Source organism: Zingiber officinale, chromosome 1A, assembly GCF_018446385.1.
Source record: "Zingiber officinale cultivar Zhangliang chromosome 1A, Zo_v1.1, whole genome shotgun sequence".
Classification (NCBI taxonomy): Eukaryota; Viridiplantae; Streptophyta; class Magnoliopsida; order Zingiberales; family Zingiberaceae; genus Zingiber; species Zingiber officinale.
This window is the reverse complement of record NC_055987.1, coordinates 21,222,247-21,294,000: the sequence shown is the minus strand read 5'-3', so window position 1 is coordinate 21,294,000 and position 71,754 is coordinate 21,222,247. Positions and strand designations below refer to the sequence as shown.

General features: G+C 39.4%; 4 protein-coding genes across 6 annotated transcripts; 2 read left to right on the top strand and 2 right to left on the bottom strand.

The window, feature by feature from the left end:
* The first annotated feature begins 19,636 nt into the window (after positions 1–19,636).
* LOC121996823 (homocysteine S-methyltransferase 2-like) lies at positions 19,637–25,228 on the top strand. Its single transcript, XM_042550948.1, has 6 exons — positions 19,637–19,704; positions 20,761–20,853; positions 20,936–21,065; positions 24,182–24,204; positions 25,022–25,121; positions 25,172–25,228. Exons 1-6 carry the CDS (start codon positions 19,637–19,639, stop codon positions 25,226–25,228), a joined length of 471 nt encoding a protein of 156 aa, XP_042406882.1.
* A 9,142-nt stretch (positions 25,229–34,370) lies between these two features.
* Positions 34,371–36,958, top strand: LOC122020431 (GDSL esterase/lipase At1g28600-like). Its single transcript, XM_042578360.1, has 5 exons — positions 34,371–34,656; positions 34,741–34,956; positions 35,038–35,186; positions 35,274–35,550; positions 36,539–36,958. Exons 1-5 carry the CDS (start codon positions 34,455–34,457, stop codon positions 36,766–36,768), a joined length of 1,074 nt encoding a protein of 357 aa, XP_042434294.1. The 5' UTR covers positions 34,371–34,454; the 3' UTR covers positions 36,769–36,958.
* Positions 36,959–49,527: 12,569 nt separating this feature from the next.
* Positions 49,528–52,635, bottom strand: LOC122020416 (seed biotin-containing protein SBP65-like). 2 transcript variants are annotated; one of them, XM_042578341.1, is made up of 3 exons: positions 52,551–52,635; positions 50,035–50,725; positions 49,528–49,920 (listed from the first exon to the last, which is right to left on the bottom strand). In XM_042578341.1, exons 1-3 carry the CDS (start codon positions 52,562–52,564, stop codon positions 49,846–49,848), a joined length of 780 nt encoding a protein of 259 aa, XP_042434275.1. In that variant the 5' UTR covers positions 52,565–52,635; the 3' UTR covers positions 49,528–49,845. The 2 variants fall into 2 exon arrangements, with proteins under 2 accessions (XP_042434275.1, XP_042434282.1); XM_042578348.1 differs by lacking the exon at positions 52,551–52,635 and having other exon boundaries at positions 50,035–50,807.
* Positions 52,452–61,636, bottom strand: LOC122020402 (probable beta-1,3-galactosyltransferase 14). Of its 2 annotated transcripts, XR_006122218.1 has the most exons (8): positions 61,206–61,636; positions 60,810–60,962; positions 60,637–60,719; positions 60,462–60,561; positions 59,813–59,926; positions 59,164–59,306; positions 52,754–52,896; positions 52,452–52,635 (listed from the first exon to the last, which is right to left on the bottom strand). XR_006122218.1 is itself a non-coding variant. In XM_042578331.1 (7 exons), exons 1-7 carry the CDS (start codon positions 61,544–61,546, stop codon positions 52,814–52,816), a joined length of 1,017 nt encoding a protein of 338 aa, XP_042434265.1. In that variant the 5' UTR covers positions 61,547–61,636; the 3' UTR covers positions 52,645–52,813. The 2 variants fall into 2 exon arrangements, 1 of the variants encoding a protein (XP_042434265.1); XM_042578331.1 differs by lacking the exon at positions 52,452–52,635 and having other exon boundaries at positions 52,645–52,896.
* Between the last annotated feature and the right edge of the window lie 10,118 nt (positions 61,637–71,754).

Here is a 71,754-nt window from a genome sequence, read left to right as displayed (position 1 = left end):
ACACTCAGCATTCTGAGTCAAACACCAGATGAACAAATCCGTCGCTTCCTTTGTTAGCTCGGAATTATCTGTATATAAGTTCCATGTTAAGTACAGTCATACTATGAAAATATCAGCCTAGGACACATAATAACGCAACATCTCAATTATACTTTCTTGAATCGCTTGGATGGCAAAAGGCAAAAGCTGTTGTGATGCTTGCTTTGTGGTTTTGGTACCAAACCAGTAAGAGCCAACTCTTTTAGAGTAGGATAAAACGTCTCAAATCCTATAATTTTATCTTTGGTTCAACAAGTAACTCGCCATAGCCTAGAAGTTTATCCAAAGAATGTATATTTGTTGAGCCTAAAACTAAACCTGAATCTAACAGTCCTATCTATTACCTCAGTCTCAAATCTACCATGAACCAAGTAAGAAGATGTTGAAAGAGAAATTATGAAAATTCAGGCAAAAGAGATACTGATTAGATGGGCATGCGCCATTCTCATAAAAACACCAATTACCTCAGTCTCAAATCTACCATTAACCAACTGAACTGCATCCTTCAGCATTGAGACATCCACATCTCCGTTCGGAAGAGGAACCACCATATTATCCATCATAATCCGAGTCAAGGATGTCCTATTCTGACTAGAAAATTCCAATAACTCTTCCAACTCTTCCAAAGTCCTTGTCTCCACCTGTTTTAACATCCACTATTATGGTAGAAGGATTGGCATGATACTGTGAGGCATATATATTGCATACAGATGACAGGGTAAAAGAGCAAAACAGATTTAGCACATCTTCAATTTTTTTGCCTCGTAGGATATATTTGAATGTTTGCACTATATTTGCATCATGGCACTGCATTTGACATAACTATCATAAGAAGCAAAGGGTTTTAACATGATGGATCTTGGTGTTGGTGCAGGAAGCATCCGACGATCGAACCTAAGTTTTGATAATGGCAAAGAGATTCAAAGTTAAGATTCTCTGTTATCTAACATGTTGAATGAGTATTTCAGGAAAGTCCTAACTGCGGTTAGGCAGGTGAAAACCCTAGGGGGTGGTAACCCTAGGTGGAGAAAAGTCCTAGCTGCGGTTAGGCAAAGGGAAAACCCTAGGGGGTGGTAACCCTAGGTCATAGGGGGTGGTAACCCTATGCAGAAAGTCTTGGCAGGTCGATGGCTTCAGGCAAAAGTCCTAGGGGGTGGTAACCCTAGGTGGAAAGTCCTGGTGTCGCGAACCAGGTGAAAGTCTGAACTCTCCTGAGTGGAGTAGGTGAGGACGCGTTCCCCGTAGAGGGAATAGTAGGCGTCGGGTCGACCTAGGGTTTCCGGTCGGAAACCCGAAGTCAGACTCGGACAGTCCGGAGACTGTCTATACTTCATTTATCATGTTTATTGTGCTAACTTTGTGTTGCAGGATATTGTTTGGGACTAACGTATCTTGCAGGTGCAAAGGAGCAACCTAAAGCCTCGGATGAACAGTGTCCGAGGCGCCTCCATGGAGCTTGGAGGCGCCTCGGGTGCAAAGGGAAGGCGCCTTGAGCAGGGTATAAGGCGCCTCCAAGGGATGAAGTTCGACCAGTTCAGATCTGATCCACGCGGAAGACTAGGCAGCATGGAGGCGCCTTGAACAGCCTTCAAGGCGCCTTGAACACCCTTTATAAGGGGGTTTCGACCAGCACTTCAAGACAACAACTTCCAGGCTTCCTCTGTGCTGTTGCGACATACCGACGACCTGGAGCATCAGTTTCGATTCTGTTATTGTCGGTATAGTTTACTTTGGTACTTGCAATTGTAAATCTTTTATTGTACTTTTAACGAACTTATAGTTGTTGCCCACCGGAAGCGATCAAGGATCGTGGGCCTTTCCTCTGTGTTTGTGTGTTTGCCTTTTTATTCCGCTGCGTTTTAATTACTCGAGTGTTTTACGAATCATACGAAATAGCCACGAGCGCTATTCACCCCCTCCCCCTCTAGCGCGTCTCGATCCAACAATTGGTATCAGAGCGGGGTCGCTTTGAACTGGTGCAACCACCATTCAAGCATTTTTTTTGTGGCTTTGTCGTTTGTATAGGTTAAAAATAGAACCTTACGCCTTTCGTTTTTTTTTCCCTCCAAAACTGTTTTTGAAAAATTAATTTTCATTTCTTCACCATTGGTTGGAATTAGCGAAATATTACGTTTTCAAAAATTTGTGGTAATATTATTTTAATATTATTTTAATAATATTTTATTATTTTTTCTCGAAATTCATGAATTACTATTTTTATTTCTCTCCCGCACTACTAATCCAAGACTAAGTCTTGGAACAAGCTTTATTGTGTTTATTTTGCGAGATTGTGTTTCTAAAATGGCCCATCAAGAAGGCTACAACACTGCTCGCCCACCGCTCTTCTCCGGAGATGATTTCGGAGACTGGAAGGGTCGGATGGAGGCGTATCTCCAGACTCACTTTGAAGTCTAGATGATCATCAAAACCGGGCTTCACCTGCCAACTGACGGTGTCGGCAAGCCACTACCGTACGAGAACTGGGACGGGAACCTTATCAAAAAGGTAGAAGCAAATGCAAAAGCAACGTATACACTTCAGTGCGGCTTAACGAATAAGGAGCTGAATCGTGCCGGCCCATTCTCAAGCGCCAAGAAGCTGTGGGAGAATCTGATAGAGCTTCACGAAGGTATGTCAAACACAAGTAAGCATGATTTAAATGATTTATTTGAATTGGATGAACAGAATAATACTACTTCGGCCGAGGAAGGTATTACGATGGTTGCAGGTACAAGTAAGACAGAGAAACATATGTTGAAAGCAACCTGGTCTGAGTCATCAGATGAATCCGGATCCGTTGAAGAGCAACCGAGCCTTCTCGCTCTACCAGTACTAGCGAACATTAACGACACCGAGTCCGAGTTCGAGTCCGATTCAGAGACCGAGAGCAAATCAGACACCGAGTCCGAGCGAAGCCACGGATCCGCATCCGTTTCCGAAGGACCAAAACCCACAGTAAGTGCTTTAATGTCTAGTATTAACTTAGATGACTCGCAAAATTTAATTCCATACTTGCTTAAAAAATTGGCTAAATCCAACGTCCGGGTTAAGTCGCTCCAAAAGGAGGTAACAACCCTTAAGGAAGCGACTGACTCGAGTTCTTTAACTGAGTCAGTTCAAATTGGAAGTTCAACTCAAGTCCAACAACTTGAGGAAGAAAATTCCAATCTGAAAGCTCAAATTAAAGAACTCAAGAACACATTGGAACGGTTCACCTTGGGTTCCAAGAATTTGGATCTGATTCTTGGAAAACATCGAGCCGTTTACAACAAAGCCGGACATGGATTTAAGACCAAAACGAAATACAAATCGTATTTATCATTAGTTAATAGAAATAATATAAAGGTAGTCCAAGCATGGGTACCTAAATCCAACTTGGTCAATCAAGTTGGACTTGGTCAATATTGGGTCCCGAAGGATCAAATACACTACCTCGATAGACCATATCGAGGCTATGATCCAGGGGGAGCAAAAAGAAAAACAATCTTAAAAATTTAAAAATTAAATTTAAAATTCAAAATTAAATTCAAAATTTGAAATTTGAAATTCAAAATTAAATTTAAAATTTGAAATTAAATTCAAAATTCAAAATTTGAAATTCAAAATTAAATTCAAAATTCGAAATTAAATTAAAAAAATTGAAAAATAGATGGAGGATCCAAACTAGCTGGCACCTCCAACTGAACTACCCGATAGGGTAACTGAACCTAATTTACCCGAAATGGGTAAAACAAAAATAGATTACCCGGCAGGGTAATTAAGGTTAGATTTTTGGATGATAGTACGTTAGGGAAGCTTGGGCATCGCATGTCTAGGAAGATATGGCTTCGACCTGGTGCATTTGGCCAAGTGGAACTGACCGAAGCTACCCTTAAATGGATCCTAACTAGTTAGACCAAGGTTTAGTATTAAGTTCAGTGGGTAGGACTATTTGGAAAACCTCGAAGGCATGGTTACTTTAATGAGTTCCTTGTGACTCACCATAGCCCAGAAGTTTATCCAAAGAATGCTTACTTGTTGAACCCAAAACTAAATCTAAATCTAACACAAAGTTAAACCAAACCCTTAAATTGAACCTCAATTCATCTCACAAAAATTATAGGATTACCTGATTGAAAACTTAGATCGGGTGAGATGACTAAGGAATTTAAAATTCAAATTAAACTCATAACTATAATTCTATAATCAATTAAAATTATTTTAAAATAGTTTCAAAATCAATTTCAAAATTATTTTAAAATCTTTTCAAAATCAATTTCAAAATTATTTTAAAATCTTTTCAAAATCAATTTCAAAATTATTTGAAAATTCTTTTCAAAAACTTTTCAAAATTAATTTCAAAAATTAATTTAAATTCTTTTCAAAATCTTTTCAAAATTTATTTGAAAAATCATTTCAAAATCAATTTCACAATTATTTTAAAATCTTTTCAAAATCAATTTCAAAATTATTTGAAAATTCTTTTCAAAAACTTTTCAAAATTAATTTCAAAAATTAATTTAAAATCTTTTCAAAATTTATTTGAAAAATATTTTAAAAATCTTTTCAAAATCATTTCAAAATCAACTTTCAAAATCATTTTAAAAATCTTTTTAAACTTCATCTCAAAATTATTTGAAAAAAAACCTTCAAAATCATTTTAAAAATCTTTTAAAACTTCATTTCAAAATTATTTGAAAAACTTTCAAAATCATTTAAAAAATCTTTTTAAACTTCATTTCAAAATTATTTTCAAAAAAAACTTTCAAAATCATTTTAAAAATCTTTTAAACTTCATTTCAAAATTATTTGAAAAAAAAAACTTTCAAAATCATTTAAAAAATCTTTTTAAACTTCATTTCAAAATTATTTGAAAAAAAAAACTTTCAAAATCATTTAAAAAATCTTTTTAAACTTCATTTCAAAATTATTTTAAAAAAAAACTTTCAAAATCACTTTTAAAAATCTTTTTAAACTTCATTTCAAAATTATTTTAAAAAAAAACTTTCAAAATCACTTTTAAAAATCTTTTTAAACTTCATCTCAAAATTATTTAAAAAAAAAAACTTTCAAAATCATTTTAAAAATCTTTTAAACTTCATTTCAAAATTATTTGAAAAAAAAAACTTTCAAAATCATTTAAAAAATCTTTTTAAACTTCATTTCAAAATTATTTAAAAAAAAAACTTTCAAAATCATTTTAAAAATATTTTAAACTTCATTTCAAAATTATTTGAAAAATAAAACTTTCAAAATCACTTTTAAAAATCTTTTTAAACTTCATCTCAAAATTATTTGAAAAAAAAAACTTTCAAAATCATTTTAAAAATCTTTTTAAACTTCATTTCAAAATTATTTGAAAAACTTTCAAAATCATTTAAAAAATCTTTTTAAACTTCATTTCAAAATTATTTGAAAAAACTTTCAAAATCATTTTAAAAATCATTTTACACCTTTTAAACCTTAATTTCAAAATTAGTTTAATCTTTTAAACCTTAATTTCAAAACTATTTTCAAAATCATTTTAAAATCTTTTAAAAATACTTGAAAAACTAATTTCAAAATCCTTTGAAAAATACTTGAAAAACTTATTTCAAAATCCTTTGAAAAATACTTGAAAAACTAGTTTCAAAATTCTTTGAAAAATATTTGGAAAACTTATTCAAAAACCTTTGAAAAATCTTTGGAAAACTAATTTCAAAATCCTTTGAAAAATACTTGAAAAACTAACTTGAAAATCTTGCTCCCCTAAATTTACTAGACTTACAAGAATATGGAATTAGCCCTGAAGGAAATGGAGAGTTGAAGTTTGAGCATGCTCATACTTTAGGGCTCTGATACCTGAACAAAACAATCCGGATAACTTAAAATCTATTTAACCTCATGCTTGGACTTAAAGACCAACTAAAAAAGATAACCTAAATTAAACATTTAGTCACTCCCTCTTTATCCAAAAAAAAAAACAAATTCTTACTCCTATCTTTTCAAAATTAAGTTTTAACGCTAAGTACCTTTTAAACTGAACCTACATTCATTATTTGCAAAAGGCTTAGCTAAAGTGACTCATATAGCAACCTTCAAACTTTCTCAAACTTAGCCACCTTACAAATTTTAAGTCTAAATGCTAAAATACTTTTCTAAGTTAAAAGTATTAAAAAGCATATTTCTTTACTTGCAAAATTTAACTCATGGCTTTCAAAAGACTTTTGCTAAGTAAATTGAGACTTCAAATTTCTTTACAAACAATTTGGCTCCAAATTTAAAAAAAAAAAAATCTAGCTAAGTTTTTCTAACTTTAGTTAGGTATGTCTTTCTAAAAACAACCAAGTCTCAAAAGTGGCTAAAGGCATCATTCGAAATCATCCATATATTAGCATTTTAAACTTAGGTGAAAAATATTTCGTTTAACTAAGTTTCACAAGCCTTCTTCTACCTTCTCTCAAAAAGATTGTTTTCTTAAAATCTTAAAACTTGCTTTCAATTGATTTTTGATATATGGCAAAGGGGGAGAGTAGAAGAAAATTCAAATAATTAAAGAAAATTGAAAGAAATTCAAATTTTAAAAAGTGAGCTTTTATTAAGGGGGAGTCTTTATATTAAGGGAGAGCTCTGCACTTAATTTAGCTCTGCACTTAACTATCATTATGCTTGTATTCTCATGCTTATCTTTTAATGACACTATTTTCTTAACTTTGAATTTTTGTTGCCATAATCAAAAAGGGGGAGATTGTTGGTGCAGGAAGCATCCGACGATCGAACCTAAGTTTTGATAATGGCAAAGGGATTCAAAGTTAAGATTCTCTGTTATCTAACATGTTGAATGAGTATTTCAGGAAAGTCCTAACTGCGGTTAGGCAGGTGAAAACCCTAGGGGGTGGTAACCCTAGGTCCTAAGGGGTGGTAACCCTAGGTGGAGAAAAGTCCTAGCTGCGGTTAGGCAAAGGGAAAACCCTAGGGGGTGGTAACCCTAGGTCATAGGGGGTGGTAACCCTATGCGGAAAGTCTTGGCAGGTCGATGGCTTCAGGCAAAAGTCCTAGGGGGTGGTAACCCTAGGTGGAAAGTCCCGGTGTCGCGAACCAGGTGAAGACTAGACGGGTCGAGGAGCAGAGATCCGGAAAGTCCAGTCGATCTGGAGGATCGATGGCAACAAGTAAATCTCCTGAGTGGAGTAGGTGAGTACGCGTTCCCCGTAGAGGGAACAGTAGGCGTCGGGTCGACCTAGGGTTTCCGGTCGGAAACCCGAAGTCAGACTCGGACAGTCCGGAGACTGTCTATACTTCATTTATCATGTTTATTGTGCTAACTTTGTGTTGCAGGATATTGTTTGGGACTAACGTATCTTGCAGGTGCAAAGGAGCAACCTAAAGCCTCGGATGAACAGTGTCCGAGGCGCCTCCATGGAGCTTGGAGGCGCCTCGGGTACAAAAGCTGAGTTGGCTGCAAAGCACCATTGGAGGCGCCTTGAAGAAGGCAGAAGGCGCCTCGATGAAGTTCGACCAGTTCAGATCTGATCCACGGCATGGAGGCGCCTTGAACAGCCTTCAAGGCGCCTTGAACATCCTTTATAAGGGGGTTTCGACCAGCACTTCAAGACAACAACTTCCAGGCTTCCTCTCTTCAACGTGCTACTAACAAGATCATTCAGAGGTGCTGTTGCGACATACCGACGACCTGGAGCATCAGTTTCGATTCTGTTATTGTCGGTATAGTTTACTTTGGTGCTTACAATTGTAAATCTTTTATTGTACTTTTAACGAACTTATAGTTCTTGCCCACCGGAAGCGATCAAGGATCGTGGGTCTTCGAGTAGGAGTCGCCTTAGGCTCCGAACGAACTAAATTCCTCTGTGTTTGTGTGTTTGCCTTTTTATTCCGCTGCGTTTTAATTACTCGAGTGTTTTACGAATCATACGAAATAGCCACGAGCGCTATTCACCCCCCCTCTAGCGCATCTCGATCCAACACTTGGAAACCAGAAATCTTAGATGGAATCATTGGAAAAAGTGTTTCATGAAAGTTTACTACTAAGCAAATATTGTTCTGTAAAAGGAAATTTGAAAAACAAAGGCTAAGAATTTAGTTGCATTGACTAGAAAAAGTGCCAATTACATTGTCATCCCCTTGACTAGGTAGTTCTACCCTACTAGCTCCAAAGAAACTAGTACTGCTTCCGTTTCATATCCTAATCAGAATAAAATACTCGGAAGCTAGATCGAACCCAAATCGAGCAGGGTCGATTTGTTTGGCTTGTATAACCTGCTTCAAAGCTGTCAAAAACAGGCATGAAGTATATCTGAAAACTGCTGAGGCAGTTAAACACAACCAAGAGGAATGTTGTTGCTAGAAGTCCTCTTGGGATATCATGGCTGTGATATATATAAAGGGCATTTAGTATTCCTCCTTGAGGCATCTGGAAAAAATATAAAGGTGTAAGAGGCAAATCATAATTCAAAAAATCTTTTAACAAGATGCAATATTCATTATCGACTGGCATACTTACTAGGTTACCATAAGCCTAGAAGCCTCCAATGGCAATAGGGAATAAACACATTGCTATTAGAAGATAGGTGACCTTGGCTCCCCTCCACATTGGAACATGTGCAGGGTGTTTGAAAATTGATGGCATTGTTGCCTGGAAACCAAGATATAACAATTTCTATAAGACAGTAAAGAGGGTAAAGAATCTGTACCTTTCAATCCCACCACACTTTTACTAAAAAACTAGAAGCAATATGACTGAAGCAACAAGAGCTCCATCTGTTCAAATGATTACTTGAGATCAGGAACTAAATACCTGGACAAGTTGCATCGATCTGTTTGCCTAAAAAGCATCCTTACTGTTGCTTCAAATGTATTGACAAGTAGATTTTTTTTTATAGCTCACATGCAAGGTCACTTTTGCAACTTCCAAGTGACATTGTAAAACAATTAAGCTTCCAAATTAGCAAGTAGAACATTGAGGAAGAGACTTGGACATAACAATAAAGTTCAATCATTGTTTTGAGATATGTGAATTCAAGTAAAACTGTGAATGGACAGTTAAAACAAGAAGATGATTGTGAAGGACGTTTAGCAAACATAATTATAAAGACACTTAAAAAAAATAGAATAAAAAATTCAAACAGGAGATCTATTTGCATTGCCCATTTGGCCTAATTAGATGAAAGAATTGGATGAAACAAAATTAAAAAAAAAAAGAATTTGATGAAAGTAAATTCCTTTCTTCTCTTCATGTCAAATAGAGAAACTGACGAATTCATCATTTTGATTTTCTTTTTTATCTATCTTATTTCCAATGAAGTAAACACGCATAATCAAGTTAAGCAGATGGAGACATGCAAACTAATTCATTCATTCTTAGCCAAGATTTTGCACTAGTACATGCATGATATGTCACTGATTCCATAACTGAAAAATCTCAAGAAATAGACATAATATTAACATTTTGCACGAACGGAGCGATGTCTAAGAAAAACGCTAATTAGGTTAGGCATGTAGAAACTTATCGACAACCAAAGTTAGATGAAAATCCAATAATGGACAAGAAGGCATGAGATAAAAACCTCTTATTCGGGAGGGGAGGGCGATCCCTCCAGCAGCCCGACCTTCCTCTTGGAGAAGGTCACCTACCTATTGATCTTGTTCTCTATTCTCCTCACCTCAACCCTCCCCCGCCCCATCCTCAACCTTTAGCAATCAGACGATTAAGAAGAATGAAAAGAGGAAACGAGAGGTTTTGAAGATGACCGTGTACCCAGCGAGCGAAGAGGCCGAGAAGGAGAAAATGAAGCATGGAGAGCCCTTTATGCCTGTAATTTTAGGGTTTTAGCAGGCAGACATACTTCGTTATTCTCGTACTGCACTCGATCTCTCTGCTTCAGAAGAAGGAGACCCTTTACACAAGATCAGAGATCTCGGTGTTGTTCTCTCTTCCTTCGGATTCCCTCACGTTGCCGACCAACCGTGCCATGGTGGTCGTGGGCGTCCTCTCGCTGTTCGGATCTCGTCGACCCCTACCTTAGCCGGGAAGAGCGAAGAGAGGAAGGAGGAGGAGGAAGAGAGGATCGGACGAGGAGGCAGAATGGAACGATTTATGCTGTGATTTTGCTTAGGACCGAAGCAGGTGGTTTTGATCCTAATCGAGAGAGGAAGGAGCGTCGATCCAGGAAGGGGAAGAGATCCAAGAAGGGGAAGAGGGAGATGAGGTTGAGAGAGATGGTCGAGGTTTAGGTTTAGGTTTAGGCTGAGAGAAGGGGCGCGATATTGGTTTAGGTTTGGAGGGAACTTTGTGAAGTGTTGTAAATTTTGGCTGGTGGAAATATTAAATTATTTTTTTTTGGTTCATTAACACCGGATTTTAAAAACCGCTGTTAAAATCGGTGTCTATTAACAAAAAAAACCGATGTCTATGAGCGAAAATCTGCGCTCATAGACATCGGTTTTTGGAAAAATCGGTGTAAAATACTCAAAGACATCGGTTTTTACTTAAAACTGTTGTTGTTCCACCGATGTCTATGAGGGTTTTTCTTGTAGTGACCACACACCATGTTATCTACAATATAAATTAATTGAACAACTACACTTAGCATATAAATGTAGATATTTTTGACCAATGTGATTCTTTATTTCAAAATAAATGTTTACAAAAGCTAAGCTTTAGTATAAACTCTAACAATCTCCCACTTATACTAAAAGACTAAGCTGTCATATCTGTTGTCATACATCTGATTCTCATCCTCTCCACATGCCGATCAAAAGATTTTGCCGGAAGGACCTTAGTGAAAGGATCTGCCAGGTTATCTTCTGATGCAATCTTGGCGACAACAACTTCTCCTCGCTTGACGATGTCTCGTATCAGGTGGTACTTGCGCTCTATATGTTTACTCACCTTATGGGCTCATGGTTCCTTTGAGTTTACAACTGCACCGCTATTATCACAATAAATTGTGATGATTTTGAGCAAACCAGGAATCACATCTAAGTCCATTAGGAAGTTCCTAAGCCATATAGCTTCTTTGGCTGCCTCAGAGGCTGCCACATACTCAGCTTCCATGGTTGAGTCTAAAACATATTTCTGCTTAACACTCCTCCATACAATGGCTCCATCTCCTAAAGTAAACACATAGCCTAATGTAGACTTACTATTGTCCCTATCTGATTGGAAGTCTGAATCTGTGTAACCCACAGGGAGCATATCATCTGCTTGGTAAACTAGCATATAATCTCTAGTCCTTCTTAGGTACTTCAATATATGCTTTACAGCAGTCCAATATCCTTGTCCAGGGTTACTTTGATATCTACTAACCATGCCCACGGCAAAACAGATATCCGGTCTCGTGCACAGCATTGCATACATTAGGCTTCCCACAGCTGAAGCATAAGGAAGTGCCTTCATGTTCTCTATCTCTTTTGATGTCTTTGGTGGCATCTCTTTAGATAAAGCTACTCCATGTCTAAAAGGTAAGAAACCTTTCTTGAAGTTTTGCATGCTAAAACGGGCAAGGATTATATCTATATATGAAGCTTGAGATAGGCACAACATCATTTTCTTGCGATCCCTTATGACTTTGATCCCAAGAATGTATGCACATTCTCCTAAGCCCTTCATATCATATTGTTTGGACAACCATACCCTTATGTTCGATAGCACTTTGACATTGTTGCCAATTAACAAAATGTCATCTACATATAATACAAGAAATACCACCACATTTTCGTTACACTTCTTGTATACACAAGACTCATCCGGACACTGAATAAATCCATATGACTGGATTACTTTATTAAACTGGATGTTCCAAGATCTTGAAGCTTGCTTCAGTCCATAAATAGATCGATTGAGTTTGCAGACTAGATGTTCTTTGCCTTTTTCAACGAATCGCTCAGGTTGCTTCATATGGATGTTTTCTTCAAGACTTCCGTTAAGGAAAGCTGTCTTGACATCCATTTGCCAAACCTCATAATCCATATGAGCGGCAATAGATAAGAGTATCCGGATAAACTTAAGCATAACTACTGGTGAAAAGGTCTCCTCATAATCGATTCTCTCTTTCTGAGTATACCCTTTCGCAACAAGCCTTGCTTTGAAGGTTTCTACCTTCCCGTCTGTCCCTCTTTTCCTTTTGTAGATCCACTTGCATCCAACGGCTTTTACACCATTTGGTGGTTCTACAAGCTCCTAGACCTTATTAGAATACATATATTCAATTTTAGAATTCATCGCTCTTTGCCAAGATGCCGCATCTTTATCTTGGAGTGCTTCGTCATATGTCCGGGGATCAGGTTCATGTTTACCCGGGATCAAGTCCGAAGACTCTCCCAAAAATATGAATCTCTCAGGTTGCCTCACAACCCTCCCACTATGACGAGGCACTGTTTGCGGTTGTGTATCATTTGTGACATGTGTTGCAGTTTCTTGTGATACTTCATCTTGTACTATTGGTACTAAAGTAGACGTGTCCTCTCTAATTTCTTCTAGAACAATCTTACTTCTGGGCTTGTGGTCCATTATATAGTCTTCTTCTAAAAACTGGGCATTGGTACTAACAATGACCTTCTGGTCTTTAGGACTATAAAATAAACCACCTTTCGTTCCTCTAGGATAACCCACAAACACACGAACTTCTGTAGGAGATTCCAACTTATCAGCATCTGCTTTCAACACATGTGTTGGACTACCCCAAATCCGAATATGTCTCAGACTGGGCTTTCTCCCATTCCACAATTTTGTGGGAGTAGAGGGTATTGATTTAGAAGGTACCAAGTCAGAATGTGCGCTGCCGTTTCCAGAGCGTATCCCTAAAACGAATTTGGTAATTCTGATTAACTCATCATCGATCTAACCATCTCCATAAGAGTCATATTCCTTCGTTCTGCCACATCATTCTGTTGGGGTGTACCAGGTGCGGATAGTTGGGATTGAATCTCGGCCTCTGATAAGTTATTCCTAAACTCTCCTAAGAGGTATTCGCCACCACGATCAGACCATAGTGTCTTGATACTTTTACCATGACGTTTCTCCACATCAGCCTTGTACTCTTTGAACTTATCAAAGTACTCAGACTTACGGTGCATTAAGTAAATGTATCTGTATCTCGAATAATCGTCTATAAAAGAGATAAAGTATTCGAAGCCACCTCTTGCCTGGATAGACATAGGACCACACAAATCAGAATGAACCAATTCTAACACATCTTTGACTCTATACCCCTTGGCCTTAAAAGGTCTCTTGGTCATTTTACCTTCCAAGCAAGATTCACAGGTTGGAAATGTTGGTGCAGTGAGCACCAGATGATCGAACCTGAGTTTTGATTATGGCAAAGGGCTCAAAGTTAAGTGGTGGTGTTATCTAACAAAGTTCATGGAGCTTGCAGGAAAGTCCTAAGTGTTACTTAGGCAAAAGTCCTAGCTGTGGTTAGGCAGGTGAAAACCCTAGGGGGTGGTAACCCTAGGTCATAGGGGGTGGTAACCCTATGTGGAAAAGTCTTGGCAGGTCGATGGCTTCAGGCAAAAGTCCTAGGGGGTGGTAACCCTAGGTGGAAAGTCCTGGTGTCGCGAACCAGGTGAAAGTCTGAACTGGCCGGTGACGCGGATGTTCAGCAAGTCCAGTCGATCCGGAGGATCGTCTGGCAACAGAATCTCCCGAGTGGAGTAGGTGAGGACGTCTTCCCCGGCGTGGGGTCGACCTAGGGTTTCCGGTCGACCTAGGGATTTGGAGACCGTCTATACTTTATTTTATGTGTACTATGCTAACTTTGTTTTGCGGGTATGTGTTTTGGGACTAACACATTTTGCGAACAAAGGAGCAAGTTACAACTCCGGATGAAGGCGCCCCATGGAGCTTGGGCGCCCTGACGCCTGAGAAAAGGCAGTAGGAGGCGCCTGGATGGAGTTCAAGGCGCCTTGACCGAGGTTGGAGGCGCCTTGGATAGGATGAAGGCGCCTTGAACTAGATAAGGCAGTGCTGATCCACGCGGGTGACTCGGCTCGTTCAAGGCGCCTTGATGAACAGTGTAAGGCGCCTTGAACCCTCTTTATAAGAGGTCTCGACCAGCAGCTCTGTACAACAATTCACAAGCTTCCATTCTGCTGTGGTCTGCTCTAGTGCTGCTTCCGAAGTGCTGTTGCAATATTCCGACGACCCGGAGCTCAGATTTCCTTTCTACTACTGTTGTCGGTATAATTTTAATTATAGTTACATTTTGTAATTCATCTGTAATATCCATACGAAATTATAGTTGTTGCCCACGGAAAGCGATCAAGGATCGCGGGCCTTCGAGTAGGAGTCGACCTAGGCTCCGAACGAAGTAAACGACCGTGTTCTTGTGTTTATCTCTTTTATTCCGCTGCTTTAATTACTCTACGAACGTGTTACGATTCTGATAATCGAACGATTTAGCCGCGAGCGCTATTCACCCCCCCCCCCCTCTAGCGCGATCTCGATCCAACAGGAAAGTTTTCCACCACTAATGAACCCAAGAGTCCATTAGCTATAAGCCTTTGAATCCTACTTAAATTAATATGACCAAGCCTTAGATGTCAAAGATATGTTTGGTTCATTTCCGAAGGTTCCTTTCTCTTATTAGAATTAGAAGATGTGTTATTAATTTTCATTTGTTGTTTTATGGGAGAAATTGGATTTAAAGTATAAAAATTATCAACCAATGCACCAGAACAGATAATAACTCTATTTCTCTTTATAACCACATTGTTATTAAAAGAAACAGAATATTCATCCAAATACAGTTTAAAAACTGAAATTAAATTCTTTCTGAAATTGGGTACATAAAGACAATTTCTTAAAACCAAACTTCTATTCCTATCAAAAGATAAATAGACGTCTCCCACTGCAACAGCCGCCACCTTAGTAGCATTGCCCATGTAGACGGTTATCTCTCCTTCACATAGTCGATGGGTTTCCTGGAACCCCTGCAAAGAGTTGCAGACATGATCAGTGGCTCCTGTATCTACACACCATGTGCTGGTAGATAACACCGCTAAACATGTTTCAACTACTAGAGAATGAGATATACCTCTATTGTTCTCTTTCCTTCGAGGACAGTCTATCTTCCAATGTCCTGACTGCTTGCAAATGAAGCACTTGCCCTTCGGCTTCTTCATTCCAGCTTTTGGTCCTGTACCTAGATGTTTATTCACCTTCTTTGCTGAGACAGCCTGTTTCTTCTTCTTCTTGCCTTTCGACTTAGAAGTAGAAACATTTTCAGCAAACTGAATCTGAGAACTGTGACGAAATATACTTTCTTCTGCCTGTAGTTCTATCAAAAGTTCTGCCAACGTATACTCCCTTTTGTTCATGTTATAGTTCAGGCGGAACTACTTAAAACTTCTGGGTAGCGTTTGGAGAATAATATCGACCTGGGTTTCCCTATCGATTTCACCTCCAAGGATCTTTATTTCGTTCAGATAAGTCATTATCTTGAGGATATGATCCCTTACGGGTGTCCCCTCTGACATGGTGGCTGTCATTAACTTTCTCATTGCCTCTTGCCTAGCAGCCCGACTCTGGTGTCCGAAGAGTTCTTTGAGATTGTTCTTCATGTCATAAGCAGTTGATAAATCCTGATGCTGATGTTGCAGCACATTAGACATTGAAGCTAAAATGTAACACTGCGCCATCTCATCTGCCTTTACCCATTTCTTATGAGCCTCAATCTCCTCTTGACTAGAATCACTATTAGGCACATTAGGATAGACCTCTAACAGTACAAACTTATAGCATTCAGCAGTTAGGACAATGTCCAGATTCCTTTTCTAATCTATGTAATTAGGACCAGTAAGTTTGTTCTCTTTCAGTATAATGGTCAGTGGGTTGAAAGACATCCTAAGAATCACAAAACAAACTTTGGTCAAGACTCTAAATTTAAAATAATATTGATTCCTCAAACAATACTATTTAAAGTTACCAACACCTCAAAACACCGTGAATTTTGTATGCCACGATAGTGTGGACGTATACAAAATCAATGATTTGTAAGAGGAGGTTTTACCCATTAATTTTATTCTTGTCAACCTAACTTTATGACAAATAAAATTAATAGTTGGTTTTTCCTTCGGTCGCACAAATAATAGCAGTGACTCCAATGGGGAGGATACTATTAATTATGCCTAAATGTATACCATTACTTGATACTTAGTCCATTAAATAAGATTGTGCCCCTTCCGATGGGGTAGATCACACGCTTCTAATTAATTTCCTATAATCATCCAAATGGAAGTTTGATCTAGTGATCCACAAACAAACTCATCCAATATAGAGGAAGACACTCAGAGCCAACGCGCAAGTTTGTTTGCATCACTTACAAACCAGTAATGGAGACCGTAGAATTTATTTAAATTCCCTCTCCCACTTGGTTATTTAAGGTGAGGAATTTTAACCTAGCAAGCACACATCACAAACACCACAGTAAATAAAAGCAATAAATATGAAAATTAATTTTTCAACTATTATGTCCTTTTCCATCACTGTCTTTCGCGTGCTGCCAACCCTAGGGTTCATGTCGTCGAGTCCATCGAGCTTCCTTTTCCGCTGCGCCTCTGGTCCTCCAATAGCACCACGCCTTGCAAGGATACGATCCGCGACATAAAAAAATAAAATTTTACATATATCGATCTTATATTCCACAAGGGAATGTACATCAAGTCTAGATCGAATATAAATGTAAAATCCTAGGGCTAATACAACTCCTGCTGTATTAGTTAAATACAATCATGCACACACAATAAAATGTTCTTGACATATCCAAGGGTCCAATCACACACAATAACCATAAGTCATAATAGTTGGAGCCTGCAACCACAGAGTTAGCATATCCTACTATTATCCTGCCTAAATTATGTATGACATGTCCATAATTAAATTGAAAACCAAACACACAGAGGTAAACCCTAGCTCTGATACCAATTGTTGGTTAGTCCTAGGAAGATCGTACCGATTTCACTGTACAAAAATTTTGTACAAGTGTCGAACATTTCCTAACAACCTATTGTGTTCTTTAGAAATTAAATTCGTAATCGCAAATGGAACTTAACATTATTGATTCTAAATTTAACTTATCTGTTCTTAGTGGTTTAGACTAGGATCGTAAACGATATTTAACATTATAGATCCAAATCCACCTAGGTTACAAATTTAATTAAATATTTATTTCGTAAATTGGCTCCCAGGTCAAACATGGCGAGGCACTTGGCCTTCTTGGGTATGGGAACATCCACCACTGCCTCGACAAAGCCTCTAACGAAATTCAATATTTAATTTCCTGATATAACCTTAGGTTTAACCAAAAAGAACAATCGAATTACAAGATCGATAAATAAAACAAAAGAAACACAACTTCGAATTACAAATCCGAAAATCTAGAATCTCTAGCCTCTTGTGTTTGGAATTCATACAAAAAAAAACTAGTATGATGTAGAAAATAATTACTAGTTATACCTTTCTTTGTAAGCAATTATCTCTTGATCTTCTACCGTATTCCTCTTCTTATCTCGGACGTTGTGTGGGCAACGATCTACCGAGATGAGAACCACCAACACCTTCCTTCTTGCAAGATTCGGCCACCAACCTTCAAGCTCCAAGGGATGCAAGAGCAAAACCTCCTTTCTCTCCTTCTTATTCTAGCTAGAACCGGCCACCAAGGACTCCTCTAGTGTTGATGCTGCCGGCCACCAAGGAGGAAGAGAAAAGGAGAAGAGCAAGGAACTAGGGCAGGCCACCACCAAGGAAGAGAGGAGAGGAAAATAGAATAGAGTTATCTAAGGTGAGGCACCTCTACCCCCTCTTTTATATTCCTTGGTCTTGACAAATAAGGAAATTTAATCATAATTAAAATTCCCTTATTCTCCTAGCCATTGGTTAATAAGGAAAATTTAATTAAACTTTCCTTTTAACCCTCATCATGGCCAGCCACATCACAAGCTCCAAATAAGGCAAGTTTTAAACACAAAATTAAAACTTCCTTATTTGTTTCCAAAAATTTTAAAATAAAAATTTCTCTATTAATTTTTCCCTTCATGGTTGGTTATAAAAGAAAATCTTATAAATTAAAATCTCTCTATTAAAACATGTGGATGATTTCCCAAAAGGAATGTTTTCTCTAAAATTAAAATTTTCCTTTCAATCTACAAATAAGGAAAGATATTAAATCTTTTCTTAATCTTTTATAGAAACTTATAAAAGGAAATATTTAATTTTAAAACTCTCTTTTTAAATCATGAACATAGTTACAAAAAAGAAAAGTTTTATCAAAAATTAAAATCTTCCTTTTAACTACAAATAAGGAAAGATATCAAATCTTTCACTTAATCTTTTGTAGAAAGCTATAAAAGGAAAGATTTAAATTTTAAACTCTCTCTTTTAAAACCATGATATCCACATAAGAAAAGATTTTAAAATAAAATCTTTTTAATTTTATTAGGGTCGGCCACAACAAGCTTGGGCTCCAAGCTATGGCAAGCTTGCTTGGCCGGCCAGCTAAGGGCGGGTAGGAAGTGGGTATGCGGTGGGTATAATTTTCTATATACAAGAGGTTATGATAGGGATCGAGAGGAGGAATTGGTTTTGGTCTCCCGATGAAATTAAGCTTCCCGTGTTTGCCCTGAACACCCAACTTAATTTCATCAATAATAATTCATACCACTAAAGAATTATTATTGAACTACCGTACCAATCCCAAATTATATTTTGGGCTCCTTCTTATTATGAGTGTGTTAGTCTCCCTATGTTTAAGATATCACTACAAGAAAATGTTCATTCAACAACACTCAAACGACAACGGTTTTATGTTAAACTGTTGTCTTTTTACCTTTTAACAACGGTTTTAATAAAAACTGTTGTCTTTTAGTAGTTTTTTTTCTTACGACAATGGTTTTTAAAAACCGTTGTCTATTTATGCTTTTTTGGGTCTACGACAACGATTTTTAAATGCTATGACAACAGTTTTTAAAAATTGTTGTCTATTAAGTGTTGTTGAATACCCTTATTTTTTTTCCTTCGCCGTTTTTTCCCTTCGTCATTTTTTACCGCCGCGTTTTTTCTTTCCCTCTCCTCGAAATTTTTTGCCGCCGCATTCCCCCCTTTACCTTCTCGATCCCTAAGCATTTTCGTCCAACCTATGATCTCTTCACCTACTTCATGTTTTTTTTCCTCCTTCCTCTCCAAGCCCTAAACCTGTTGCCCCTTCTCCTTTCCTCTCCAAGCCCTAAACACATTGCCCTTCACGACTCGTAGCAAACCAGTCGCGGGGAGGGAGAGAGATGGGCAACATGATCCAGAGAGGACGATGATGAAAAATCCCCAACTGGAGGGGCTTTAACTATCCTCCTTGGCTAGCTTCAAATCCATGGAGAACGATGATGGAGTTTCTTTGGAAAGAGGCGAAAGAAGTCCTCTGCTGGATAAGGTGGCTCTCAGATCTCCTTTCCTACCGCTTTTTTCATTGTCATTTTGTATAATACTAATTGCTACAATATGATGGCCATGCCCTACTGACGGCCGAGCGACTGCCACCCAGCTTGGCCCGCAGCTTGCCGCCCTACTAATTTGTTACTGTTCGAACCAATCTTTGTCTAGGTTAATGGCTGTTGCAAGAGGGCATGATCCATGAGCGGCAAAAGGAAACGCGACGGCGTCGGAGGTCGTGACGGAGTGGATATGGAGGCGATAGTGTGGTAAACCCCAGCCAATCCTCCCAAAGCCAGTGATTATATCTTCCGTAGAGGTAAATCTGAAACGTTTCTGCATTCCTCGCCCTATTTTCATCTGCTTTCCTTACGCTTCAACATGCCTGATTGATGGGGAGCTTTGACACAGGGAAGCGATACGTGAGGCCCTACTACTTTAAGTTCATCTCCCACGTAAACAAAATAGACCTGTATCCTTTTCTTCGCACGATTCTTTCATTTTGATGCTTCACGTAAGTTTGAGCTAACGCTTGAGTCAATATAGGTTAAGAACAGGTGGGCCGGCAAGACTATTATGTATTTCACAAAAAAATGTTTTTTTTTTGTCTTCTTGTTCTTATACATGCGGTGGCTTTTTGATGATGACAAGCAGAATGAGTTTCCTTCTCTTTTTTGACTATTAGTTAGGGTTCGTGACTAAATTTTATGAAGCCCTATCAGTGTTGTTGATGAGGAAGCGTTTGTTCTTCTATTGCTATAAATTATGATTTTTCATGGTGAGGTGTGAACCTTGCTTACTTTGGATAGGTAAATGCTGTGAAGTGTGGAAGGATCCAAGTGGAGGATAAGGGTCAACACGTTATATATTGTGCAGTCGTCTCAAAAGATTAGCCACTTTCTTCACAGGTATGCTTGTTTGGTATTGTTCTGGTTGCATTATGCTCTTTCTTTGAAAAGAGGAAGATTTTGTTACTTCTTTGTACTGTCTGTTTTCTTCATTTATATTGATCTAGAGCTAAGCTGACATCTACTTTGTCAGAATCATAACTTGCGCGTTCTTGCTGACAACTCTTACTCCCCCCCAAGCATTTTAAGCGGGAGGGCAAAGAGACAGGTCGTTGCTTTTCGGAACAGTGCCACTCTCACCTCTGTAGTGTATTTTGTAGTATCTTGGGTTTTTTAGGATCGTTTCATTATGCTTCTATAATTTATAAATATGCTATAGCGAGTTGTGAATTTTATAGAACCTCGAAGGCTACGGTAAAAATCGTGCCCCCTCCTCCTGCTATTGGTTGCTGCATCAATAGGAAGCTATGGATTCAGTGAGGGTGCAATCAACCTGAAGCAGCGTCCTGTGTTGGTTGCTGCATCAATAGGAAGCTATGGAGCATATCTAGCAGATGGTTCTGAGTACAGGTGCATCTTGTTAATGCTGCTCGGGACTACAGTATGATATGGAGGTCTTCATTAGATGATCATGTGATTGTTCTGTTTGTAGTGGAAACTATGGCCAAGAAATTACTGTGGAAATCGTCAAAGATTTTCACAGGAGAAGGCTTGAGGTTCTTTCTGAAGCTGGAGCTGATATAATTGCTTTTGAAACAATTCCAAATAAACTTGAAGCTCAAGTATCTTTTGATGTATTTGTAGAGCTAAGCAATGGTTCCTGCTCTTCCTTCGTTGCACATTTAGGTACTTGGGGTACTCAATACCAAAGAGTAAAATGGCACAAATAGTTGAGGCTTTGGATAAGATTTAGCTAAAACAGAAATTCAGAACAGAGTTTGTTACAAGAATCTACTGCAAATATTAAGAAGCTTGATTTTAGTGGAACCCTAGACTTGAGATTCTTATTTTGCTCAAGATGTTCCTTTTAGTGGATCCTAATTATGACTTCTTTTACAGGCATATGTTGAACTTCTTTTGGAGTGTGACACAAAAATTCTGTTAGGACCAAAAGTAGCTAGAGGGGGGGTGAATAGCTCGTCGCGTTCTCTCGGACTTACACAATAGTCTAACACTAGGGATAACCTCATCAAAAATCATAATTTATAGCAATAGAAGAACAATGACTTGGTCACATTTTCTGTTATCCTTGGTCACAAAAATGTATCCAAAATTCTGTTATCCTTGGTCACATTTTCTAGGTCAACTCTAGGGATAACCTCCCTTGTGACCTTGTTTGTGACTTTCTTAGACTTCTTAGAAGTCTTAGTCACATTTATTGCAAAAATACTCTTAGGGATGACTTCCCTAGTATTTTTGGCTTGACCACTAGACCTAGGGTTTGTTCCATAACTATATGGAACTCTATGGTAAGAGGGCACATCCTTCTTAGCCTTTGGTTTGTATCCCAAACCTCTATGGCCATTGGATGGCTTTTGTACCCCTAAACCTAGGTTATGCTCATTTTGCCCTAATAGGATATTTTCCATCCTTTTTAGGGTCTTTTCAATTTTATCAAGTCTTGACCTCAAGACTTGATTTTCCATCACTAAGTCCTTAGTTTTTGGTTTTCCATTAAGTTCATGAGCATTTTTGTTTCTAGGCTTGTATCTTACATCCTTAGAGTTATCGCCTAGGTTTTACCTACACTCCTAGCCTTAGGATAGTAGTTTGGCATGTAGGGCCACATGCTTTTCCTTAAAGCCCTCATGCTTCCTATTCTTATGGTAAATCGATTAAAATGATAAAATTTGACCTAGCATGCTTTTTACCATTTTGCAAGGGAATAGGCTCAATGAAAGTTACCTTCCTTTACCTGGCTCCCCTTGGACTAGTGCCCCCTTGAGCCTCACCTTCTTCCCTTAGGCATTGACTTTGATGCCCTTTAGATTGCAAAAGCACACGATGTGCTCCTTGTCTCTTCCGGATGTCCTTGACTCTGAGCTTCTCCTCTCCTTGCTTTTTTGGCCCTTCTTCTTGGCAATTTAGGGCATTTGCTCTTGTAGTGCCCACTTTCCCTACACTCAAAACATATTATATGTTTTATTTTAATTGAAACATTTATACCTTCTTGTATAGGATGGCACTTGCTCTCCATTTGATATTTCTTGAATTTCGGAGGTGGCACCATCTTCTTCTTCACTTGATGATGTAGAAGCTTCTCCTTCTTCTTGATCCGTCACCAGGATTGCTCCTCAATCCTAGAAGTGGAGGCTTCATCATCTTGAATATGAAACAAGGAGTATGCTCCTCCTTGTTCCCTTCATTGCATTCCCTTGAGGATGAAGCTTGGTTCCTTCTTCTTGAGATCGTATCTCTCAACCTCGGAGTCCTCCTCTTGGTCTTGCTCCAAAGAGTCACCCTCTCTGGATTATCTTGTACAGTGGAGGGATCTCTTCATGAAGCTTAGCCAATTTCCAAAGTTCCTTTGCATCTTCAAATTCTCCAATTTTGCAAAGAATGGTGCTTGGCAATAAATTGACCAAAAGCTTGGTCACATTGTCATTTGCCTCGCACCTTTGGACTTGCTCCGGGCTCCATTTGCTTTTCTTTAGAACTTTGCCCTTTGAATTTCTTGGAGCCTTGAAACCTTCCATTAGAGCAAACCATTGCTCTATCTCCATCATCAAGAAATTTTCAATTCTTGATCTCCAAGAATCGAAGCTTGCCGATGTGTATGGTGGAGCCACCCTTGTGTCAAATCCAAGTCCATCTTGGAATTGCATCTTGAAGTTGAGCTTGATAAAATCTTGAACTTGAAGAATTTGCTCCAACTTCTTCACCCTCTAGCTTTTCTTGTTATGCTTGACCCTTCCGGCGATGATTCCGGTGAAGAGCGGCCTCGCTCTGATACCACTTGTTAGGACCAAAAGTAGCTAGAGGGGGGGGGGGGTGAATAGCTCGTCGTGTTCTCTCGGTGCTCGGCGTTGCTTGGCGTTGCTTGGCGTTGCTTGGCGTTGCTTGGCGTTGCTTGTTTCTTCAAGAATATGCAGCGGAAAATACAGAAACAAATGCAACAACGCTAACACGGTTGGTTTACTTGGTATCCACCTCACAAGAGGTGACTAGTCCAAGGATCCACACCACGCACGCACCCTCCACTATGAAAACACTCCTTTTCGGTAACTACCGAGGGCGGAGAAGCCCTACAAGACTCTCAGTACAAGAAGAAAGGAAAGGGAAACAAAATACAAGCGCAAAGCTTACAATGAGTACAGAAAACCCTAACCCTAGCTTCTCTTCTTGCCTTTGATCCGCCTCTTGACTTGGAAAGCTTCCAAGATCCTTCAAGAACTGGCGACCTGATCTTTGAGAGCGCTGTGGAGGAGTCGAATCTGGAGTGAATCGGTGAAGTTCTTGCGCAGCCATCGAACGCCTGCAGCTATAAACGACGCCAACGGGTCGGATCCCGATCGATTCGAATGTTCCCAATCGATCGGGAGACTTTGGATCGATCCACGGATCGATCAGAGGCCGTACCTGCAGCCGAAGCGCTCGGATCGATCCACGGATCGATCGCGCTTATCGCGCGGACCGAGCGTCCCAATCGATCCACGATCGATTGGGACCTCTCGATCGATCCACGGATCGATCGAACTCTCTTCTTTCGGCTGATCGATCCATCCCGATCGATCCGGTGATCGATCCACTGGATTGATCCATCGATCGATCCAAAGACTTGGTTTTGTCCAAAACCAAGTCCTAAACCTCCCAAACCAACATCCGGTCAACCTTGACTGTTGGTATGTCATGCCTAGCATCTAGTCACTCCCTTGACTGCTAGGACTCCCTTACCAAGGTGTCCGGTCAACCTTTGACCCACTTGGACTTTTCTCTGTGCCAAGTGTCCGGTCAACCCTTTGACCTACTTGGACTTTTCTTTCTGCCAAGTATCCAGCCCATCTCTCCCATCACCTGCTCTACTGCCTCGCTCTCGCCAGTGAGGCTATGCAACGCCAAGGATCCACATCCCTTTAACTGTCCCTTTGTCCGGCCACCATGAACGATCCAGCTAGCCCATGACCATCACCTTCTCTTTATTGCCCTATTCATTGCCTCGACCACTGCCTAAAGCCTCCGCTCGATCGCGTTAGCGCCACTCAGCCGTGACCACCCTCCTCTGCCCTGATTCGACACCACAACAGCCACCACTGAGCCTTCCTCTTTCTGATTCATCACTTCTGTCTCCTCTCACTGTCTTTCCCTAGAGCCCCATCTATGCTCCATCTAGATTCTGAGAGAGGAACGATTATCGGAGACACCATCTCCTCTTCGACTTTCACGAGGAGAGCTCCATTTTCACCATGGCACTATCAGATTTCTTCATCGCGCTTCACTCACTTAATCCTGCCTGGCTTCACTCACCAGGACTTTTCTTCTGCCTGGCTTCACTCACCAGGACTTTCATTTAGCCTAACATCCCAGTTAGGACTTCCCAGTCAAGTATCCAGTCAACCTTGACCTACTTGACTCTTCTTCAATCAATATCTTATTGTCAAACATCTAAACCCAAACCAAGACTCAGCTTGGTTACCCAGGTCAACCTTGACCTGAGGGATATTGCACCAACAAATTCCAGCTTGGTTTTCTTTCACTTCGAAGGATGGGATCAATGTTGTTAGTGGAGATTCTATGGCTGATGTGTTTCTCTGGCTGATTCATGCAACAAAGTCGTTGCTATTGGAATCAACTGCACTGCACCTAGATTCATCCACAATTTAATTCTCTCTATTAAGAAGGTAATACCTATTGTACAGTCATTCTTTTTCTCTTTTTGTTTGGAATGAAGCTTAATGCTCAATTCAGAAGGAATCCATCATTGATACAAAATTTGACAACTTATTGATCTTAGTTAGTATTTCAGTCTTGTGACTTCATATTCTGTATTCCTTGTGACTTCATATTCTTGTGACTTCATATTTTAGTATTTATTTCTTGATTGACCATAAGTTATGATGTAGGTTATTGAGGATATGTCTATACACTTTAAGAGTTAAAAATATCTTTTGGAGTTGTCTTTTGTTTATGGTAAAAGCTTTCACCTGAAATACAATGGTTTCAGAGGTTGCTCATTGGTCGTTCGCTGACATGCATGCCTTCCCCGAGGAGATTTTTCATGAAAAGGAAACATGAGGCGAGAGGAGGAGAAAGCCAACCGAGAAGATTTCAAGATTGAAAGGTATCCTTTATTCGCTTATATTTATGGTTCCGCTTATTTTCATGCTTGTCTACAATCATGCATAATGGTCAAAAAATAGTGGCGAACTTGTGACAGACATGATCCACCACTTAGAATTACATAGTTCTTGTGCACAGGATTGTATAATTTCATTCTGCTCTTTTTAGGTGTCCTCAAGAGTATTGGGAAGAATGCCGACAAGCTAAAAAAATGAAGAGACTTTAACAAATTAAGGAGCACTAGGAGCTGCAATCCCTCCTCTTCACCGACATCTAAGTAGAAAATCTTGTGTTATATTGTTCTACCTTTGTTTTAATAGTGTTATCATTTTGTTGGTTGCTTATGAAATTTTGTTGGTTGCTTATGAAATTTCTTCAGAATGTTATAAATATTATTTTTGAATGTTAGAAAATTGTATATTAAATTTTATTTTAAAATTTAGTATTTTGAATGATTTATAATATTGGAAAATTGTGTATTAAATTTTTTTTATTTTTTTTCTAAAAAAGACAACGGTTTTTCACCGTTGTCGTAGATAGTTTAAAACTGTTGTTGAAGACCCTGTTATTAAAGGTAGACGCTCAAAGATAACGGTGAAAAACTGTTGTCTTTTGCCACCCCTTTTAACAACACGGCCTTTAACAACAGTTCAAAATGGCCTACGACAACGGTGAAAAACCGTTGTTGTTTGACTTTTTTCTTGTAGTGTATCGAATGTCCACTAATTAAATGAGTTACTGACAACTCTCTTTAATTAATATCTTAGTACAAGAGTAGTACCACTCAACCTTATTGTCATGTCGGACTAAGTCCGTCTACAGGGTTTAACATGACAATCCTTATGAGCTCCTCTTGGGGGCATTATCAACCTAGATTATTAGGACACAGTTTCCTTCTATAATCAACAACACACACTATAAGTAATATCATTTCCCAACTTATCGAGCCTTTTGATTTATCAAGCTAAATCTCACCCTTTGATAAGTTAAAGAAATGAATACTAAATATATGTGCTTGTTATTATATTAGGATTAAGAGCACACACTTCCATAATAACTAAGGCCTTGTTCTTTTATTAAGTCAACACAAAAAGTACTTACCTTAAATGGTTCTACTCAATACACTCAGAGTGTACTAGTGTAATTTTATAGTTAAGATAAACTAATACCAAATTACACTGTGACTATTCCAATGGTTTGTTCCTATTCATCTTAGTCGTGAGCTACTGTTTATAATTTATAAAGAACCGATAACATGATCTTCTGTATGTGACATCACACATCATGTTATCTACAATATAAATTAATTGAACAACTACACTTAGCATATAAATATAGACATTTTTGACCAATGTAATTCTTTATTTCAAAATAAATATTTACAAAAGCTAGGTTTTTAGTATACACTCTAACATCTTCATCCCACTGAAACTTAGCTGCTCTTCAGAGTACCTTAAAGAATGGGAGCGCTCGGTCTGCTGATCGGGATATGAACCTAGGCAGTGCAGTTATTCTACCCACTAACTTCTGGGCTTCTTTCAGATTTCGAGGCGTCTGCATGTCTCAGAGCGCTTAAACCTTCTTCAAGTTGGCCTCAATCCCCCGCTCGATAAAGAGGTATCCCAGGAATTTCTTCCCTCAAGCTCCAAACATGCACTTCAATGGATTTAATTTTAGCCCATATTGTCACAGCATGCCACAGGTCTTTTCTATATCAGAAATTAAATTTATTGCCACTGTGGATTTGATGAGGATGTTGTCTACGTAGACTTCCACGTTCCACCCAATTTGCTCCCGAAATATCTTGTTCATCATCCGTTGATAAGTAGCTCCTGTGTTACATAGACCGAACGACATAACTATATAATAGAAAGAACCATCGGCTGTGATGAAGCTAACTTTTTCCTGATCTTCCTGGGCGAGAGGGATTTGTTGGTATCCTTGATAAGCGTCAAGCATGCAGATCCTCTCACAGCCCGAGGTTGAGTCCACCATCTAGTCGATCCTTGGTAGCGGGTAGCGGTCCTTAGGGCTAGCTCAGTTGAGGTCTTGGAAGTCGATGTAGACCCTCCACTTATTGTTATGTTTGGACACCAGGACTACGTTAGAGAGCCAAGACGAAAATTGTACTTCTCTAATGTGTCCTACTTTCAAGAGTTGATCAACTTCAGCTTGGATTATCTTATTTAGTTCGGCCAAGAAGTTCTGTTTCTTCTGCTTGACCGACCGGGAATCAGGCAGGAGGTGTAGCTTATGCTCAGCTACCTTAGGCTTGACTTCCGGTAGCTCCTTGGAGGACTAAGTGATGACATCCTAATTGTGTGTCAGACACTTGACCATATCCGTCTTGATTTTGATCGACAGGTCGCTGGATATGCGGGTGATGCTCTCTGGATGCTCAGGATAGAGCTGGGCCTCCTCCCAAGGGATAGCTTCTTTGGCTATAGGAAGAGGCTTCTCTTGGATGACGTCGATTCCTCCATCCTGGGTTCTTTGAGCCTTGCGGACTTCGACTTTCACCATGTCGATATAACACCTGCGAGAGACCAGTTGCTTGCCTCTGACTTCCCCGACCTGGTCTCCCACATAGAATTTAATCTTCTAATCGAAGGTGGAGACTGCCACTCGGAACTCGTGTAATGCTGGTTTTCCTAGGATGACGTTGTAAGAGGATGGAGAATCCACTACGATGAAAGTGCTCCTCCGCGTCCTCACCAATGGTTCGCTACCCAAAGATATGGCTAGCTTAATTTGACCCATTGGTCTTACCTCATTGTCAGTGAACCTGTACAAGGAAGTGGCTACGGGTTGGAGCTCACTAACGTCAATCTGCATGCCCTCAAATTCATTCTTGAACATCACGTTGACAAAGATTCCGGTGTCAACGAAACCCCTGGCCATGCAACTGTTGACGATGACGGCTTTGATTATGAGGGCATCATCATGAGGGAGCTCCACTCCCTCCAGGTCTTGGGCCTGAAGCTGATGACATACCCTGCAGCTTGTTCCCGGCTGCATCCTACTACATGTATCTCCAAGCGGCACTCATGGGACTTTCGGGCTCTGGTGGAGTCTCCATCAGTGAACCCTCCGAAGATTATCCCGATCTCCCAGATAGCGACATTTCCCATATTCTCTTCCTCTGGGGATTCCATTTGCTCCTTGTCCTGGCCTGGCCGCTGAGTCCCCTGACCTCCGCTCTCAGGCAGGGATTTATTTGATTGCCCTACTGCAGTAGGCTGGTTGGCCAGCAGCTTCTGAAGCTTAGGCACGATCGAACTGAACGCAGTCTCCCGTGGAATGGGTGTGAGACCTATGGTAGGTGCAATAATAGGGCCCTCACTGACCAGGTATGGAGGATTGGATAGATTTGAATCGTTGCGCCTCCCTGGATTCCTGACCGGGTGCATATCCTAGTCGGGCGTCCTTGGAGAGGGGAAAGGGTCGAGCTAGAGGTTGGGGCGATCTTTTATCTGATTTGTTGGTAGGAGTAGGCACCTTGTCTGCTTTCCGCCGAGCTACCTAGGCTTCTTCTACATTGATGTAGATGGTTGCCTTCCCCATCATCTCATCAAAATTATTTACTGGCTCCCGGATGAGTGCTCAGAAGAACTCCCCCTCCACCAGACTGTGGGAGAAGACGCTCATCATGATCTTTGAGGTAGCAGACGGGACGTCCTGAGCTACCTGGTTGAAGCATTTGATAGCTTCTCAAGGGTTCCGTAGACCCTTGCTTGAGGGTGAAGAGACAGTGGTTTGTTTTCTGATACTTCCTGCTACTGGCGAAATGATGCAAGAAAGCGTTCTTGATGTCCTAAAAGTAGGTGATGGATCAATTCGGCAATCCATCGAACCACTTTTATACCGAGCTAGATAGAGTGTCTAAGAACACTTGGCACTTAATGTCGTCGCTATATTGGTGCAGTAACACAGCATTCTAAAATTTTCATAGATGATCCTCTAGGTCCTTGTTGTCATCGTATTCTCCAATAGTTGAGGGCTTGTACCTCTTCGGTAGCTTCACCACCCTAGAGAGAAGGGCACTTGCTCCTTAGGCATCTCCCTCGGCTCCTTCCAGAGGAATATAGTTTTCCCCTTCTTCGGATCTCTGGGCGGGGAACTCTCGGTCGTGGAGGCCTGGTGCTACTCTTTCTTGTTATAATAGTCCGAGCCCTTGTTATAATAGTCCTGGCAAGGCTCTCGATAAAAGGCTTGGGGAAAAGTCTCGGGTTGTTTCCTATTAGACCCCCTGTTGGAAACGTGGGTCTGGTCCTTTGAAACTGCAGGCATCTTATGCGGATGTGAAGCAGTGGTGTGTTTTTTAGAAGTCGCTTGCCTTTTGGCCTCCTTGAACAGTTCGTACTCTCCTGTTATCATGGTGATGTTGATCTTTCCGATATCCTCCATCGTTACGCTCCAGAACAGGTGAAGGAGATTCCTACATATGGCGTCAAATTGATCTTGTCCAGAATCTGAGTCAAATGAAGAATGACTGAGATGGTGCTAGTGTTGATGGAGAGGCGACTTGGGCACACCTAGCGTTCGTGCACCGAGAAGACGAACCCCCACGTGGAGCTCAAGGACGGCAATGACAAAACTGGTGGTACTTAGGCTCTGCGCATACTCAGACAAGCACACGGAACGTTAGAGACCAGAAACCAGGGGAAAAGTCCCCGGCGCAGGCCCTTCGATGCTCAAGTCAGGTATTTTTTTCCCAAGAAGAATAGTGTACGAAGGAAAAAGAATTGTAGAAGACGAGTGTGTATATGTGCATACCTACTCAAGGGAGAGGACCACTCTTTTTATATAGCAATGCATACCTCTAGAGCCTGATTGATGTCAGAGAATGTCGGGTGTCAGGGCATGTCGGGTGATGGAGGGCAAGTGGTGCCCTCTTGTTGGTTGAAAGAATGTTCCATCCTCAAGGAATGACTGACCACTGGAATATTCCTTAGCTGATGATAGTTATTCTTTGATAGGCGGTTACGATTCCCTGACATTGTTTATCACTTAGCGCTTTCTGTCCTACCTGTGTTTAGCTACAGATAGCTCAGGATGACCGTTCGGGTATGCCAACTGACTCGGGTCTTGATAAGGGAGACGAGCTGTGGCGAGAGTCCCATCTTCCATGCTTGGATCACTAAAGGGCCGATCAGGAGTTGTCTTATTGAAAGTACCAGGCCTGGCTATACGACCCAAGCTGAGGAAACCCGACCAGTCGGGGCAGGTCAGACATTACTCCAGGATACTTCTTATGTCTCAGATTTGGAACCCTGATCTATTTGTACCTAACCGGGAATTATACGGCTGATGACGTTAGGCGGTCTAACTCCTTCCTTCCCCTCCTAACTGCTGACTGTCACATCCCTTTGGCTTCTGCCCTTTGACTTCCGACCGCCACATCCCCTTGACTTTGGACTATCCTTAACTGCCACGTCCCCTTGACTTCTGATTGCCATGTCTCCTTGACTTTTGACTGCCACGTCCCCTTGACTTATGATTGCCTGGCCTTATCGGGCCCCCCCTTTATTCACTGTATCAGCGGGAAATGCTAGAAGTGAAAAGTTTTAAAATTAATAGTAAAGACAGAATATATAGAATTTAAGATTAATAATATTATATATAATTAGATAATTGTTAAGATATGAGATGACAAATTATCTATAACTGAGAGTTTTAAGTATTTATGATCATTATTTAAAAGGAGAGAGAGATGTCTTATATAGAATATAAACAGGATTATTGAAATGGAAAAAAGAGCGTCAAGTGTTCTTTATAATTGTAAAGTACCTCTAAGACCTAAAAGAAAATTTTACAAAATAGTAGTTAGGTGCAACGGTAAAGTTGTTGTTTTGTGACCAAAAGGTCACAGATTCGAATCCTGGAAACAACTTCTTACAAAAAACAAGGTAAGACTACATATAATGGATCCTTTCCCGGTACCCCGTATGCCGAGAGCTTCGTGCACCGGGCTGCCCTATTTTTAGTGGTTAAACCTGATATGTTAAGATGGATGTGTACATATGCTAGGATGGACATGATAAACAATAAAAATATTAGAGAAAAAAGTTAGAGTTGTACCTATTGAAACGGGTGGATCGGCTAGAAGGGGTGAATAGACGATCTGAAAATTAAAATGCAATTCTTTTGCTTTCTAATCTAGCAAGGACACACTATTAAATGAAATAAAAGAAATATATAAAATAATAAGGGACTAAGTGAAAGACACAGAAGTTTTACTTGATTACAACATAGGTGGTTGTTAATCCAAGTCAATAAAAGCTCACTAGTAAAAATTTCTTTTTCAACTAAGTCGAAGGTGAAGAAGTCTCTTACAATAGTTAAGAGTTCAAGAAAAACATGAAAAAAATGAGTACAAGGTGTGTCTTTGAACTCCTAACTCCATGGTGCTATTTATAACATTCCAAGAAAAAGTTATTGTTGCTGATGTGATATTGGAGGTGCCTCCAAAACCATCCAAGGCGCCTTTAAGTGGATAAAACGTTATCCTCATCGCAATGGTAGCCTAACGGCTATTGTTTATTGGAGACGCCTATGATCAATTTGAGGCACCTTGACTACTATTCATCTAAAGCGCCTTCAGTCTACTGGAGGATCCTCCAGTCCTTTTTACAGTAGAACACAACTAAACATTCGAGACGCCTCTAACACGGTTCATCTGAATAGTCAATTTCAGTATTAACCATTTTTTTTCCTCGCGCTCGCTTAAGTGATGCTCCGGTCGTCCAGAGTTGAGCTTACTCGAACTCAACTCCAGTCTGCTCCTCGAGCAAGCTTCCTCCCTAGCTTTTCGTCCTTCGGATGTATTGTGTCGTCCTTCTTGCTCCACATGTATACTTTTTCACAGTTCCTCGTCTCTCAGATGTACCGAGCCAGTTGACTCGCTTCTCGTGTCATTCTTCTCGCTTGCTACGTCTTCTGCTCGATTTCTTGTGTTCCTAAGTCCCTGCATACTCAGACACAAGACATCAAATATACAGAGTCTATCTTAATCCGGTTGATCAAATTAAAATTAACATGGGATCCTTATATTGCCTATTGAGAGAAAACTTTAGAAAAAATGTTTAAGATAATATAATCATGTATTTAAATAACTTATAAATGTTCTAATAAAATTATGATAAATATATCTATTAAATAAAGAAAAGAAAGATAAATAAAATTTAATAATATAATAAAATAAAATTTATTTAAATATAAATAATATTACAAATGATCATTTAGTGAGATAAATAAAAATAAATATAAAGCATTAATTAATAATAATAAAATAAAATTTATTTAAATAATAATAATAATAATTTATTAAGATAAAATTTCGTGAGATAAGATTTGAGGGTCGTTGTGCGCTTGATTTACCGATTGAACAAATATCAGAGAGAATCTGACAGGTTGGAAGTGGTATGATTGCCTAGTCTATCACAATGCGTAGCAGGTTTCTATCTTTTGATTTTTCAGGATGGTCCAAATCTAGTCATAAATAAGAGAAGTCCGTATCTTCTCACTCATTATTTTACTCTACTCTCTTCTAGATGCAACGTGCAAAAATGTGCAAACTGTTTGTCTGTGTGGCTGTTCAGTGGAGGCTAAACAGAAAGTCTAAATAATTATGTGATATATTTTTTTTAATTATCGGATATTCGTTTTGACAAATCGTATGATTTCTCTTTACCAATCCTATATTTTCTTACTTCGAGAGTGATAGTAAAAGAATTCCATTAGTTTCCGAGTATGCTCTCATTATTATTTATTTCGGCTGAAAGTTTTCAAGAACGATGAACATGCATAGCTTTCATTTTATCAAATGTTCAGATACAACTGGCCCGAAAGTTGACAATCTGAAGTGTTTGACGTTGAATCAGCTCCGCAATATTATAATCGAGCTAATAGTATCTTTTCTACTAAATTTTATAGCTTCATGATTCATTATACAACTCAAGCAAACGTGACTAATTTTTAATATCACTACTCATTCTTTACTCGATCATATCTCAAACTATCTTCATAAATATTTCTTAAAAACAGGTCTCCATTAAGTTAAATTTATCAAACAACTTTGTAAAAATAAACTGTCTGAGTATATTGCATATTTCATAACACTGAAGCCTTCAAGAACCAATCCAAGCCCATAATATCTCCTGTCTAGTTGCATCACCTAGTCGCTGTTCCTCTTAAACGTGTCATCTCAACAACCATTAATGGCATCTCTGCTCATTGGTCCATCTGTCCTTTGTCCTGTCATTGCATTCGAGTCCCAAATCAGTAATTTACTTGATAATTATTGGATGATTACGAAATAATTAACTCCCTTAGTTGGAGAATAGAACAAGCAAACAAATAAGTATTTGACGTGTCCCACTTTATGAATGCGTTTGTAAGCAGCAGTTAAACTTTTTCCTCATTTTAGAAGTTTATTAGAAATTTCACAATCGATCGATGCTCTAGGACGGTTTACCCGTCAAATTCAGAGAAAGATATAATATTTGAGGATTGCGTGAGCTAATTTCTCTCTTGTAAAATATCTATCTAAGATTGATTTGACGCGGAAAAGATGGCTTGGTCAAATTTCTATCATGGGGAGCAACCGGGTCTCAATTGTTAGGCAACCTATGTAGTAGGTTTAATCTCGAGCTAACCGGGTTCTGGCGGTTAGGTGGAGCCAACCCATCAAGCATTACATCAGCATCGAGACTTCACGAGCTCGTAGGGGTGGAGTTGGTAGACATTAATGGAGGAGACGCTAGAGAATTACTGCGGACAAAAGAAATGAGGCAAAAAATATATAAAAGACAAGGTCCAGCTCTCTATCATGTGGCAAAGGGGACGGATAGAGAGCGAGAGAGAGGAGGCGGAAGAGAACGGTCAACGCAGCGATGAAGGTCCCCTTCTTCCTCCTTTTCCTCGTCTGCTCCTCCCACCTCGCCTCCTCCCAGCGCTACAATGCCCTGTTCAACTTCGGGGACTCCCTCTCCGACACCGGCAACGTCGTCATCGCTGGCCTCCCCTATGGCATGACCTACTTCGGCCACCACACCGGCCGCTGCTCCGACGGCCGCCTCGTCATCGATTTCATTGGTAAAAACTGAAAGTCTTGCCTTTTATTCTCGTCTCTTTCGATTTGCGTGCTTATGAGGTGCTGCGGTTTATTCGGTTCTGAAGCTGAGGGAATCGGGCTGCCGCATCTACCGCCCAATACTGCCAAGAACGCAAGTTTCAACCAGGGCGCAAACTTCGCTTTCATCGCCGCCCCGGCCCTTCCCTTCGACTTCTACCACAAGCGCGGCCTCAGCAAGGGGCTTTGGGTGAATGCTTCGGTTCACGAGCAGGTGGATCGGTTCGAGAAGTTGCTTCCTTCCATATGCGGCTCGCCCCAAGGTTGCTATTTGGTTCCTTGTCCTCATCCCCAAATTGTTATAGCTTCGAACTCTCTGTTCTGATTCCTGCTATACTCTGCAGATTGCAAGGATTTCTTGAGCAAGTCTCTTCTGGTCGTCGGCGAGTTCGGAGGGAACGACTACAACACCGGGATCTTCGGCGGGTGGGCGATAACTAAAGTGAGTTCCTTCACGCCCTATGTCACCAAAGCTGTCGCAGAGGGCATCGAGGTAAAAAAAAAAAATTAAGTTTTAGCTGGAATTGATGGATCTAAAGCTCCCTGTGGTGGAATTGATTATGATAACCGACTCCTTCAGAGATTGATCGGCCTCGGCGCAGTCGATATCATCGTTCCTTCTGTGCTACCGGTGGGTTGCTTCCCTCTCTACCTCACTCTCTACAAGGCCAAAGACCCGACGGAGTATGGCCACAGGACCGGATGTCTGAGGAAGTTCAACTCTCTGTCCTGGTACCACAACGCAGTGCTCCGGCGGCATCTCGACCGGCTCCGGAAGAAGTACCCGTCCGTCTCGATTCGATACGCCGACTTCTACGCCCAGCTCTTCGACTTCGCGATAGATCCTCTCAAATACGGTGAGTACCCTGGTCCATCTCTCCTCCGGCAAGTACAATGCAGTAATCATCTCACCATGACACTCTGCTGATTGCACAATTATCATTCCGATTGATCATGATATCGATTACTTGCGCCATGCTACGTGCCGTCCGATGCCTGTAAAATGTTCGATCGCACGCCATCCTCCATAAAAGAGAAAACAAAGAAATTGACGGCGTTTGAACCATTCCAGTTTGGCGATTTGGCGATTTGCCATAGCCACGTTCCAATGCCGCCCACTAGTGTTCATAAAACCCGTACACCGAATTGAGTTTATTGGGAGAAAGACTGACGGCTCTGACGGAGGCAAATTGAAGGTTTGCCATTTGACGACGGAATTGGTAAAGCCGTGCGTCCAGTTCTTGGCATGTGACAGTCCACCTAATCAGCAACAACGTGCACCCCTTTTGTCTTTTTCTCGCCAGCTCCGCCCGGCCCATTCGGTTTAAGTTGCTCAGCAATTCGTGAGATGATATACAACGTGTTTGATCTACTGCTTGTGGGAGGATCATGGAATGATTGCTACTCTTTTTTTATTATTGCATGAACAGATTGCATGTGGTCTTTCGAAATAATTTCGACCAGTTGGAATTAATTAATAATAGAGGCAGCGGTGGTATTATTGAGCCTCAGCCAGTTTTCAGTATCTTGATCTTGTTGGCTCCGCCTGTAGGTATAAAGAATACGGTTTTTAATGTAGGGTACGGATGAGGTCCACTAGGCCCTATCCCTGTCTGAATGGCTGTTCTTTTCATTGGGAAATGGATGCCATATTGTATGGGTGGGCACTGCTTTCATAGCAGGCATATGATTCATTGAGTAGAAAAGTATTCTATTATTACAAAAGGCATCTAGACAGGATGTACATGTTTTACTAATCAGCAGCACTTGTTGGTTTTTTTTCCTTCGTTTCTTTTCTTTTGCTCTGAGAATCAACTTTGCCTCCAAACACTTTGAACTCCACAGGTTTTAAAGCTGGAGCCTTGAAGACATGCTGCGGAGCTCCCGGGATGGGTAACTACAACTTCAATCTGCACGCCAAGTGCGACCAAAATGGTTCGAGTGTGTGCGCCGACATATCGGCTCATGTGAGCTGGGATGGGATTCACATGACTGAGGCCGCTCACCGGATCATCGCCCAGGGTTGGCTCAATGGCCCCTACGTCAACCCTCCAATTTTGAGCTCCTCCAGCTAAACCAATACTAGGCAAATCTATCAAATGAACACGAGCACGAAGAGATTACTGGTTCGAGCTTCATGAGCAAAATTTATCCAGCTCAATTGATTTTTTACTGTGTTAAACCTCCGAGTTGTACAATTGATGACCACATATGCTTGTGTGACAATTATTGATGATGATAAGAAAGCAAATTGAAATTCCATTATTAATTGCTTCAATTTATTCTCTTCTGTTTTCTTTATAAACGTACGATTTGAGTGGTTGAACAAACATTAGCTACAGCTGCAACCTGCCAATTAGTTCCAAATAGTTTGGTTGAGCTATAAATGATATTCCGCATATTCAGAGGTTGAGGATCGCCAGCTGGTGTCTTAACATGGATCATGTATCAACAAGCTGAGAATTAAAAACTGAACTAAATAACACCAAGTTTGACAAACTGTATTAATAGCATAAGTTTTGGTGAGTATCATAAAATAATTTTGATGTGATCAAGTAAGTCAGGTTAGGTTCTGTTAGTATTTAACCTTTGTGTCTAAGTGTGCAGGAACTTAGGAGCACAATAAGTCGAGCGAAAGACATAGCTAGCAAGAAAAACGACACGAGAAAGAGCTGATGGGCTTGGTGCATCTGAGATGTTAGGACCGAAAAGTAACTAGAGGGGGGTGAATAGCTCGTCGCGTGCCCGGTGTTCGGCGTTGCTTGTTTCTTCAAAGATGTGCAACGGAAAATACAGAAACAAACCACACAACGCTAACACGGTTGGTTTACTTGGTATCCACCTCACAACAGGTGACTAGTCCAAGGATCCACACCAACACACACAACCTCCACTAATAAAACTCTCCTTTATGGTAACTACCAAAGGCGGAGAAGCCCTACAAGACTCAATACAAGAAGAAGAAAGGGTAGTAAAGAAATACAAGCTTACAATGAGTGCACAAACCCTAACCCTAGTTTCTTCTTCTTGCTTTGATCCGCCTCTTGACTTGGAAGAGCCTCCAAGAACCTTCAAGAACTGGCGATCTCGAGCTTGAGAAGAGCTGTGGAGGAGCTGGTGAAGATCTGAAATGAATCGGTGAAGAGATGCCGAAGACAATGCTCGCCTGCGGCTCAAATACGACGCAACGGTCGGATCCCGATCGATTCGATTATTCCCAATCGATCGGGGAGGCTTTGGATCGATCCACGGATCGATCTAGAACTCGCGCGAAAACGCTGGATCGATCCATGGATCGATCCGCGCTCTATCGCGCTGAAGACTCCCAATCGATCCACGATCGATTGGGACCTCTGATCGATCCACGATCGATCCGAGGCTCTCTATCGAGGAAGGCATCCGGATCGATCCACCGATCGATCCAGATCTCTGAATCGATCAGATCGATCCACTTGGTTTTTGCCCAAACCAAGTCCTAAGTCTCTCAACCAACATCCGGTCAACCTCGACCTATTGGTACATCATGCCCAGCATCCGGTCACTCCTTTGACCTGCTAGGACTTCCCACCAAGTGTCCGGGTCAATCCCTTTGACCCACTTGGACTTTTCTCTTTGTAGTATCGGTCACTCCCTTGACCTACTTGGACTTTTCTCTTCATGCCAAGTATCCTCCCTTGACCCACTTGGACTTTTCTCTTCGTGCCAAGTATCCGGTCAATCCCTTTGACCTACTTGACTCTCACCAGATGTCTGGTCAACCTCGACCCATCTGGATTTCTCTTGCCTGGCTTCACTCACCAGGACTTTCCCAATTGCCTAGCTTCACTCACTAGGTCTTTCACCTGGCTTCACTCACCAGGATTTTCCTCCTGCCTAGCTTCACTCACTAGGACTTCCCAATTGCCTAGCTTCACTCACTAGGTCTTTCACCTGGCTTCACTCACCAGGATTTTCCTCCTGCCTAGCTTCACTCACTAGGTCTTTCACCTGACTTCACTCACCAGGATTTTCCTCCTGCCTAGCTTCACTCACTAGGTCTTTCCTTCTGCCTAACATCCCAGTTAGGACTTCCCAGTCAAGTATCCGGTCATCCTTGACCTACTTGACTCTTCTTCAATCAACCTTGCATTGTCAAACATCGAAACCCAAACCAAGACTCAAGCTTGGTCAACTAGGTCAACCTTGACCTGAGGGATGTTGCACCAACAATCTCCCCCTTTTTGATGTTTGACAATACCAACACTATCACTTACAATACCACATGTAAGTTAGGCTAATCCTATAGCCTAAACCTTCTTCATGCCACTAGGTAATGAATACATAAGTTAAGCCCTTCATTCTCCCCCTAAGAGGGCAAACTCCCTCTAGGTGATAAAAGCCTAACTTACTCCCTTTCATTCTCCCCCTATTGGCACACATCAAACCATGCCCCATTCTTGGGCACACATCAACAAATTCACTTGTTGAAAACTCTCCCCCTGAAGAGTTGTTCATCGTTGTTCACAACTTCACTCGTTGTGATCAACACGATAATGAAGTTCTCATACCCTTTATTATCCTTAACCCTACATTCTCCCCCAATGTAGGCAAATGCCCATCCTTGAGCATTATCCACTTGAAACCACTTGAACAATGAGGATATCCACTCCCCATTAAAGTTCAAACGCTCATCCTTGAGCATGTTCTTAACGGAAGGTTAACCATCTTCCAGGTTTAAAAAATATTCATGTCTTTAAAGAGTCCCTCCCCCTAAAGACATGGTGGTAACTTCTGTCATTGCACCAACAATGACTTGGAATCCCTAAAACTTTAGGAAACCCAATTTTAGAAGTTTTGAGGCTCAAATATTCAAAATTTGAAACAAACCTCAACCTAAACTTCAACTTAACCTTCCTTAACCAATCCTTGAAAACACCCTTTTATGTATACAAATGTATTTTCGTGGGTTTGGAATGGTTACCTAGACTAAAATAGGTTCAAAGATGAAATCGGACCTTCCCAGCTCAAAATTCTTCCAACATCGATGGGTTGGGTCGGATCCACCGACTATGAGAATCCCTCTCGATTTCGATCGCGGTGATTCGATCGAGGTTGCATGAATCGTTCTGAATCGATTCGGCTTGTCATCGTCCGGCGTTACCTGATCGATCTGACCGATCAAGGCACCCAATCGAGCCCACGATTGCTATTGGAAATTCAATTTAAGCCAATTTCAGAAACCCCTAGAAAATTCTGCAAAATTTCAAAAATCGTAAAAATTTGTGTAGACATTATTTAGGGTATAATTTATCATGAAAAAATAGTTTTCTATGAAAATACATCATATTTTCAAAGATTGACACAAACTTGAGAACTTGCAAAAACTTTAGTGTTTTCTTCAAGTTTGTGTCTAACTATTCAATGGTGATTACTATCAAAAGATAGCCTTCACCAAGGTTTTCCAAAATCATTTAAAAAAAAAAAATTTCACAACCAATATCCCACCATGTTCTTTGGGCTTAATGCACATGACTTGTACATTAGCTTTCTCAATGATGGAAAAACACATAACTATGTGTTTTGATGAACTTAAAACTCAAAAAAATGCACTAAATCAACATGTTGAGTTTTGTTCATCATCCTAACATCTCACTTGTATCTATTGTGCACAAAACACATACAAGTCATCTTATAGGTCTTTGTGAGATGTAAATTTTGGTTTTGCCCTAATCTAGGGATCATGCATATCTATTTAGGCATTTTGTGGATATTGAACATCCACTTAGGATGTTACTTGTTAATACCACTTGTTGACAACACTTGTTGAAAACACTTATTGATAAATGCCATTTGTCCTTGCTTTTAAGGAATTAAACACAATGCATGATAATGTTATGGCATACATCAAAATGAAATAGCTTTCAAAAGAAAGATTCCTATAACTACATGATGTATGAATGTCATGACATGGTATTTTTGGATTTTTCATAATAAAACATGAAAAAAAAATATATAACATGATGTCATGGCATATAATGGGCAAACAATCATGGCAAGGTTTAGCATAAATAAAATATACCTAGATTACCTTTCTAAGTATCCTTAACCACTTAGCTAACTCAAAATATACCACTTGTTTTAACTTAAAACGTTAAACCTAGATTGCCCTAAATGCTTCAAAGAAATACCAAAACCTAAATTGACATTTATATTTCTCTTGATTTGTTTATGCCACTTAAAAATTAAACATATCCTCAAATGTTGGCATATTCCATTTTTCCTCAAGAGTAATCACATAAATCAGGGCCCGAATTGCCTTAAATTTTTAAGAGAATACCAAAATCCCAACTTGGTATTTCTCTAGGTTTTCCCAATTTATGCCATTTTAAGAAAAAATCAATTTTTTAACCATTAGGCACATTTTACTCTTTCAAGGAGTAAATAATAATTTCATTTCATTTTCAAAGGTTAACAAAACCTTGAAAATGCTCCTTGAGTGTCAATTTCCTCAAAGTTGGGTTAACTACCCTTCTAATCGGAGTTGACACTCTCTAACCCATCTATGGGGTGATGCTAGGAACCCAACACCTATTGGTGCTCCTTGGATGCTCTAGGTACTCACTAGGGATAACTTCCCTAGATACCTTCCTAGTGACCTTGTTGGGCTTCTTAGAAGCCTTGGTCACATTTTCTAAGTCAACTCTAGGGATTGCTTCCCTTGTGACCTTGTTAGTGACTTTCTTAGACTTCTTAGAAGTCTTAGTCACTTTGGTTGCAAAGATACTTCTAGGGATATCTTCCCTTGTATTTTTGTCTTGCCCACTAGACTTAGGGCTTGTTCCATAACTATATGGAACCCTATGATAACTAGGCACATCCTTTTTGGCTTTGGGTTTGTATCCCAAACCTCTATGGTCATTGGATGACTTTTGTACCCCTAGACCTAGGTTATGCTCATTTTGCCCTTTTAGGATATTTTCCATCCTTTTTAGGGTCTTTTCCATTTTATCAAGCCTTGACCTCAAGACTTGATTTTCTATCACTAAGTCCTTAGTCTTTGGTTTTCCATTAAATTTATGAGCATTTTTATTTTTAGGCTTGTAGCTAAAATCCTTAGAGTTTTTGCCTAGACTTTTACCTACATTCCTAGCTCTAGGTGTGGTGGTTTTAGCATGAAAAGCTATATGTTTTTCCTTAACGCTATCATGCTTCCTATTTTCATGGTAAATAGCATTAAAATGATATAAGTTAGAACTATCATGCTTTTTACCATAATTTAAAGGGGTAGGCTCAATAAAAGTTACCTTCCTTTTTACCTTAGAGGCTCCCCCTTGACTTGAGCTTCCTCCTTGAGCCTTGACCATCTTCTTCCCCTTAGGGCATTGACTCCGGTAATGCCCCTTTTGATTGCAAGAGAAACACACAATGTGCTCCTTGCTCTTCTTTGTTCCGGGGATGGTCTCCTTGGGCTTCATCTTGCCCTTTTGTGCCACTTGGCCCTTCTTCTTGGCCAATTTAGGACACTTGCTCTTGTAGTGCCCATGTTCCCTACATTCAAAGCATATAATATGATTTTTTATTATTAATTGAAATATTTATACCTTTGCTTGTAGGGGTGGCATCTTTTCCTTTGGATCCGGAGGTGGAAGCTTCCTCTTGATTGGACCTTGATTCCCCTCCATTTGATTTTTCTTGACTTGTGGAGGTAGAATCTTCTTCCTCCTCTTCGTCTCTTGACCCGGATGTAGAGGCTTCTCCTTCTTCTTGATCCGGCGTCACCAAGGATCGCTCCCCCTCAATCCTAGAGGTGGAGGCTTCATCATCTTGAATATGAAACAAGGAATATGCTCCCTCCTTGTTCCCTTCGATGCATTCCCTTGAGGATGAAGCTTCTTGGATTTCCTCTTCTTCGCAAGTTGAGCATCTCTCAACTTTGGAGTCCTCCTCTTGATCTTGCTCCAATGAGTCACCCTCTTTGGATTCTTCTTGGTTAGGTACAGTTGAGGGGATCTCTTCATGAAGCTTGGCCAATTTACTTCATAATTCCTTTGCATCTTCAACTTCTCCAATTTTGCAAAGGATGGTGCTTGGCAATAAATTGACCAAAAGCTTGGTCACTTTGTCATTGGCCTCGCACCTTTGGACTTGCTCTTGGCTCCACTTGCTCCTCTTGAGAACTTTGCCCTTTGAGTTTGTTGGAGTCTTGAAGCCTTCCATAAGAGCAAATCATTGCTCTATCTCCATCATAAGAAAATTTTCGATTCTTGATTTCCAAGAATCGAAGCTCGTGGAAGTGTTTGGTGGAGCCACCCTCGTGTCGAATCCGAGCCCATCTCGGAATTCCATTGTAGAAATTGAGCTTTTGAATTTCTTTGACTTTGACAATTTTGCTTCAACTTCTTCACCCTCTAGCTCTTCTTGTTATGCTTGACCCTTCCGGCGATGATTCCGGTGAAGAGCGGCCTCGCTCTGATACCACTTGTTAGGACCGAAAAGTAGCTAGAGGGGGGGTGAATAGCTCGTCACGTGCCCGGTGTTTGGCGTTGCTTGTTTCTTCAAAAATGTGCAGCGGAAAATACAGAAACAAATCACACAACCGTGTTTGGTTTACTTGGTATCCACCTCACAAGAGGTGACTAGTCCAAGGATCCACACCAACACACACACCCTCCACTAATAAAACTCTCCTTTATGGTAACTACCAAAGGCGGAGAAGCCCTACAAGACTCAATACAAGAAGAAGAAAGGGTAGTAAAGAAATACAAGCTTACAAGCTTACAATGAGTGCACAAACCCTAACCCTAGTTTCTTCTTCTTGCTTTGATCCGCCTCTTGACTTGGAAGAGCCTCCAAGAACCTTCAAGAACTGGCGATCTCGAGCTTGAGAAGAGCTGTGGAGGATCTGGTGAAGATCTGAAATGAATCGGTGAAGAGATGCCGCCTGCACCTCAAATACGACGCAACGGTCGGATCCCGATCGATTTGATTATTCCCAATCGATTGGGAGGCTTTGGATCGATCCACGGATCGATCTAGAGCGCCTCTGTAGCTCGGATCGATCCATGGATCGATCCAATAGCGCGCATACGTCTCAATCGATCCAGCGATCGATTGGGACCTCTGATCGATCCACCGATCGATCCGAGGCTCTGATTGGATCGATCCAACAGCTCTTGGTTTTTGCTCAAAACCAAGTCCTAAGCCTCTCAAACCAACATCCGGTCAACCTTGACCTATTGGTACATCATGCCTAGCATCTGATCACTCCTTTGACCTGCTAGGACTTCCCACCAAGTGTCCGGTCAATCCCTTTGACCCACTTGGACTTTTCTCTTTGTGCCAAGTATCCGGTCACTCCCTTCACCTACTTGGACTTTTCTCTTCATGCTAAGTATCCGGTCACTCCCTTGACCTACTTGGACTTCCCTTCCTCGTGCCAAGTATCCAGTCAATCCCTTTGACCTACTTGGACTCTCACCAGATGTCTGGTCAACCTTGACCCATCTGGATTTCTCTTGCCTGGCTTCACTCATTAGGACTTTCCCAATTGCCTAGCTTCACTCACTATGTCTTTCACCTGGCTTCACTCACCAGGATTTCCCTCCTGCCTAGCTTCACTCACTAGGACTTCCCAATTGCCTAGCTTCACTCACTAGGTCTTTCACCTGGCTTCACTCACGAGGATTTTCCTTCTGCCTAGCTTCACTCACTAGGTCTTTCACCTGGCTTCACTCACCAGGATTTTCCTCCTGCCTAGCTTCACTCACTAGGTCTTTCCTTCTGCCTAACATCCCAGTTAGGACTTCCCAGTCAAGTATCCGGTCATCCTTGACCTACTTGACTCTTCTTCAATCAACCTTGCATTGTCAAACATTGAAACCCAAACCAAGACTCAAGCTTGGTCAACTAGGTCAACCTTGACCTGAGGGATGTTGCACCAACACGAGAGACGAGGCGCTGCGGAACAGTACGCTGACGGACGAGGAGGTGCGCGTCGTTTCCGAAGGATGAGAAGTCTGAGCGGAAAACTACTCGAAGGCCAGAAAATATGTTTGAGTGAGTCCTATTCCGGATGATCGAAATCACTCAAGAATGTGGAACCGGAGCAGAAGACCCGGACCAATGCTAACGGAACCAGAACGGAAGACTAGGATCAAAAGTCAACTATCGGTCCGAGCGCCCGAACCAGGAACTTCATCCAAACACGACGCGACGCGTTCCGTTGTTACGAGGATAAAAGTTTATCCTCCTCCAGACATCTGGAATCCTTCTAGGTGTCTCGACCAAGGTTTAAATACAACACTAGTCTCAGTAGCTCAGAACAACATTTGTAAATGATTTCTTTTTAGTTTTGTTTGTAATTAAGTGCTTCAATTACTATAAGAGCCTTCTCCGCCTGAGACGATTGTTCAGTGAACTTCAATTTTCTTGAATTGGCAATCCCTTTATTACAAACCAAATAATTCTTTTATATCTCTTTTTTTAAACAGATACTTATTTCTTTTAAAAAGATTTATTTTTTCTTTTTTTACCGATTATTCACCCCCTCTAGTCAACCGCTAGCGGACCTACACCTTTTTCTTTCGGAGATCCAATCAGTTGAACCTCCACTTTGTTGACTGGGCAAATGCCCAACCCCACCAAGCTTCCCACCAACCTAGCTGCACCTTTTAGCAACTTGGTGCCAAGTTTCCACTACCTGGTCGTCACATGAGTCGCAGTTGAAGTCCAGAATTTGGACTTCCTCCTGGTACAGATTTGCTCGCCCCCAAAAGATTAACCAAAGCCAAAACTTTCACTGTAGGTGTTGCGAATGGAATCCACCTTGCTCTATGCCCACCTGCCCAAAATAAGAGGCTGCAGATAGACAGATTTGGTAGTGAACTTTCCGTTATCGCTCCATCTCCAAGTGATGTCCAAAGATAACTCCTCAGAAAATGCAGCTTTACCCAACTGATTGGTCGCACAAAATGCAAACCAAAAGTTGTGGTTGAGATGTAGGTGTCTTAGGGGCAGGGATCCTCTGGTCCCGGATCCCTGAACCAGTCTTGATCCCTTGCTCATTCATTGGTTGGATGAGCTGGATCCCACCTGTTTAGTAGGGTCCAGTCCACCCACCCAATGAATGAATACGGTTTCTTCTGGTCCAGAAAATTCTGGACCAGAGGATCTGGCCTCGTGTCTTAGAGCATCCCAATGGAATATTAAATGAGCATTATAATACTCATTTAACATTATCTTTCCATTTTAAGTGAGTGTTATAATGCCCACTCAAAAGAGAGAGGAGAAAGGATGTTCAAAGATTTGAACACCTTTGAACACTCTTTCTCAATTTTTTTATTTTCTTTTTTTTTTAAATTGTAAAATTTTTAATATTATTTAAAAAATTAATAAAATTATTTTTTTACAAGTAAGATTATTATTAAAAAATTATTATTATTATTTAAATATTTTAAAATATATTTATTTAATATGATATAATTTTAAGATGAGTGAGTGGACGGTGAGATCCATAAATAATGAGTGTTAATATTAAAAGGATTTGAGTGAAAGAGATATGTTGTTATAATGAGTATGTGATAGTGGACCCTATATTTTTTTATGAGATGATGAATATTATAATGACAATACATTGTGGATGCTCTTAGCTTAACACCTTGATTTGGACAAAGGGAAAGGAGATTATGAACTCCAATTCAAGCAGTTCTCCACGAACCCATTGCTATGTTTTCGAAACATATGATCATGTGGCTGGCTTCTAACAGAGAGCACTACACTCCCATATGATTTTTCTGGAAAGCAATCTTTTGAGACCACCGAAGATCGAAGCAGCCGAACACTCGGTGCAGAAGCCACCACCATTGGCTTAGTTGGGCTAGATTAGGTTCTTTAAGACTCAATACACTTAGTCCTCCCATGGACGAAGGCCAGCAAACTATAAAGCATTTTTCTTCCTCTTCTTGTGATCTTGAGTTATTTTAATTCCTTTAGGCCCTGTGGCTAATTATCAATTATTGTTGTCATTTTTTAGTTGATTGCTTCCACCCACTAGATTCAATAGGTTAGGTAAGCTGGATTGATCATCTACTCATAATAAATAAATAAAAGAAAATAAATTTAATATAAAAAGAAACAGATAAATACCATAGAATACTAATTATGATTTGATATTTAATATAATCAACAGACTTTGTATCACTAAACATCTCTTCATGGATCCATTCACTTTAATATAATCCTCAGATAAATACCCACTATATATGGATCCATTCACTTTAATATAATCCTCAGATAAATACCCATTATATATCGAGCGCTGAAGGTATGATTTGTGTGGCAATCGAACCTGATTGCTTGGGAAAGCACCTGCTAATTGTTTACCATCACGCTGTAGGAGATGTTCTAGACTGTTTGATTGATCAATATCACCAAATATAATCAGTAGAACAAGCGTCGAACCCTCCTAATCTAGACATGCATCTTGCTGAAAAAAGGTAGGTCTGCTGCTTCTCCCTTGCTGCCCTCACAGAAGCAAAAAATCATCACTAACTCATGGAGGTTGGTTAGCAACTTTGGTTAGCAACGGTTCTCAAAGATATCATTATATTATCACCTTTAATTATTCGTTTTCATTTATTTTTTTATTTTTTGCTTTTGGCAGTGCTATTGTAGAATTAAAGAGGTGTTAATAAGTTAAGCATATATGTATTTAAATTTATTTTATTTAGCATGATGAACAAACACATGTGAGCTTTTATCAAATTGAAATTGGAATTTGTTTATAAATGTTTAGTTACATTTTCGTAAGACTGAAAGACTATTAATCATCATCGGTTGAAAAAACTAAATGAAAAGTGATTAAAGAATATTAGGTCTTTGGCACAATTAATGAATTTTGAACACGGAAAGACCCACTGGATAAAACCCCGGACAACAAATTAATGAGGAATGTGGACCACACAACTTTGGTATCATTAACAGTGGTTTGGTGGGTGGTAATCCGGGTTCAATGTGATTGAACAAGGTCAGATTCTCTAGTCCAAAAGTTTTTTGGACTAAAAGAAGTCCTGTCTATTTATTGGCTGTATGAACTGGACTCTATCTGTTAAATAGGTGAGATCTAATTCATCCAGCCAATGAATAAGCAAGAGAGTAGGATTGATTCAGAGATCCTGGACCAAAGGATCCCTACCCCGATTGAACTACCGGAGGATGCTAGAATAGGGATCCTTAGTCCAGGATCTCTGAACGATCTCTAGTCCCTGGTCCATTTATTAGTTGGATGAATTGGACCCCATAATCCAACTAATAAATAGACATGGCCTCTTCTGGTCTAGAATTTTCTGGACTAGAAGATCTGACCTTAAGACGTTAGGACGCTTAATAGGTGAGATCCAATTCATCTAACCAATAAATAAATAGGACCTCTTCTAATTCAAAATTTTTTGGACTAGAAGATTTGACCTCATAATGCTACGTCAAGAACTTTATGGATAAAATATATCTCCAGATTAATCAGATTGTAAATTCTGAATATCTAATATATATTGAAAAAATTAACAGTGTTGCAACAAGATTTAGAAAGATTATGCGCCAAGAAGGCCTAGCAGCCTCGAGCAGATGGCAAGGTTCTTTGCCCGAAGCCTATCCGGCTCAGCTGTGGTAAATGGGCCGCACTTGGTTCGAGGCCAGCCAAACAAAAACTTCAAAAAGTGCAGAAATCAGAACATCTACAATAATTAAATCTCTTTGTAAATTTTTTTTTAATTTCTAATATACCTTATCAATGTCACATCAAAAATAGAAAAATTTACTATTCTCTCTACAATTAAAAAACCTCCATACAATTTTTTTTTTGAGTCATACATTACAAATCATACATCTTTATTTTTATTTTTTCATTTAATATTTCTATATAATTTTTACTTAATATTTTATTTAATTCTCATCTTTAAATTAATTTATTTGTGATTTTTAATTAATAAATTAATAAACTTATAATTTTTAATATAATTTAATTTGTAATTTTTATTTAATATTTAATTAACTTATGAATTTTAATTTAATTATAGTCATTTGGATTTTTTTTAACTTACCAAATATATTTATTTTCAAAAGAAAAATGTATAATTTAACTATTAAATAAAATATTTAATGGTTTTAAAAAAATCAAACATGCAATATTAATTTTTCAATGATTAATAGCTCCATCTTCAAAAGAAAAAAATAGATTTGAAATATCACACCTGTTCTTAAAATAAAAATCTCAAAGTTTATGTCTCCACTCATTAGAGTTTTTTTGTTGAGCTTTTTCAACTTTACAAACCTGTTAAAAATACTGTATAAAAGCTGCATTTGGAGATGCTCTCAGCTAGCCATCTTTGACTCTTTGCTCAGATAATAGAAGCATGTCTTTGGGAATATCATACATTTATGGTATGGCCATAGGCCTCCCGCCACAATGATCCATTATCATTCGTTCATTCTAGACCATATAAATATTTTTGTTGATTAAACTCCAATTAAATAGTAAAATATTGTGATAAAGAAGGTAGAAATTTTCGATGAGATGAGAGTAGGATTGGAAAACCAGAGAAGAAGAAAAGAAATAAACAAAAAGAAATGAAAGAATGAGTAATAAGAGATGGGATGAGGACAAGGCAAGCAATCTCATCCAACGAAATCAGCATCAAATTGCCAAACAGCAGAAGCACTGATAGACAAAGCAAGCAGTCTCATTCGATCCTACAAAACCAGAATCAAACTGCTAACCAACAAGAGCACTGCTGCAGGTCTACCACTTGCAAGGCAAGCAACCAATTATTATCTACTTCACCTGGCAGGAAGACATTTGATTTACAAAACTTTTCGCCATTTTATTATTTACGTCTATATTTTTTTAATCCAATATCTGGACCTTAGGTCCAACTAGTCATTCCCCCTGTTCGCCCACTCATAAATCCGGTAGAGGGAACAGTTCGTCACATTGGATATCCACTCTTACCGCTGCGTTTTACCGGGAGGACCATCATATTCTTGTTGAAGCAAAAGGTGATTCTTCACAGCATTGCTTCCGCACGGGTCGAGCGGGTCTAATCCTATGATCATATCGGGTGTTGACATAGCAATTTCGATCACAGCCACACCAATAACTTTGAGTATTCCAACACTATCTATAGTGGATCTTCGGCTTGCTTTGGTTCACCATGTTCTCCTCTCCCTTCCTTTTGCTCCTCTCCCACTTTTTCCTAGTAAACAGTTGTGCAAGCTTTAGCATTTACAGGCCATAGGCATTCAATCTATAATAGTTTCACTACCACCGACATCGACAGAGCAAAACAAATGCCTCAAAGAAATGATACCTGGACTAAAATTGCTTTCTGACCAGCGTATTCTTTAGCTTGCTTGAGAGTCGCTTTGTCCTTGTCCTTTAATGATCCTTCTCCCTTAGTCCCTGCATACTCCAGGGCTCTCTTGGCCACCTCTATTGCCTCCTCTGCCTTCTCTCTGGCTCTCTTCATAGCCACTTCCCCTGTCTCTCTCGCTGCTTCCCTTGCTTCCTGTGCTTTCTCCATGGCCTTCTGAGCCATCGATTTGGCTGCTTCTTTTACTTCCTCTGCTTTCTCCCTCTTGGCCATCTCCTGTGCAGCAGCTTCCGCCGCGACGCGCGTCTTCTCGGCCGCGTAATCTTTCGCCTCAATGCCCTTTTCTGCCACAACATGCACCCCCTGGGTGGCCTCGGCGCCCTTGGCAACGGCGAAAGCCCCTGCGGCGTCGAGTCCGTGCGTGACGGCCTCTTTGGTGTTGTGGATCTCCGCAGCGCCAGCGTTCTTTGCCTTCGCGTAGCGCTTCTCCGCGGCGCTAAGGGACTCGATAGAGTTCTGCTGGGCGATGACACGATACTGTCTCATATCTTCTGGCGACATGCCCTCCTTCCCGTGCTCCACTCCTCTAGAAGCGGACTCTCGCTCTCCCTCTTGCTGTGAAGCCATTGTCGATTGCGAACAGAGCGTAGTGAAGGTCGACGACTGGTGAGCGAGGCCGACCGGGTTACTGGGATGGGGAAAGCGGCGTACAAGTATTAGTCCGATCGCACGGTCGACGCGTGTTACAGACCCTGCGAACGTGTTGAGTACTAGTGGAAGAGATGGCACGTGCAGGTGAGAGGAAGACGCTTTGTTTTTTTATTAAAGAGACATCGTAACTTATCTGCAGTTATTTTGAAAAAAAAACTTATACAATACTCATACTAAAATATAGTACCTATATTTCTAAAATCTATAATTTAAAATAAAAAATTTATTTTATCACTTTCTATTATTTCTTTCTCCTATGTATTATTTATAAATATAAAATTTAAAAAATAATAAGATAACTAATGTAAAAGTTTTTAACTCCTCTATCTAAAAAGCATTTAGATAGTGGAGCCGGACGAAAAACACTGTTCATTTCAACTAAGAGGAGTCCCTTAACGGGTTAGCTAAGCTCAACGTCTAGTCTAGCTTCGTGTTAAGACGACATGTTCCCTCGGATGAATCTAATGGCTAGCACATGAGGTATTGTCATAATGAGATCAGGGATTCGAATCTCAGTAAAGTCGAAATAAATATCTCCCTTACGTGTTAATCACTATTCTAAAGACTAGTAGTCGTCCATAATTTACCTTTTCCGTGTTGACCCTGGGACGAGTTGACGGGAGCGTTGGAGGTGAATGTATCCACCTTTTACCACAATATTGGGACGACATTGTCATGATCCAAAAGATATTATTACACTCTTAAAGCAAGATGAGAAAGAAAGGATGAATGGCAATAATGGTCAGTTTGGATAAAGGATATGATAGATCGAATTAGAGGTTTATTGAGAAGATACGTGAGCTAGCAACGATTCTAAAGGACCTAAGAGAACTAATAATTCGCTTGTATCATATCAACCAACTTCAAAAATATTGTGAAGAGTTATCAACAAATTCACGCCACAAGTGTTCCTTGTATCCGTACTTTTATTCCTTATATGGATACAGATAACACTCTCCCAATTGATCCGAAGGATGAGGAAGATGAAAGGGGTAAAAGGACTTTAAATTCAACAAAACAAACCCAAATATCTCTCTTTCTTTGCCAATGACCTTGTTTTGTTCACTGGAGCATTTAAGAAACGAATTAGAAACTATATCGGAGGAAATGAAAGTGTTTTCAAAGGACTCAAATAGGCAATTAGTGCGGTAAAGTCAGAGGTTTTCTTCATGAGGGATGCGGGAGTAGATGAAGAAAGGTAACGCCAAGTGCCTCGTGTTTCAACACAATTGATGTGAAGCATATGGGTGTGTATTTGGAACAATGGATAACACCAATACCATAAACATCAGATATAATTGAGAAGTTCCGGAAGAAACTTTCGAGCCAGCCTGTGACATACCTTTCGATGGCAAGGCGAATTAAATTACCAACTTATAGCCTTCAGTTAGGAAAGATGCATCATATAAGATCTTTTATTTGTGGCCATAGAAATGGATAAAAGGCACAGCGTGGGGTACAAATGGCCCGAGAGTATGAGAAGGATGACTTGTAACATTGATACTACAGCGGAGATAAGGGAGAGAAAAGAGTGAATCATCCAAGGCGAAAGAAGCCTAAAAGTAGATGCTGCATTAGAGCCCTCATGGGGAAATGCATGTATAGGAAGGACTCTTATAAACAGGGACTTGTGCCTGAGTCTTCATAAAGACAAGTAGACAACAAGCCTGAACATGTATCTGAGTATATTAGATTCAAATAGCTGATTAATAAATGACCATTGGGACCCTTTTAAGACAACAACAACAAAAAAAACTTCGAGTTAAACCAACGTGAAGCTAGATGAGATTAAATGTCCTTACAATTTGCGTGTCATGACGGTGTGGTTTGAGTTGGGTTTATCCTCACATCAAAATTTTTGAAAAGAAGTAACAATCCAGCAGAGACCTAGAAATATGAACCCGCAAATAAGCATTCTTTAACAATAAACTAGTACAAAATAAATTGCACAAAAGAACTAAATCCAGCAAACAAATTCCATATGATGGTCACAAAGGAAGCTCACTTTCTACTTTCTGGTTGCAAGTTGGATTTTTTTCTATCCAGTTCCGTGTTTCCAAGCTTCTCATTCATCTGATGATTTTGGAATTCCTGAACATATCTCCTTTTTGTGGAGTTGTAACATCTTCACTTCTGGGTTGCAGAGGCCTGACAGAATAAAGAGAACACTGATGCCACTAGAAAATATTTTACCAAGTCTGAAAGATAAGTGAACCTGTAATTAAGTGAAGTTGCAAATTTCTTAATCTAGATCTATGCAATTTCTAACACTGACAAGTTACGATCACCTGATGTCCCAGTTGCTCTAGTTTAGTATGATAGAATGGAAATTATAAGAAAATAATTATTCCTAGAGAATGAAATTCAGAAGGAATGAAATAGAAATATATATGCACTAGTTTGGTTCATGAAATGAAATAAATAGATCATTTCATTCCAAGCAACTGACAATAACTCACTGTCTGTCTCTGCTTAATAAGGGTGGGCATAAAGGCCAACATTGTTCGATCTCTATGTTTCCATTCACATTTTTCAAACAAACATAACTGTTTCCAACTGAAAAACTTGAACCAGACGATTTGAAAATTCAAGCTTCAGTTCAAATTTCAGAGATGTGCAATACTTTGTTTCGGGGTTCAATTAGACATTTTACTTTTATATAGAATCTAAAAAATCCTTATCTGAACTAATTTGGTATTGAATACAACATAATACATAAATATATATATATAATTATATAGTATATAGTTATTACATATAAATTGACAAAAAGCTCAAAAAATAATATAAGGAATAGATTCCATGAAAATTGATAATCTGAATTTATTTTTATAATCAAATATATAAATTCTTATTCTATGAGACTTCATAAAAAATAGAACAGTGAGATATCAATCAAATGCACTACAAGAATGGTGAAGTGGTATATGGGATCTGTCTTGCAGCAATTTATATTAATTCATTTCTAATTGACAGAACCGTGCAACTACAAGTTTTCTCTGACTAAAATTCAAAAATATTTGGCCATTAACATGAAAATAATATGCACCGAATAATTTCTAATTTATGCTCTTTTTTCTCAATTTCTTTCTCAACTTTAACTAAAATAATTGCTCGTACATATAATCGCACTACACATTCGCTAGCATTTGCAAGGATAGATATGTGTGCACTCAATAAAGCTCTTTGGCTCACTTGGTCCAGTAGGCTCGGTGAGAAATGCAAGAAGAAACAGCAAAATGTTATAGCAGAGCTACAAGCCTCACGACAAAAATGTTATGAGCAATTTGGGCAATCAGGTGAACTTCATGAGGTGAGGCCATCAAGCCTACAGTGGAATAATTGTCACGCTTTAATTCAGTGGCATATTAGTAGGCTGGCATTCAAAGGCAATATAGATTTATTAACACGTGGAAATAGACTTTTAGGCCACGTGGTTCAAACGTATAAAGTCAATGTTTAATTGTCACATCAGGAGTGGTCAAGGCACCTGCTTAAAGGATGCCAATTAATTTAGAGTGAATCTTCTCTGAAATCGAGCAAGATTTCCTCTCAGTGTAATTAGTACTGCAAACAAGACTGAAGACCAAATCTTCTAGATGATAGTAGCAATTCCTATTATCCAATTGCATGTACTAAATGGGTGAATGAATAAAACAAATATATATATAATTAGTACTGCAAACAAGACTGAAGACCAAATCTTCTATATGATAGTAGCAATTCCTATTATCCAATTTCATGTACTAAATGGGTGAATGAATAAAACAAATATATATATATATATATATAAAAGAGTTTAAGATATCTCAGAATCATTACTCAACAAGAAGAATATATTAAGAGATATAATCAAATGGATACAAAATGACGGACTAAAAGGGAGAGGAGATTTTGAAATCTTGTGTGTAATTATTTCCTAGGCTAAAAGGAAAATATTACTCATATGAAACATGTGTGGTGGTGGAGAGAGAGAGAGAATTCAAAGAAAGTTGATGTCGTATAAATGAGGGTGCTAAAAGATAAATGCATAGAGTTACTAAAAACAATAAATATACTAATATACGAGAGAAATTAGATATAGTTCCAACAGATATAAATGAGAGGAAATAAGTTGAGATGAGTATGTTCACCGATAATTAAGTTGAATCAAGTAGAGTGGGAGGTGGATAAAGGTGGAGAGAACCAAGAAAATATTAGTCAAAGTAGTAAAAAATAATTTAATTAATTTGAATAGCACTAATAATATTACCAGCTCAATGGAGGGATGGTGACAGATGATAAATGTAGTAAAGAACATGTACGACAATGTAGCCATTATTATTAGAATTAATGAAATTGTAGGTTCAATTATAAGTTTATAACACTATATATTTCACTAATTATTTTCAAGATAAACTCCTCGATGTGTTATTTTTCCAAATGTAAGTCAATTAAAAAAGTATAAATAAAATAAACTTGTAGCTTGTGTGGAGAGAAAATTTCAGTAACTAAATTTTTTAAGTTAAATAGAACTAAGATTGAATATATGAGATGTAATTTCAATAATAAAGAAATCAGCAAAAGAATAATCAAGATGGATGAATAGACAAGTCCTAGGATTAAGAGTTTAGAAATCTTAGATTCATTATCCAACAAAGAGATATTAAGAAAAGTATCATCAATAGATAAAATGTGATTATGTGAACATCATGTGCCCCTACGATAAGGAACATTTTATAAAATTGTGTTGCCGCTAGCAATACTTCATGGGCTACATGAGTTACATCTTATGTAGTCAGAAAACACTGTGGTTAAAAATATTAAATAATTAAGATGAATGTGTGTGGTTACTAAAAGAAATTACTAGTATTTAAGACAAATTAGGTGTAACTCCAACAAATGCTAAAATAAACACAAATAAGTTAAAGATAATATGAACATGTTTATAAACTAATACAATAACAACAACCAAGCCTTATCCCACTAGATGGAATCGGCTATATGGATCCTTTTATACCATTGAACTCTATCCCCTACTATATCATCATCTATACTTAAATAAATTTTATCTTCTATTATTGTTGTTAATCAAGTCTTTTTTTAGTCTTCCTTTTCCTCGTTTGATATGCGTGTTTGTCATAGTTTCACATCGCCTAACTGGACCCATATATATACCATCTTAAATATGTCTCTCGGAGTTTTCCCTCAATAGATGTAACTCCGACTTTCTCTCTAATGCTCATTTCTTATTTTATCCATCCTCATATATCCACACATCTACCTTAACATTCTCATCTCTGTAACTCGCATCTTCTGCTCATGTCAAGTCAAAGCCTAACATTTAGCTTCATACAACATAGCAGATCTAACTGCGATTTTGTAGAATTTTCCTTTAAATTTTAGAAGTACTTTACGATCACATAAAACACCCGACGATCTTCATTTCAACCATCCTGCTTGTATTAAGACATCTCTCTCAATCCCTCCATTGTTTTGTACAAATGATCCTAAATATTTAAACCTCTTGGTTCCGGAAAACTCATCATCTCCAATCTTAACAATTGTTTCATTATATCTGATATTACTAAACTTAAATCTCATATATTCTGTCTTTATTCTACTAAACCTAAAATCTTTCCCTTTTAGTGTTTCCCGCCCAGATTCTAGTTTAGTATTTACTCTTCATGCGTTTCATCTACCAAAACAATATCATCTGTAAACAGTATGCACCACGATACTGTGTAGTGAGTTCGTCCGTAATTAGTGTAAAAAGATAGAGACTTAGAGCTAATTATTGATGTAATCCTATCTTTATTGGAAATGCTTCAGTTACTCCACCTGAAGTCTTTACTCTGATCGTTACATCCTCGTATATATCTTTAATTAGTTTAATATATGTTACGCTAACACCTCTCTTTTATAGAATTTTCAATATAAGTTTTTTCTAAGTCAATGAATATCATGTGTAGATCTTGTTTTTGCTCCCAATATTTTTCAATTAGTTGTCTAACAAGATGTATAGCTTCTATTGTCGATCTTCCATGCATGAACCCAAATTAATTTTCAGTCACTGTGGTGTCCTTCTTTAATTTTTTTTTCTATTACTTTTTCTCAAAGTTTGTATGACTCATTAGTTTAATACCCCTATAATTTGCACGATTTTGTACGTTTCCCTTGTTCTTATATAAGGGAAATAGAGTACTTATCCTCTATTGATCAAACATTTTTTTTCATTTTTAATATTATGTTAAATAATTTTGTAAGTCATTCAATACTTTGTTTCCCTAGGCACTTCTATACTTTTATCGGAATATCATCTGGTCCAATAACTTTTCCATTGTGCATCCCATTTAAAGCTTGTTCTACTTCTAAAGTTTGAATTCTATGATAAAAATTTAAATTTCTATGTTCATTTGAACTACTTAAATTACCTAAGTTAAGTTGGTCACCTAAGCATTCATTAAGAAGTTGATGAAAGTACTTCTTCCACCGCTCTTTTATTTCTCCATCGTTTACTAGTACCCTATTATATTCATCTTTAATACATTTTATTTGGATAAAATTTCTTGTTTTGCTTTCTCTCATTTTAGCTATTCTACAAATACCTCTTTGCCCTTATTTTGTATCTAATTTTTAATATAATCATTCAAAAATGTCATTTTTTGTTTCATTCCCTACTCTCTTAGTTTCTTTCTTGTATATTTTTTAAAGTTTTCCTCATTCTTACAAATATATAATTTCTTGAGTTATTCGTTTTTCCTTTACTTTCTCTTGTACTTTCTCATTCCACCACCAAGATTTTTTACTTAGTGGTGCATATTCCTTTGACTCACCAAGTACACTCTTAGCTACTATTTTCAACTTTGATACCATCTTATCCCATGTCATATTAAAGTTACCGTATATTTCACCTAATGATTGCAATCTTACCTTCTTCTTAAATATATTTTGCTTCCCATCCTTTAACTTCGACCACTTAATTCTAGGAGTCGTATATATTTGAGACATATATTCAACACTACTAACCTATGTTGGGTAGTTAAGCTTTCTCCAGGATGACTTTGCAATCTTTACAAATTTTTCTATCCTTTTTCCTAACTATAAGAAAAACAATTTTCGATTTATTATTCTGACTTTTGACCAAGACTAAGTATTCTTCTCTTTTCTTAAAAAACGTATTAGCTAATATAAGGTCATATGCTATCGCAAGATCTAATATAATTTTCCCTTCTTCATTTCTCATTCCAAACTCATAATCTCTATGCACCCCCTCATATTCCACATTTTTCACTCCGACATGCCAATTTAGATCGCCTCTTATTAAAATCATTTCATTTGACAGAATATTTTGTAATACTTCATCGAAGTTGTCCCAAAACCTTGATTTGATATTTTCATCTAACCCCTACTTGAAGTGCATATACACTAATTATGCTCATAGTTTCTTTCGCCACATTATCTTAAGGCTATAATTCTATCCCCTTTTCTAACTACTCTTACAACCTCATCATTTAACGAACTATCTACAACAATGCGCACTCCATTTCTTGCTTTATTTTTTCTTGTGTACCATAACATAAAGCCCAAGTTCTCTATCATTTTTGTCTTCTCGCCTACCCATTTTGTCTCTTGTACACACAAAATACTAATTCTTCTCCTAATCATGATATCTATTACCTCCATTGATTTACTAGTGAGAGTTCCTATATTCCATGTTCTAAATCTTAGACTATTAGTTTTACTATCATATTTGTTCTTATCCAACCTATGATGTGAGAACTCTTGCCTATTTAACACTACACCCAAATTCTCATGGAGATGTAGCAGTCCTTATCAATATGTTACAGTCAGATCCTACAATGCGAACTCTTGCATATTTAGCACTACACTCGAGTTCGAGAGATGTAGCGGTCATTGCCGAAATGTTACAGTCGGACCCTGCAACGTGTTCCTTCCAGAGAATAGCCTAGCATTAGTATAATAGTTTAATGGATTCATTCATTGAACATTTGTTATAGTTTTAATACTGGCTGACAACCTAACGCAACCCTCCTCCTTTATCCGGGCTTAGGACCAGCCATGACCGGTTTGTCATGGGCGGAGTTATATTTATAAACTAATATATTCTATAATTACTTAAGTTTAATTAATTATAATCAAGGTACAATGGAGAGGGAGGCTAAAGAAAAGGAAACCAATACAATTGACCTAAGTTATCTTTCTCTATTAGTAGCGATGCAACCATGCTTAGAACTCAATGGAAGAGTAAGATGGACCAAATAGTCGGAACAAACTGGATGGATGATGAGCGTCTGCTTCTCTTCCTCCTTATTAAAGCATTTTGTTAAAGTATAGACCCTATCTACTAGAAATGTATCATTTGCTCAATTTAAATCCTGAAGAAAGATCAAAAATACTTTATTAAAAACTAACCTGAGCATCTTGGAATATCCCAAACAGCAATCGATGATGACGAACAATCAGGCTCGCAAAGAGCAAGGTTGTTTTCATGGTTGACATTCATAGCAAGCATCCAGGAACCTATTGTCACGTCCTCGTTGCTGAACATTCGGAAACTGGAAATGTGCATATGATTAAAAAAGTTGTTGTCAATCACTAGAATATACAAAGTACCGACTAATAATTTATGAGAAATGGTGAATAAGAACTAGAAATAAAAAGAGACTTATTCAACAGCACAAAAAAATACTACTAAGCAGTCAAAAAAACAAAAGAGGATATTGGTGCTCCAAGGTACAAATACTTCAAAATGAGAACCAAAATGGCCAAGTTGATCACGGTATCACCTTTATGAACTCACCAATTATGTCTTTGTATATCCAATGAATTGACTTGAATGGGAAATGAAAAGAAACATCAAATAATGCCAAGTTTGATTATGCAATGGGATAATAGATAGAAGTGCATTGATTTGAAAGAATACTAATTACATTATCTTAAACCTAAAATCAAGGGAGCAAGTCATTGAAATAAACAATATAATGAGAATAATGAGTAGCAAATGTAGGGGGCACTTAATGGTTGAACCAAAGTTTTCAGCATCAGAATTCTTGTAACTTGCCTGTTGTTTCTCAGTGCAACCAAGCTCGACACCACATCTGCTGAAAGTGCATATATGGGACCATAAGCATGAAGAAAGTATCCTGTCCCAAGCAGGTGTGATAGTGGCTCGTACCTATATAGTTTGCAAGACAATCACAAATATTAGTCATACTTTATTGTATGCAAAAGTAATAGTGGATTGAGATTCATATTGCGAAGAAAATTTAGAAAGAAACAAGTAAACGTTGTGATGTAAGTCGACTACCAAGGTCATTCTAAAAATGGAGAAAGTACATGCGTATCAGGTGTTAGATGAATAAAAAGAAGAAAAAGTCTAGTAGAATGTAAGGTGCTTATGAAGTGAATCTATTGGCATAAATGACAGTTTGAGGGGAATAGAAAGCACAAAATACACATTTTCTAATATTCATTTACAGACCTCGATAAAAAATTCAAATATACAGAATCCCATATACATGTAATGAAACATAATTGATCTACAAAGGAGTAAAACAATATTCAATTTTCATTAACACAAATCTGAATTACTTCCTTTCCCCAAGAAAAAAAAGGATTACTTACTTTATTTATAACATTTCCTATCATTCTAATCAAAGTATCATATCCTTGTGTATGATGAGTTTTACAGAAAGTAGTTAAATACCAACCACTTGAGGTGAGGGTCAGTGAATACAGGACCCTTTTTCATGCATCCAAGATATGTTTGAGTGGTTGGTCGCTCTTTTGCCAAAAGCAAGGAAAGTCGATCTAAAAAATTGCAATTAATTAATTAACTTAAGGAGTTTTGGATAAAGCAATGACAATGTTTCAAAGACCAATTACCTGGTCTCAAATATATATCATCATCAGCTTTCACATAGAAATCTGAATCATAAAGTGCAAATGCTGCTTTAAAGAAAGCTAACCTACAAGATAAAATTAGGTGAAGACTTGTAGATACCAAGAGCAGAACGCTCAGAAGTACTTATGTAATAAGATGCCAGTGCATTTCATACGTTTTATATGGAAGATTGCTGTACTCTTCCTCAATATCTATAAGCATGAAGTCATCATACTCATTCACCTCTGTTTGAAGCGCTGCCATTTTTGATTTATCTTTGGTCTTTCCTATAACAAATCTGAAGGCCAAGCCAGTCGCCTCTTCCAAGCTGCAAGATCAAATAAAATTCTGAACTAGGGCAAGAATGCAACGCGAATGACCACTTAATTTCAGAATCCAGTGATCAGCGGTCATAAATTTCATCAAAACCAGAACTTTGTATTACGAAAAAACAGAGAACAGAACAGAACTACTTAGATCTTGACGAACCCGGATAACTGTTTAGAGAATGAGGTACTGAAACGGTGAAAATTGAACAAATCGAGCCAATACTAACGAGAACAAGACTAACCGAAGAAGACCTTGGCGATCGGCGGGCAACCACGTCTGCCTGATAGCCCACCGTCGACCAACGGATCCAAATCCCGTCTGGATCCCGACGAAACCCATTACCTTGTGCCGCTCCGCCACTCCACCACCAGCTCCTCCGCCTTCATTACGGTCCCACATGAAAGACACCGCCCTGGGTTCGACATCGGGGCACTTTCTGGCGGGTCTCGTGATGGAGAAAAGGCCGAAGAGGACACCGGCGAGGCCGAAGATTAGGCAAATAAGGGGGAAGGCGGAGGAGGATGAGAAGCGGCGGAAGCGGGAGGCGGAACGGTAGTGGAAGACCTTGGGCGACATCGGCATCGCTGGATTCGACTCATAACCCTGGCATTTTAGCGTTTGGCGAAACGCATGACGGAGGCGAGGACGAGTGTTAACGCCAACCTGAATGAAAGTGGTGGTTTCTCCATAGGGGTGTTAATGTCCAGTACAGAAGAAGTCTGACATGGTCCAGGGCGGAGACGGCCCCATTCAATCTGTCGGACTCAGCGTCATTCAGACTGAGCCGTGCTGCTGGGTCACGACTGAACTTGGCCTTGAGTTAGTACAGGCGCAAGTTTAGCCAGCTTCATTCAGATTCATGTGGGAAAGGCGATTCGTTCGCCCCAACACTCCCACCAATTCGTCCCTATGCTAATATGGAGCCATTAGTGCAAATGGCCAAGACATGGGGAGATTATACTCGGTCACGTCGAGTTTTGACCCCAAGACCTCATGTGACAATACCCCATATATTAACCATCGCACCGCCCCAAATAGACAGCTTCATTCAGATTCAAAACATATGGTATCTTGATCGAACTTCAGTCATCTGTATTCATTTCTTTATCTATCATTATTTTAAATAGGATGGAGAATATTTATTATACAACCCAAGAAATAACATGTATTGACCGTTTTAAATTTGATGGTGAGAAATAGGATATTATTTAAAATCGAAATTTGACGTATTTAAGTATGTCATTTTTTTAATGTCTTGACTATTTACATGAATGATTAGTAATTATTTATAATTTATTTTTTCTGGATTGATCTAAGGATAGAATGATAAAAATATTAGGAATTACTATATGTATAGACCTCTTTAACTTATTGTGGTCTTTGAAGATAATGTAAATTTAAAACAAAGATATAATCTCAATTGCACATAAATTATTTGATGTATTGCTTCTCACGAGAATAATATCTTTTACCATTGTGTGCATAGTAGAGATCTTTACTTGATAGGGTCAAGACAAAAGTCAAGTTCGGGGTCAAAAGTCAAATTAAGTGGTAAGTTAGGGAAGCAAAAAAGTCAACTTTAGTCAAGATGACATATCCGACTCTCTTAGCTCGATCACTCAACTTCTTTAGCTCGGTCATCCGATTGTCTCAACTTCTAGCTCCCTTAGTCTGGCCATCCGACTCCCTCAAATCCTAACTCTCTTAATCCGGTCATCTACCTCCCTCAGCTTGGTCGTTCGACTCCCTCAGGCGAGACTTGCATCATACATAGCTCGTTGAACTGTTTCTCGACAACATAGTTATTCTCTCCTGAAGGACGTGGGCAATGTAGCTTGATACGGTACATAAATGTGAGCCCTGATAAGGCCAGACAATTAGAAATCAAGGGGACGTGTCAACCAAGGATCGTCCAACGTCAAGGGGACGTGACTGTCAGAAGTCAAAGGAATGTATCAGTCAAAAACAGTCCAAAGTCAAGGGGACGTGACAATCAGAAGTCAAAGAGACGTGATCGTCAGCAGTTAGGAGGGGAAAGAAGGAGTTAGACCGCCTAACGTCATCAGCCGCATAATTCACGGTCGGGTACAGACAGATCAGGGTCCCAGATCTGAGGCATAAGATGCAACCTGGAGTAATGCATGACCTGCCCCGACTAATCGGGTTTCCTCAGCTGAGTCGCATAGCCAGGCATGGTACTTTCAGTAAGACAACTCTCGGTCGACCCTTCAGTGATCCAAGCGTGAAAGATAGGACCCTCGCTACAGCTCGTCTGAGTGTAGCGTGTGCTTGTCTGAGTGTGCACAAAGCCTAAGTACCGGCGGTCTCGTCACTATTGTCCTTAAGCTCCACGTGGGGGGGGGGGGGGTCCGTCTTTCCGAGGCACATATGCTAGGTATATCCAAGTCGCCTCTTCGTCAATATCGACGTCATCTCAGCTGGCCTTTATCTGTCTCATATTCCAGACAGGATCAATTTGACACTATCTGTGGGAACTTCCTTCACCTGTTCTGGACTGTGATGATGGAGGATACCAGAAAGATCAATGTCACCATGACAGCTGGAGAGTATGAACTGTTCAAGGAAACCAAGAGACGAGCGACTTCCGAAAAATACACCATTGCTTCACAGCTACACAAGATGGCTATAGTTTCAAAGGACCATACCCATGTTTTCGACAGGATGTCTAAAAGGAAAACAACCCGAGACTCTCCCCCCCCAGCCTTTTATCGCGAGCCCTGCTCAGATTATTATAACAAGGGCTCGGACTATTATAACAAGAAAGAGCAGCACCAAGCCTCTACGACCGAAAGTTCCCCGTCCAGAGATTCGAAGAAGGGGAAGAGTTACAAGGTTGCAAACATAGTCCCATATTGGAAACATATGGGAAAGATCATGAGTTTATAAGAGAAAAGATATCTCCATTGGCATGAGGCCTTTTGGGGAGAGCCCAAGAGCAAAGCCATGAGGGCTTAGGCCCAAAGTGGACAATATTATGTAATTGTGGAGATATCTAAATTCTTTTCGATCCTACAATTGGTATCAGAGTCTGGATTGCCAAAAGGTTTAACCGTCGACTGTGCACAAGAGTTATGGTCTGATTAAGCCATGTGAGTATAATATTGACCTTGAATAAAGAAAGTGAGGACTCCTATGTTCGGATCAAGAGGACCAGACATCAGGCAGGAAGTCCTAGTTGTGACTAGGCAAGGAAGTCCTAGTAGGTCGGGTGGACCGAGGGATAGGAAGACCTGGTGGGTCGAGGATCGGACGTGGGAAGCTTATGGTTCTTTATTTGAGAGGAGGATTGTTGGGGTTGCAAGGTTGCAAACATAGTCCCATATTGGAAACACATGGGAAAGATCATAAGTTTATAAGAGAAAAGATATCTCCATTGGCATGAGACCTTTTGGGGAGAGCCCAAGCGCAAAGTCATAAGGGCTTAGGCCCAAAGTGGATAATATCATGCAATTATGGAAATATCTAAATTCTTTTCGATCCTACAGAATAGTCCTCCGGGAGGAGCCGAGGGAGATGCTTGAGGAGCAAGTGTCCTTCTCTCTAAGGGTACTAGAGCCGTCAATTTGGGTTAGGCCCATCGGGTTGGCCCGCCCCGCCAAACCAATTAAGCGGGTTGGGTTGGAATTTTATCAACCCAAGTCCACCGCGGGCCAACCCGCCTAGGCCCACGACCCGCGCGAGTCGGCCCGCGATGGGCTTGGGTTGGCCCGCGGGTTGAGAAACACATGTAAGCAGTTTATATCAGTAGTCAATGCTGCAACTACGAGAGTACTAGGGGTTAAATTGTAGCATTTCATTATCTTCTTCGTTGAGAAGAATACTAATTAGGAAAAACTCATACTTGTGAAATTGAGTGTGATAGACAAAAGTTACATAAATATATATGCACACAAAGTCGATTAATCTTAAAAGTATATGACCTTCTTATTTGATTCGTTTATGGGATAAATCTGAAACATACATTATGCACAATGAAGAGCTTGGTGTGTGTACCCAAACTAGATGACCTTCTTAAAAGTAGATGACCTTCTTATTTGATTCGTTTACACACGCACAACCAGGGTACCACTGATCTAAATTGCTCGACGCACAGTCATGAGTCCTAATTACTATTCCTCTTCGTTGCACAATTTTATGTCAGTTTATTATCTTTCTTTGTTATAATTTTAAATAAAAATAGTACTTTTGACCCAACATAAGTATTTGTTTATATCCATTTATATTTTAAATACTTGTTTATGAATACATTTGATTGATAAAATATTTCCGAAATAAAACATTGAAGATATGAACTTTTTTTAAAAAAAAAAAAAAATTGATAGGCCTGCGGGTTGGCCCGCCAAACCCGCGACCCGCCTTGGATTGGGTTGGGTTGAAAATTTTCCAACCCGCCAAGTTGACGGCCCACCCCGCCCCGTCTCGCCAAATGGTTGGCCCGCCACGGGCCGACCCGCCCCGCCATGGTTTGGCCCGTCTGACAGCTTTAAAGGGTACTCGAGGAGAAGCTACTGAATGGGTACAAGCCCCCAGCTATTGGGGAATACAATGGTAGTAAGGACCCAAAGGATCATCTCTGAAAATTTCAGAACGCTGCATTGCTGCACCAATATAGCGACGTCATCAAGTGCCGAGTGTTCTTAAACACTCTATCTAGTATCAGAAGATAAACTACTATCTCTTCGTCCTCAAGCAAAGGTCTATAGAACCATTGAGAAGTTACATAAAACGCATCAACTAGGTAGCTCAGAATAATTTTATATATTGAAAAAAGATTATTTTCACAATTGAAAGCCGTGATCAATTAAGTCACATAATAATTTTATCTCGGGTCAAAAACTTATTTATTAATAAATTTTAAAAATAAAAATCTTTTTATGTTAAATTTTCAAACATAATTTGTCTAATAAATATTTTTATTAAATAAATAAAGTTAAATTTCTCTAATAAAATATTAAAAATACTAACTAATGATCTCTGCTTTCTCCCTTGAACTCCTCTTTAGAAAGTTTAGATCAACTTTTCCCCTTGCGAGATCTGATATCCTAAAATATAACACAGGTTAAAACTTGAGTTAGACTTATCAACATGATCCTTTCAACATTCAAGTCAATCATGGATAAGAGAGGAGTAGAAGAAGAAGAAAAAAAAAAGTTTGATGGAGAAGAGTTGCTTCTGCTTACAAGAAAAAGACCAACATACCTGTGGCTTACCCTCTTGATGAGTTGGTGAAGACGAAACTTTTGACAATTCATTATCATTCCTCTACTCATTGATTGCCACATGCACAGAAGAAGGAATCAAAGCAACATTTGGCATCCATTATTTGTTTATCCACTTAATGATTATCATGTACTCATAACTAGAAGCTTAGGAAACTTCGCTGCTCGATGGAGCTCAATCAATTGCTCAAGTGAAATTCATTTGTATTTCTCGAGAGAACTTGAGTATATTACCAAGGGACACTCAGTGATATTACTCAACAGGACTTAGTAATATTACTCGATGGATAATTTACAATCCCACAAAGTACTATAGCATTTTCTGTAGTAGTGCTTTTCTCTGGTGATTAATCTGATTTCCCAGACACTAGTTTCTTAGGGTAGTATACCACAGTGTGGTCCTACTGTAGCCTACTGTAGTATGACTGTATTGTATTGTAGCAGATGCTCGGGTGAACAATATGAGTGATAGAGCACGGTTTCCTTTTAAAGAAAAAAACCCCGTATAGGGGGATTCCATAACAAATGAAACATAGGAGGGGGCCAAACTGACCTCTTAACATGCATTACAAAAGCCTGTACTTTTTTACAAAAACACTCAAAACTTATTAACAACCACACCAAAGATTTCATCCCTATCTTTCCTCTCGCAATATTAGGAAACTCAAAACATAAAATTAACTACACAAGTTTTCGCATGCATCCTTAAACCACGAGAAACAGATCAAAAAGTTACTGCATTCCCCTTGAATCCCACCGCAACACAAAGAGCTTGATTAAATCCAATTTCCATAAAGAAAGCTCTACTTTGATAGCACCGGACATATCACTCCATCCCAACCACGCCCAAAATTCTATTCTGATTAGCATCAGCTTCCAGAATAAAAAGTCATCATATTTCCAACATCATTGACTCTCCAAATCGCAGTCTTCTTCAAAGAGAAATCCCATTCATATTTACCGCCATTATAAGCACTGATAAAGCACCAGACAAATCTGAACTAATCACAAACTTGGACCACTTCTAGAAATCCACTACCAAGAACTCCGAGATTTTCTCCAGAAAGTCCACACCTAGTGTCTGATTGAAGCCATGAACCTCCCAACTAAAACCAAATATCAGTCCCAAGCACCTCTAATGAAATCCGAATTCAAAAACCAGGGAAGCCCAAAATCTGATCAACAGCACTTCAAGAAATTCCAAATCTTATATGGATAAGCATCTGAAATAATAAAGGGAAACTAATCCCAGCAATATGTATCATCTTCAAATTAAACACAAAGCTTATCAACCCAAGACATTTCCATAAAGGATTTAATATCAATACAACCTAAAATCTGCCGTGTCACAGACTTACAGAATCACCAGCACCAGCAGCCCAAAACAGATCCCAGTTTCAGCGAGCCCCCATGCCAAATTTGGAGTTGTTACTCTTCACCAACAAATAAACAGCAAATCCATTCTCAAAACAAAACACCTTCATTAGGATACAGTGATAGGAAAATATCCACACAAAACAATCTAAACAGCAATTAAATCACACCTCCCAGCTTGGATACGGTAAACCAGAATTCCAACTTGCAATTTCATGGTTTTTCAAAACAGGGTTATTTTTAAATCAGTACCCAAATTAAACTGATTTGCAAGACAATCTAATATAAGGCAAACCAATCCTATCTACCTTACAAATGCCAAATAGAATTCTATCAATGCCATGCTTAAACAAAATTCTGGCCACAGGGAATTCAAACGCTGTGATTAGCAAGATAGTCCGCAGTAGCATTTGCTTCTCTATAAATGTGAGTAGCGAACTTGATAATTCTAAATGACATGTTTGATTTCAAGAACTAGATTCCTCAACTCCAAACACAAGAAGGGAGACTGAATAATTTTCAAAGCCACCAGAGAATCTGACTCCAACCAAATAGGAAAGAAGTTATTCTCCACACATAACTCCACACCTTTAAGAATCGCAACCAACTCAGCTCTCATATTTGTTCCCACTCCAATAATTCCATGCTTTGCCCTAATAACATGTCCATCATGATCTCAAATGATAAAACCATATGAAGAAAAACCCGGGTTTTCTTTAGAACAGCCATCCGTATTAAGTTTATACCACCCAACAGTTGGCTTTTTCCAATGAACCACAGTCATTGTAGCAATACTCTCTAAGCATAATGGGATCCCCAAAGAAACGGCTAGAGACCCCCATCCTTTCCAATGCTGATTTTTAATGATACCAGCTGCCATCCCATAAAAAATATATGATTATGCTCCTGATAATACAGCCAGCTTAATACCACGATGTTTAGCATCGTTTCGGGCTACCCACAAAAACCAAAAAATTAACAAAGGTAGAGCTTCTCTAATATGAACACCATGAGACCATGCGAAACCTACCATCCAATTTTCCAAAGTGAGAATTCTGTTAACATCAAATAATTGTGCAAAAAAGGCCCAAACCCCCTTAGCAATTACTCCATTAAAAATAAATGATCCCAAGACTGCTCTGAATCACAACATTGGCATTTAGAAGCTAAATAAACACCTTGTTTCTGTATAATAACATCAACTGGAATTTGATGCTGCAAAAATCACCACATAAAAATTGAAATTTTGGGAATCAAAAGACTACTCCAACACACACACCAAATCGCGGTCGGCGGTTGGACATGGCTATAGAGCACGCTTACTGTAGCAGACACTGTAACAGTTATTGTTCAAGGCTTTGGTTGTTCGAGAGAAGAATAATAGAGAACTGTAGCTTTGCAACACTGTAAAATATTGTAGCACCGAATGTAATTATTGTTTGGGAAATATTTTGATTCCGGATCACTGTAGCAATGTTATTGCTAAAAAATGTATCGCTCGGGAGAATATATATGGATTGCTTAGGGCACTGCAACTTATTGTTATTATAGTTGTACTGTAGTCTACTATTACCGAAGCATTGAATGCGACTGTTCGGGGGAAAATAGATTGATTTCTAGAGCCTTGTAACTTCACTTATTGTAGTATTTACAGTACCAGTTTGTACTTCACATAACGAGAATGTATTGTTCGGGAGATTAATCTGATTTCCATCATATTGTAGCTGGCATTTTACTGTATCCTTACTGTAGGATTGCTAAGGGATTAGTTTTGAGTTTCCAGAATACTAGCATTTTGTTGTAGCACTACTATAGCATTAATATTGTACGGTATTGTAGCATTTTAATGTAGCAACTATAGCAGTGATATACTATAGTATAACTATACCGAAAACTTTGGTTGTTTGGGAGATTAATTTGGTGACTTGGGATGTTTGGGAATAAATCCGGATACCATCAGATATCTCTCCTTCAAATCGGACTAAAGAGCGAAGTTGAATGAAGTCCAATTAAAAGTGTTGAATCAAATTGGATTAGTTTAGGGATAAATTCGAATACCATCATATGTCCCTCCTTCAAGTCAGACTAAAGAGCGAAGTCAAATGAAGTTCGATTAAAAAATATTGAATCGAAGAGAATAATAAGAAAACCAAAAAAACCAGAAATCTCATAGCGTCCAGGTGGGAAGAAGAGCTCAATCCCACTATTGCAGAACATTAAAATACCGACAAAATCCCGAAGTTTGATCATTCTTGACCAAAGAGAGAGACTCAATCTCTCAGTCGTGGAGAGATAAGAATATGAAAAAAATTAGAAACCCACCAATGTTGATCGGGAATAATAAGAATGTCAAGAAAAGCAAAAACTCAATCCAAGATAATAATAAGAATACCATGAAGACCGGAAGATCAATTCCATCTGAGGATATTGACGAGAATACCATGAAGAACGGAAGACCAATTTGTCTCGACCGAGGAGAGGAGTTTGATCCCTTGGTCATGAGGGCAAGTAGAAATACTGAGAAGGCGAAAAAATCTAATCTCGCCCGGGGATAATAATAATAGCAAGGAGATAAGAAGTCAAATAGCATTCCAATCAGATTGGTAAGAATACCGAAAAAATATTAAATGATCAGAAGTTCAATTGGTCTGAAGATAGTTATAAGAATACTCAAGAGACCAAAAATCCTATCCTGCATGGGGATATTATTGAATTAAATAATAAGATAGAAAATCGATACCATCGGAGATATTTCAATGATAGTAGAAAATTAAATACCCGTTGAAGGATATTACCAAACACATTGATAAGATAAGAAATCCGATCCCGCTCGGGCATATGTTAATGGTATCAGAAAATTAAATACTGCAAAGTCAAATAAGAAAAGAATTCCAATCTCGCTTGGAGAATACCATTAAGAAATCCAAGATGACCAGAAATCTAATCCCGCTTAGGAATATTGTTGAGTAATGTTGATAGAAAGATATTGACTCCCATCTAGGGAGGTAGTTGAAGAAATCAAAGAAGGCCATGAAACTAATCCTCATTCTGATACATGATTAAATAAAACAACCTAGATTGTGATTTCAGAAGATAATATAAGATAGGGGATGTTATATTTGTGTCGAAAACTCTTAGTATACATATATTTGGTGCATTAATCGTGATCCTGTTCGAGCGCTGAGTCGACGGACGCTGGGGACGTGGCACGCTCCGCTGTCTCCGATTGGTGGTGTAGCTCTCCGACGAACCTGCAAGGAAGCCGAGCCGGGAGGGGTTTCCCGGCGACGGCCCTCCGACGCTCAAGTCAGGCAACGAGAGAGGCAGCGTAACGAGGCTACAATAGAGATGTGTGCATACCTTCGTCGGCGGCAAGTGTCTCGAGGATGATGTTATCCCCTGTCTCCTTTGTCCTCTTGCGTCCCCTGTCTGTTCCAGGGCCGAGCGGGTAGACCGCTCGGCAGACATATTACTCCTGTCGCCGGTTATAGTCATCGGTCCGACCGGGATACCTCCCGGCCGTATGCTCGGATGATATTGCCCTACCTCTATTGCCTGGTGCTCGGCCGAACGGACATTCCGTTCGGCCTTGAAACCTTTTTTGCCTTGGAGCATCGGAAACCTGACCCCCCTAGTCGGGTTGTCTTTCATTCGGTTCGGGGCATTCACAGCAGGTCGGCCTGCGATGCCCAGTCGGTAGGCCTGCTTCTTCTGGTCGGCCTATCTCCGGGTTGACTTTCCTGACCTTCGACCTCCACGTGTTGTTGACCTTCCGCCAACGAGGGTCCCCCGTCCTTATCACCGGATCACATGTCTCCCCTTCAAGTCTAGTCGAAGAAGGCGCCAAGTCCGACTGACTGGACCGCCGGTCGTCCTGAATGAAACCGCCCTGCCACTTTGGAATGTTCCTCCGCCCGTCCGATCGGCCCCTTCCGAGCGTTGGGTTTACTTCCGCGTTGACGGTCAATGCTGACGCCCTTCGGATATCCTCGGAATTCGTGCAAATCATCTCCATTAAGACCGAGCACGTGCGCTGCGCGCCGTAATGGCGCTCCTTAAATGCGCCCTTATGGCATGATGCCACGTGGCGCCTTTGCTGGCGTCATCGTACGGCTTGGCGGTGTGTCCGATGGGACATCGGCGGTTTGAAATGAACGGCCCGATGGGGGCCTCGGT

What these genes read in the sequence shown, in the direction of transcription:
- LOC122020416 (XM_042578341.1), bottom strand. An exon ending in AGAAAGCAATTTTAGTCCAG is followed by an intron (nt 49,921 to 50,034) that starts GTATCATTTCTT and finishes ACTGTTTACTAG; the next exon opens with GAAAAAGTGGGAGAGGAGCA.
- LOC121996823 (XM_042550948.1), top strand. Translation starts at nt 19,637, where the DNA reads ATGAGCGGCAAAAGGAAACGCGACGGCGTCGGAGGTCGTGACGGAGTG. An exon ending in GATATGGAGGCGATAGTGTG is followed by an intron (nt 19,705 to 20,760) that starts GTAAACCCCAGC and finishes CTATGGATTCAG; the next exon opens with TGAGGGTGCAATCAACCTGA. An exon ending in TCCGGTCAACCTTTGACCCA is followed by an intron (nt 24,205 to 25,021) that starts CTTGGACTTTTC and finishes ATTCTATGGCTG; the next exon opens with ATGTGTTTCTCTGGCTGATT.
- LOC122020402 (XM_042578331.1), bottom strand. Translation starts at nt 61,546, where the DNA reads ATGCCGATGTCGCCCAAGGTCTTCCACTACCGTTCCGCCTCCCGCTTC. An exon ending in AGCAATCTTCCATATAAAAC is followed by an intron (nt 60,720 to 60,809) that starts GTATGAAATGCA and finishes TTTATCTTGTAG; the next exon opens with GTTAGCTTTCTTTAAAGCAG. An exon ending in GTTGCACTGAGAAACAACAG is followed by an intron (nt 59,307 to 59,812) that starts GCAAGTTACAAG and finishes GCACATTTCCAG; the next exon opens with TTTCCGAATGTTCAGCAACG.
- LOC122020431 (XM_042578360.1), top strand. Translation starts at nt 34,455, where the DNA reads ATGAAGGTCCCCTTCTTCCTCCTTTTCCTCGTCTGCTCCTCCCACCTC. An exon ending in CCTCGTCATCGATTTCATTG is followed by an intron (nt 34,657 to 34,740) that starts GTAAAAACTGAA and finishes TCGGTTCTGAAG; the next exon opens with CTGAGGGAATCGGGCTGCCG. An exon ending in CATATGCGGCTCGCCCCAAG is followed by an intron (nt 34,957 to 35,037) that starts GTTGCTATTTGG and finishes TATACTCTGCAG; the next exon opens with ATTGCAAGGATTTCTTGAGC.